Source organism: Chaetodon auriga, chromosome 16, assembly GCF_051107435.1.
Source record: "Chaetodon auriga isolate fChaAug3 chromosome 16, fChaAug3.hap1, whole genome shotgun sequence".
NCBI classification, from domain to species: domain Eukaryota; kingdom Metazoa; phylum Chordata; class Actinopteri; order Chaetodontiformes; family Chaetodontidae; genus Chaetodon; species Chaetodon auriga.
In genome coordinates, this window is record NC_135089.1 from 10,237,745 (window position 1) to 10,298,692 (window position 60,948).

Genomic DNA, 60,948 nt, shown 5'->3' on the forward strand with positions numbered 1-60,948 from the left:
GGAGTTGTGTATTTCGTCAAGTCTAGCCAAGTTTGTTTGGAACATAATGAGCACATGGATGGATGGATAATTAAGAAAGTTGTAATGATGCAAGAGCGGTCTGAGAAGCTTCTGTGAACATCTCGATGTTTATCGTCTAATGTGAAAACTTGAATCCACTGTTAATGACAAGAACTCCTTATTTGGGGTGGAGTATTACTCGAGGCAGGCACATCATTAATGCCCCTGGCTATATTTGATTACACTTCTGACCTTAATGATGAGCCATCTCTGCTATTTATCACCAGCGATTCATCACCCCCATGGGGCTGGGCTCTCCTCCAGCACGGCCGTGCAAGGACACATTTTGTTAAAAAGTAATAACTAATACGAATATCAGTAACAAAATCAATGTGGCGTTGTGTTGTCCCCAAAACATATTTGCTAATGAAAAATAGTTGCAGATAGGGAGCTGGAGACATGATTTCCCACAACAGTGATTGCATTTTCATCAAAACTGTGGCCACGCAAAATACCCATCAATGCCACTGGAGTGTATAACTACAGTTAATTAGATAGCACAAAGTAAAATTAATTGTTTCGCTGGTGTTGGCTGTGGAGGAAGAATTTCATCATGCTCCAATTTGAGAATGAATTTGCATTCCCAAAAAATTAAAGTCCTCTTCTGACACAAGTCAGTATTTGCTGTAAATTAGTGACCCCTACAGGCATGATGCAGAAGGAGAATTGTGAATTGAAGGATATTGTGCTACGTGAACCTTATGGCATCAATATTAGATTTTTTTATTTTATTTTATTTTATTTTTTTCAGTTGGGAAACTACATGTGAATAAAATCAGAATGCAATCATTTGCAAACGAACCGTGTTTACTGACGATGGTTTTACAAGTTTCGGTGTTCCCAGGCTCATGTCATAATTTCCTTTCTACAATCATGCGTTTCACAAAGAAGGGCAGAATTGGTCCTGTTCTTTGCACGACTCTCAGCCCCTTCATCCCATCATGCTGTCCCTTGTCTCTCTGAGCCTTTAACAGACTCCATCTTGACCTCCTACTGAAGCATTAGATGCACACAAACCCTTGCAAAGCTTTACCACAGCAACTCTCTTGGCCTTAAAACTATTTCAGTTCCACCTTGAAATGGTGGGGGGTGATGTCATGCCTGCTGTGACATCTACAACCCATCAAAATATCAATATATATTTTCTCCTCAGATGATTTATTCATCTCACTTTGCACGATCTGCCCTGCGCATAAACTTGCACAAAATCCCAGTGCTGTTTGTCAGTTTTGTTTTTGTCTTGCACAGCCATACGGCTCAGCGATGACTGCAGTCACTCAACTCCATGTCGCAGCTTTATGGGTCTTATTTAAAAAAAGATTCACCCCACCGCTCAGCTCAGAGGCTTCAGAGCTGCTGCGATCCACTTATCATCAGGTGCGTTTGAGTACTTTACTGAAAGTCAGGTTTATGGAGAAATGACAAGGGTGGGTACACTGAGTCCTAAATTACACTTCAAGCCTGCTGTGAGTAGTAGTTGCACTGATGTCAAGTCCACACTGACACAGATAAATGATCCAGTTCTCGGCCCGCTCATATCGCTCACATTAACCACAAAATCCAGGCAACATGCACGAGAGCTATGCAGATGTTCCAACACAACCTGCAAAACTACAGATGTATTTTTGAAGGTGTACCTCAAGAGCAGCATGACCATCTTTCTTCCTGTCAAATAGCTTTCCAGATATTTGCATTGGAGCAGCTGCAACTTTCCAAACAGATTAAATGCAAACTGAAATGGTCTAAATGGTTGCGTGCAAAAAACAAGGCAAATATGATTTTAGGATTGTCATGACTGGGATATAAATCCTCCATCTATTCATTGTGGAAGAATCCCAAATCAACCCATTTGAGTTGCATGTTATATACACAACTACAGTGGAGCAATCATACAAAAGATTAACCACAGAGGATGGAGATCGCACAGGTCCACGTTAAAGTGACCTCAACTGTAATCCCAAAGAGCATATTAGGATGAAATGCAGGACAGTATCAGGCTTGTAATGGATTTTCTTGGCTTATAAAAAGTAATAGTTTCTGACCTTGGTTAGAGCATGAAAGTTCAGCTATTTCAGAATTTGCAGAGCATCCATTGCATTTATCATGACGTGCAGCTTTAAAACACAGTAACAGAGGATGTCATCTCCGCGTCCTCAAGCTAAATATCACAACACTCCTGACAGACGCCACTGGACACCATTTACTCCGGAGACACCGAGGGCTTCTGCACTGTGGCAGACCTAATGAATCTAACAGAGTCACATCTGCTCTCCTCTCTCACTTCACTCTCCTAAGGCCCATCCATCCACATCAGTCCACCTCCACAGAGGCAGGTACGACTGTCACACAGAGTTAGCTGCAACATAAGCAATGAGCTGCAGATTCTTGCTCTCTGTAGCGTAATGTGACAGTGATTTGAAAGGATGCTTATTGGGTAACATTTGGTGTGAAAAAAGAGTGGGCAGACCATTCTCTCATGGATTGTTTTTAGACAGCGTAAGCCAGAAAGCAGTCACCGCCACACCATACATCTCAGTTTCCTGTGTGGATTCGTCACTATTTGCTCACATTCATGCAAAGCTGTTAGTCACATACCGCAGTAGCGCTACAGCAATGATTGCAATGCACTGTATTGTATTTTAATGAGTCATAATTCAGGAGAAAGTAAACAGCACTGTACACTAAAAACCATTAGCTACAATGGCTGACAGCTTACAGTTTGTAATCTGTTTTGTTTAATATAATTCTAGGCTATTTATATTTCATTACTGCACCGTTAACAAATCTCCTCCTCAATTACACAGCCCAAAGCCCATGGCATGTTCCAATAGCAACAACGCTCTTGGTTTGTTCACTATTAAAGTTTCATTAAGAGGCGGGCGATGCATTATTGAAACAGGGTTTGTTGCTGCAGCCGGAGGCAGCTGAGCTCTCAATCTCTGACTCCGAGTGTGTATGACAACACCTCTGCTGCTACAGGAAAGCAGCCCTCGCTTTCTTTCTCGCGCTCCCTCCCTCAGTTCGCCATGTTTCTGGCCATCTGTCACAAGCCTTGTGTGTTTTGCGATCTGTGTTGCTAAGCAAACATCAGGGCTCATGGATACAGATTTCAAAAGCCTGAATCCTAAGCTGTTACTGAGCATGTAAATAAACAAATAATTACTTCCACTAAGAAGTAAACACAGACAAACAACAATTCCAAGTAAATGAATAAATGCAATTCAGCTGCAGCCTTGATGTGCCAATAAAGGATACATGAAACTCCCACCAGCACGGTACACTCGAGGCAACGGGTTCATTTCAGTGTTTTCAAGGAAAAAAGCAAAACAAAGGACACCTCTGCTGGGCCGCCAGTGTGTGCGCACAGCAGAAATGACACCAATTTGGCTGCTGCACATGCACGCTCAGAAATCCCAAAACAAATATTTAAAGAGCAGGAAAATACTTGCAAAAGAGCGAGACCAAGTAGGAAGAGGCAGACTTTAAAAAGTCTGAGTAAAACGTTACAATACGGCACATGAAAAGGGTAAGCAACGGTCAGATAATCATGGAGTGAAGAGGATCAATGGCATTTTAGTGTCAGAATGCTCAGAAGGAAATGCTGAACATTTAAAGCGTCTGGCTGAGGTTGGTCTGTCGCTAAAAGCAAAATACGACAAAGTGCATTGGAAGCACACAGATACAGAAGCACGTGAAGCACGAGACGAAAAATGGCGGCAGACGAAATCCTGAGGTCTGCGCGGCGCGATGAGACTGTAACCTTCCTCTAATGAACACATGAAACAAGCATAAATGTCATATTTCTATCATGTTTTCGACATTGTTTATCACTGCTGTAGGCTTTATTGACACCCATCTAATTATGCCAATCATCACGTAATGATTCATTAACATAGTATCTCCCAGTCTGTTCTGTAGTAACTCATCATTTATCTACTATACAGTCAAGTCATGTACCTCCAGCAAAACCAGTTTCAGTGACGACTGTTGGCTGATGGATTCAGCCATATCTCCCAACAAGGATGACATCTACTCAGAGGTGACCGTCCTTATATAAAGGAGAAAAGGTATTGCATGTGTGTGTCTGTGTTCGAGAGACTGTGGCATTTACGCAGGATAAATATGCACATCCATGGCACTGGAGATAATCCCTGCAGGGCCACAGGACGCACACTGTAAGCACGAATAAAGCCAGTGTTGAAAACAACTCGTTCCAGAGAAGCGGACAGACACGTGGATGGACAGAGGACAGCAGGTTACTTTTAATTTAATTCTATTAAGCCAGACACTGAAATAGGCCTTCTGCTGTGCTGACTTACTCCTAAGCTCTGCATGTGTATGTGAAACACAATCTACCGAGTTATTATGTGCATGTGCAACATCAGTAACGTGCTGTAAGTGACAACAAAGACAGCACCAGCGCATTTTCATCGGGCCATTTTTGAGTTAAGAGACCGTGATGAAACATAGAGACAGGGCTTTGAGACACTGACAAAGGTAGAATTTCACCCTGATCACGGCCAATTAGGTTTAGAGAGAGACGTGTCCTTTTCTCATAATGAATCAAGCTGCTGAATGCCTGATGAATTTAAACCACAGAAGGGACATAAAAGGCTTCACCCAAAATGGACTGAATCATTACACAGCACAGAAAAGCTAAGAAGCAGCGAGAAAAGGGGGTTTCATTTAACCGGCGAAATAAAGGCACTTTCAGAAGAGGCGCAAGACGTAAGAAATATTTGTCGCTGGTCATTATATCAGGCTTCGCTGAATCTTAGTAAAATTAAATGTGTACAAAACTGTGAGTCTGTGTTTCACTGAAGCTGATGTGGACGTTATTTCAAGATTGAAGTGCCAATAGGCAGGTTGCATGACAAGTGGAAAAGACTCCCTATTCATTCATCAACAGCTGGAGAGAGATGAGGAGAGAAAGATGAGATTCAAGTCGAACTGGTGCTTCAGACACTCTTGACCTACTTCATATGTAATGTCGTACCAGCTACACTGAACTGTTCCCTATACGGTCGTCACATTTCAGAGCCGATAAAGAAGCACAAGGGCTTGCAATGGCTGCTGTTGTGCAGGATACACAACGCTCAAAGATGGAGTAAATGGATGAGTATCAGTAAAATATCAGACTGAAGTCCATTTAAAGCTTCTTAGAGGGGAAAGAAAGGAGATTCATGGACCCTGGACGCAGCCTGAAGCCTCCACATGAACTCCTTTCTGTGTTTCCTACAAAAATCTGCTTTCACCTCTTCCATTAGTGGCCCTGACTGTTCACGGTGTCTGCATAAAGATGGCGATTTAAAACACTCAAGTAACACTTTCTTTGCAGTTGAGCCAGCCATGCGTATATCTCCAAAGATGCTGCAACATGAAGCTGAAACATGAAAACATGCCACACTGCTATTAGCCGCTAAAGCCGACTGGATTAATTAGCTCCCAGACGGTGTGCGTTAACCTTTTAATTCCATCAAACTGAGAGCCTGCGGCATATAATATCACACATTTTAATGAATTTCTATAATTACAGTATTAAGTTAGGTTTAGAGAAAAGCACAGCTAGCCAATCAGATGAGGGCTTTGATCCACAAACACATTTACACACATGCCAAATCAAGATAACACACAAAAAGAGCGGGGCTTGTGTTTATCTAAAGCCCACTGCCAGATAGCTTCTAAATGCAAACATGCCTTCATCAAGCATGTTAAATAAATTACAATCAGATGCCCAGAGAGCCATGATGTGATAGTCACTGTTGAGACTGCTTTAAGTCAGAATTGACTTCTACAAGCGATCTGAGCGGTGGCAGGTGTTTCACTTGTAGCTGGTGGATGAGAGGTCTGCGTCGTGCAGATGGCGGCGCATTCTGTTTACACCTCTCCTCTAGAACAGTGCCGCAGCCAGATCTGCCTCCCCTGCCCCAGTCTGAATGCTAATATACTAAGTGTACCGCAGCCTCCTTCTCACACACACATACACTACAATACAGATGGCGCTCTGAAGAAAATATTTCACAAAATCTTAAAAAAGTCTTTAAAAAAAAAATCATTCATTCTTACAAATGTCTCTGAACCCTGTTGCCTGTTGTTGGTTTGCAATTTTACATCAGTTTATTATATTATATGCTCCTCCATGCACATGATATGTAAAAATCATACACGCAGCAATCCCACTCTAAGGCTGCATCAGTGATTGTTCTATTACTATAATATAATAATCTATTTATTTTGCTATTTAAGCACAATGGAATTAGTATTTATGATCAGATCTCTGAGTTACAGCCTATGCTTTTGAAAGTAAGGGGTGACAACATGAAACTTTATCATGGTTTCTCCACTAGAAGGTCACCCTCATGCTTTCCTGTACATTGGGTCACTTCATAATGATTTATCCACCATAGGGGCAATCAAGAGGTCACATTAGCTGCTCTCCACCGTAGGGGCAGATTAATCAAGATTTCTTGTCATCACATGACCAGTCTGGTATCATCAATTTGTTGCTTTAATAATATTTAGCTCTCATGGGCCGAGTTTTGATGTATCGGGGACGCAGGAACAGAAGCGGGGCAGTTAGCGCCGTGTTACTCACTCCATTCATTTCCGTGCCATCCGAGGGCACTTCATAAATAAAACGCACTCACGATCATGCTTCTTCATTTTCAGCCCAGCAACAGGCGTATTTTTTTTTAAAGCAGCACACGACATATTGGTTTGAATAGAATCTTGAAAAGGTCTTTGATTTGTGAGACAATTAGCAATTTGTGTCAGTCTTAAATGCGGATTCTTTTGCAGTTGTAGCGTAGTCTATTTGGGATGTGGATGACGAAGCTGCAGCCGCAATGCACACATACTGTGATGTTTGGACTCAGTGGAGCTGGAGATCTAAAATGACAGGTGAAATAAAAACACTAAGAACAAAGAGGCTTTTTTTTTATCTGCAATCAGTGTTGATTTTAAGATTCTGACTCCTGACGGGGGGCGTATGTTTCCAGACACTACACGGTGAGTCACACACGACCAAGCGAGGTGGATGGTGCCACTCGGGCAGAGACGACCTGAGAAATCTGACCTGACGTCTGCCTCCCTCCAAGAGCTATATTATCTATCATCTCCGGGCCTCTGAAAAGAAGAGTGAAAACCAATTTTATTTCGGTTTCATGGGATTAGACAGCCACACACAGCGGCCAGCAGCTCCACGAGCCTTCACGTGCAACTGTGAAGCAGAAAAGCGTGGCTGTGAGGGGAAAAAAAAGGCTCACCTATAGAAGGCAATGCCGATTCGTGATGGAGAACGGGTACACGTAAATGTGGATTACTGTTCACATGTTTGACGCACATCTTCATATTGATGATCCGAAGATTCATTCATGCCACGTGTGAGAAAGGATCTTTAGTTTGGAGGCCTGAGGAAATGAAATAAATTCTGCTTCAAGCGAAAAGGCTGCAGTGCAACATCCTGAAAATGACTTTTCCAAATTTTGATGACTTTAATTTTCTAGTACTGCAGAGCAAACAGGTGTTTTTGGAGCATTCCATTGTGAATGCCATTTGTGTTCTGAGCATAAAGGCTGAAACAGATGGAGGGAGTCATTGAAATTTGTTTATTTCATCCATACTAAGCTAAAGTGCGACAGCAACAACTAAAAGGACAATATTTGCCGATGAAATAAAGCAATATGAAATGAAAAGTACTTAAAATATATACTACAGTACAGTAGTTAGTTACTTTAATGATTCAGTTACTACATTACTGCTACTGGCTTAAAAGAAACAAACTATTCAAAAACAAAATCATCAATGGAACGTTAACTGTAGCCAAAAGAGGAAAAAACGAACAAAAATTATGATGAATAGTTTAATTTTACTAAAAAAGATTAAAATCATACTCTTTCTATATTTTATCTATACATTTTATGCCATTTTAAATGATTTTTTCTTAGAAGTTTTCGGTTTACCAGAAATAGAAACTGGTTATTGTCGCATCTCAGCCACAAGCAGCCATTAATCCTCGGAAGGGACCGTGAGTCGGACAATGTCACAGCAAAGAAATTTCTACAACTCTGACTGAAGGTTGGCATGTAAAGTGGATGAAATCAATATACCCAACACCAAGAGGAAAAGAAAAGGAGTACCTTAAAGAAAACAGGCTCACATTCAGTGCTTCATACTGTCTCTAACCCTGAAGACATCCTGCAGTAAAGACCCTGAGCTGCCAACCCACATACATCTAAAGGTTGTGAGCCGGCTGCCAAGCTCAGACGTGGCGCTGATCGTTAAGTCTGGAAATAGTACTGAGTATTCAAAGGCTTCATTTGCATTTTAATTACTATGTTCTGCTGGAAATAAAACATGTGTATGCATAACCAAAAGGAAAATGAAATTAACATGAAACTCAAAAAGAAAAAGGCAAAGTGCCAAAATAGACATACGGAGTCCACAAGGCACCGAACAGCACAATAAACAGCAGCGCTGTGTAATGCCTCGAGAATAGATGCGATGAAAGAGATTGACTGCCTGCGATTGTTCCAAAAAGGGGAATTAAAGAGAGTTTTGGATTGAACCTGAGAGCCTTAAGAAAGCTTGAGGCACAATCTGCAGCAAACACAATCAATCACACCTAACAGCCTTGAAGCTAGCAGCTCTTTGGCTCTCTGGCAATAGCAAAAAAAAAAAAAAAAGTGAGCAGTGCCTGCTTCGTCTGCCAGAGAGCAGGTTACCACCACACCAGGAACTGACCAGCTGTCAGATATTACACAAACAGGTGACAAGAGGTATAAATTCATCTCTCCGCACTGTTAAAGCTGCAGCGAGGGACTTTTAAAGAAACAGATAAGTTCACACAATGCTGATTCAGCCTATCACCGCCAGGTAAATCTCTTTTTCTAAATCCTGTGTCTGTGGTGACATTCCTGCACTGGTGCACCAGTATAGCCTATGGCGTCATGAGCACATCGGCAATGTTTCAGTAATTACTCTCATTGCCACAAGGGGGTGACAAAAGTTCTGCCCAGCAGGTTTAAGTGTTTCTGTTGTTACGATTACAAAACAAGAGTTCGTTTCATCTGAGCTGCAGCTGTGGTTGAAACTCGAGGCTGTAGTTGGGGGCGCATGCACATAAACGGCATTTATGGACCTTTTGAAAACAAAACAGCATGTATCCACCTTTTTATGATGGTTTACTCTCTTGTCACTGCAATTTTTAAAGGTTTGAGTCAAAATCATCTTAATGAGCATTAAATACCCCTCCTCTAAAGCACTGCCTGGCACACGCACCCTCCTCTCCCTTCTCGCCTTCTCTTTAGCAGACAGCGTGGCCTCGAAGCTCGCAGGCTAATGAAATCAGAGTGCTGCTGCATGTGTGCACAGCTACCGGCATGAACATCCGTCTCTTTTCAGGCATTTTCCAAAAAAAAAATCACAGCTTGAGGTGGCAAATGGTAAGTAATTGCTTGTTTAGCAGTCAGATTAACACACGCATGTCCAGCATTAGTTATTTTTATCGAGTCGTCTCATACAGCCTCATAAATGTTTTTTTTATTTTTAGTTTATCGACTTTTTTACGACTGCAGCCTTGATGTTAATGCTTCGTGCATATGGCTACAAACATACCTGTAATGCAGTTTCTGTACTTGCAATGCTATATCTGGAAAATGCCAGAAAAACTAAGCTACCCGTCAATGACTCATTAAATCCACAGACAACATTAATACTGCCAATTAGCCATTTAGCAGTTTTCACAGCACGGAAAACACTCAGGTAAAAATTTGCACTTCCTCCAATACTCCTACTGCAGCAGTATTCAACTTTACCCACAAATTCAATCACAAAGTCATTTATAATCCAATTTTAGATGAAGCCGTACAACCACAGGGATTAAAGTGTAATTAATTTGGATTTTACATGCAGATTCGTCAAATGTCACGGGTGCATCTATTGCTGGAAATGTGGAATTAGTTATTAGTATTTACATTCTCTATTAAGACCCCTGATTTGCAGTTAATCTAAACTGATTCTTCATCATTATTCAGACTGTTCGGTCCCAGTTTGGCTACGACCCGCAGTTTCACATCTGCACCTGCTAGAAAGATGAACAGTACAGTACTGTTACAGAAGTAACAGTGACAAGACTATTAGCAAGATTTTAGCAAAAATATCTTAATACAAGGTCCACTTAGCAGCTTTTTTTTCACAGCATTTAACTGCATCTCACAGTCTTCATTAGATAAGTGGAGACGGCTCAGTGTCACCCACGTGACCCCAAGCGTGGAACTTTGGTCACATGTAGGGAAAATGGTGGTATATGAGGAGGTGATCGCAACTGCTGTCTGTGCTCAGGGATGGTATTCCTCATCGAAAGAGAAAGAGAGTGGACAGAAAGCTGGTGAAGATCATGAGATGCTCTGGGGAAAAAACTAGTAAGTAAGTAATTTCCCAAACCTCTGCAGTTGATAATGGACGTTCACGCCAAAGTCAAGTAAATTAGGCTATTATAGATGGAAGGTAGAAATCTTTAGTAATACAGAATATTCATCATGAATCAGTGAACAGTGACTTGACAAAAACTGCATCATGAGAATGTTTTGAGTAGTTTGAGTCACAATCTAAGAAGCAAGCAAAGCAAAAATAAAAGATAGAAGTGTCAAATGAGATAAGCGCAATATATGAGCCGCACATTCACTGAGCGTAAGAGGCCAGTCCCACGAGGCGTATTTCTGCCTCTCTTAGCGTGGCTTTTTCAACAGCGACTGGCAAAACATCAACAGTTGACATCCTCCACAATCACCCAGTCACCACAACATATGGCTGAGTCTCCTAGGAGCTGGAGTTAGCCTCAGCGGGCTTTATCACGGCAGCCAGGCTCATTTTACGTAAATAAACAGCGATGTGTAAAGAGCACACACACAGCCGACTGTGCGAGTCGGCTGAGGTTTATGACTGTTTTTACTTGATAAGACTCACAATGAGTGAAGAGCAGCAGAACTGTTGATTGTTGTTTGTGAACCGTGGCCACAGAATAAACGCACTTCGGACCGGCTGAAAAATTGATATCAAATATTAGGCCGTCTCAAACACATTTCCTGTCAAAATAAAATTAGAAAAGTAGACTTTTCTAAATCAGTGTGCACCATACACCCAGGTGCCGGTTTATTGGGTGCACCTAGCTGAAACTAACGCAGTCTGATACAACAGATGACACATTATCACCTTCATGAAGGTATGATTTATTGCAGGACGGTTGTGCTGTTGCTGCTGAGTGTACTGCAGCTAAACACAGCAGCAATATTCCTGCTTCAATACTTTCAAAAAAACTTCACAAAGATGAGCACAGCCTGCCTCTTTCCTCTGGTAAATAACCATACAGGTGTAATACTGCACTCTGAGGTGGCCTGGTACGCAAAGATTATAAACTGATCGATTGATTAATCAGCAACTCTTCATTATATAAGACAGTCAGATGAATACTTTGGAGGTTTGAACTGTAAATCAGACAAAACAAGCCATTTGAAGACATCATCTTTGGCTCTGGGAAATTAAAATGGCCACTTTTCACTATTATCGGACATTGTATAAAAAGATTAATCGAGGCAATAATGTGCATATTAATCAATACTGGGAAGAATCATTACTTACAGTCCCACAGCAGAGCAAATAAAAAAAAGTAATAATAGTAAATATCAGGTCAACCCATCATATACAATGATTATTATTGGTTGGAAATCGTTATTTTCCATTTCTTTATATGAGCACTATTGTCAGCGTAGTAATAATAGTAGAAACCAGTGGATGAGTTGGACCAGATTTCAATTAAATCTCTGACAATCTTTCAATCTGTGAGGGGTCACCATGTCGGTAGGTTAGTGACGCTGCACTCTGATTGGAGAAAGATGACAGGGGAAGCGAGATGACGACCATTTAGTCCAAAAAGGTCATTACAAAGAAGTGGAGGGGGAAAAAAATACTGATGGTGCCTCACTTGACAGTAATATCACCTGAAGTGGATGGAGGGAGCGCTGACTGAGCCGCCCTTGAGGGAAAACATGTGAGCATCGTATCTCCAGAAGAAGGACAACCGCTGCATCTATGGCAGCATGAAACAGACTCTATGAAAGGTATCTGACAAACGCTGAGACAGACTTTGATCCCTTCAAAAAATATATAAATAAAACAACTCAAACTCTTGTTTCTCTGCACTGAATGAATCTGAAAATGAGAAAAGGTTTCCTTAAGGCCACTGAGGAACATAATACCTGCGATCTGTGCTAACATATTGCAGCAATACCTTTCAAAACACCTGGTTAATGTGTTTCTCTCATCATTACAAAAACCTTTATTACCAGCCTTGTTCACTGAATATTCTGTCAGCTGCCTCAGGCTGCCAGTTGTTTGTCAATTTACCCTGGCAGGATGTATAATCAATGCTTTCAATTCAGGGCCTGAAACAGAGGGTTGCTCGGTCAGGCCTCAGTAATTAGGAGGCAAATAAAGCTTCGAGCCCTCTCCTGCATTATATCACCACTATTAGTTGAAGTAAAACAGAACTAATCAACCCAGGGAGTCATCAAGACTTCCCCCCGCAAATCATTCAGCGCCAACATGTATTGACATGCTTGTTTGTCTCATACAGAATACTGATAAACATTGCCTGAGGGTTCCTTTTGGTTTGTGTTATCAAAAAGCCTTTTTTTTTTTAACTTAAACTGCCATTAAATCCCAAGGAGATAAATGAAAACAGCTGTAGTTAAAACATTGATAAATCACCGATTGATGATTTTGATTATCCGCATTGTATTTAACACAAAAACCTAGTCTATGGATCATTGACTGAGCCCTGTAGCAAGATAACTTCTAATAAATCACTGCTTTCCCTTCTTAATTTGTTTGATTTCCCCTGTGACCGCTTCACACGCACCATGCAGGCTTCATGGCAACACACACAGAGCGAGACAAACTGCCGCTGAGTCCCATCGCTCTGCACAATTGTCTCTTTCTGACAGTTAAGATGTGCTAATTTTCCAGCTGTTATTCAATTACTATCTGGCCAAAGAATAATGTGGAATCACTCAATGAACTCTAAGGACAAAGAGAAGCAACAAGCTCCTATTGACAGTACAGTACTCCAGCTGATTCAGTCCCCTGAGCTGCTATTTATGAAATTTCAAAGCGGCTTGGCTGATTGTAAGCGTGGGTTTGATTCAACTGACCTTTGTCTCCACATGAGCTTCAATAGACACGGAGTCATGGCAGGGCTGGAGAGTCACTGCTTGATGGCAACACATCAATACCGAGCTAATTACTGTTATCAATGCTGTTTTTACAAGCGCCTGCCCGTCAACAGTGAGGCGAGCTAAATAACAAGATATCTGACATATTCTAGCGCTCAAATCAGCTTAATCAGGATGAAACAGATGCTCTTTTTCAAAAGTACTCAACACACTTCAAGAGAAGCTGACCGTCCTATCAGCATCTACATAACCTCCTCATCCGGGTTAACTGCAGTGAGGCTTCTTGGCGGCCCACGCCAACTTTACCTCCAAAAGTGGTATCTTCAGCATCCCTAGCGAGGTGATGAGTCGTGCGAAGGACCTTTTGACTTTTGGTGCTGCAGAGCAGTCTGCAGTGACAGCTAAAACAGCTGATCCCATGCAGCTGGACGAGACTCCCACACTTGAACGATCTGACATTTCGTTATCAGATGATGTTTTTTCTAAAAAGCCACCGCGGCTGTCGAGCTCTGAAACGCTGTGGATCGATGAAATCTTTGAGCAGAAACGCTCAAATACAAGCAGCCCTGCACTGTTTGCCTTAACAATGTGGAGCTCAACTTACACACGAGAGGCCACGTCGACATTCTCACGCAGCAAATCTGTGGTTGTGGCTTAAACATATGCATATCACATGCGAAGAAGACATGTTTAAGCTGTATAGTATTGCAGGTTAAGAAACATGAAAGGTGTGAAATTCCAACAACTAAACAAATTCTCTTGTCGGGCTCTTGCTTGCAGTGTAATATTTGCTTTTCTTTTAACTTTCTTCTTGCCACAAGAGTACCATCAGTTGACAGATGCTGCCAAGGGTTTAAGAATACATCTGACAGACACAAAATGCTAAGCAGTTTGTTGTGCCATTAAAACTCTGCAGAAATCTCTCCATATAACAACCTCCTGACAAGCACTGGCTGCTCAAACACACTCACACACACACACAGCAAATGTCAGATGCAACTTGGCGTGACAGTCCTTGTAAAGAGAAACAACATGATACATCACAGCTTTCTCTTTGCTGTCTAACCCACCTTCATTTCAGGTACAAAACTTGAGATGCCATTCGCACACACCAGTGTAAACAGCAACATACCAGTTGAAGGGATAATGAAATTTAGCTTACCTGTAAGAGGCTGGACAACACTCCTACCTGCACACAGGGGTGGAAGCTCTATCACGGGGTGAAGGGCTGAAAAACATGGACTCGGCCTTATTCACAGCATGCTGATGTTCAGTAGACTTGATGCCATAATGATGTCCAGTTTGGAGAAATTCAGGGAAATAGAACGAATGTGGCGCTATTGGCTACTACAACCACCACAGCGCGGTGAGACCTCAGCATAGAGGCCTGCACCCCGCCATAGATTAAGGTCCCACTTTTACCTGTGGAGGACAAAACACGCTCAGGTGAAGCGTGTGGGATTTTCGCCGCGCGTAATTTGAGCGCTGCTCTGCGTCTCTGCGCTCAGTGCTGCCTCTGATGGCTGGGAGTGAAGATGATGATGGAGGGGGGACTCGCAGTGCAAGCTTGTGGCCACCAGCGGAGTGAGTGGCGTGACTGAACTGGGTCACGGGGCTGCTTCAACTTTGGGATTTACCTCCAACCCAGAAGACTCACATCGGTGGCAACGCTGCATAAGAAGAAAAGCAATTAGAAAGATAAATTCGCTCCAGGGTCAAAAGTGGAATTTCATTTGTGTAACTTTACTAAACAGACACTGAGGAGTCCGTAAAAACGTTGTTGCTTTGGAACGTTTCACTGTTCATTATTTTTGATGTTTGGCACATTCTGAAAGTGCGCATAGTCAGAGGGAAAATAATTCTTGAGAGCATTTCCTGTTTTTCACAACACATTTTTATTCAGTGAGAAACTTGTGAGAAACAAGTCTGTGTGAATTTTGCCAAATCAGGGAACCAGCGTTTCGGCTGAATTATTGAGAGGAAAAGTTGCATTACGCCTTGATCCCGAGGCGCCCTGAGGACCTACTGTGTTTCCATGCTGACATTAATTTCTACCTTATCAGTATGTTCAACAAGCGCCGCATGTGCGGCTTTGACGCTCAATGAGATTCATAACGATGCCATCGTAATGTGCGCTCTGTTTAACTTGGCTCCATCTGTCTGCAGGACCGGGCACGTGTTTCACAGAAGGCAGCCTCTCTCTCGCTCAGAGGTGAGCCTCTCCAGCGCCTCCTCAGCACCGTTCGTGCTCGTCCTTTAACACATCCGCGCTCCTCAGCTGGAGACAGTCACGGCGCGCCATCACACCAAGAGCGCATCGGAGCTTTGAGCAGAGCAGTGCGAAGCTGGCTTGTTTTACCAACTTGTCCTTTTCTCCACGCACGTAACGCAGGCTGCATCGTCGGATTGTTAAAAGGGGAAAGTCACATTGCAGAAAGGTTTTCCTCTTCGACTGAGACGAACTTGAGGAATACTAGAAGAAGAAGAAGAAGAAGATGATGATGAATCTGTCATAAACACTTTCATCCCTGCAGAAGTGGCGTATTTTATAAAAAGTGAGATTAAATCTGGTTGCAGGTAAGATGATACTTTTGTTGATTTACAGCACAGTGACTGGTGAATTGGCACACATGCACATATCAGTGGATGTCCAAAGGTTAATGTGATTATTTCATTGCAATTTACTAAACTGAACATGTTCAATAACATGTTTAAAGCACCACTTACTGCAGTGTCCCCCAGTCTGCAGGTTCACTGTTGACTGCCGAAATGGTGATTCTTGCATTTGTATTGAAACAAATGTGACCACAAAATCCACAGCTGGCAGAGTTTGCCAACATTACAAATTAAATTCCTGACTTGACCTCATCCTCTCTTTATTTCCCAAAAGCTGGATTTACCCGACTAACTATGAGCTTGTACTAATTTATTCAGCTGAGCCTCCACCTCCAACCTTTTCGCTGCTAAAAGCAAAAGTTAGATTCAATTCATGGCCTTGAGCAGTGAAATAAAAAAAATGCCTCATGAAAAAAACTTTTTCATTTCACCAGTTGTTCTCATAGCAAACCACATTCACTTTCTTTTGACTGTGCTGGCTCTGGGCTGGTTTTTAAAGAAGGAATACCTGTTGCACAGTATGCACAATGCCTCAAACACAGCAAGTTAACAGGGCGCAAAAGAATATTTCATAACAGTGACAAAATATTAACAGTGATCCGAGTCTGAGTGCTTCAAGAGAGCATTGTGCTTTATCCTGCTGGTCTGTTTCTGTAGGAATAATTAATCATCATATGTTCATCTTATGCAACACAAACAGAAGGTGTTTCTTTCAATGCTTTTCCAACTGTTATATTACACAATATTCTGTCCATCCACCTGACTCAGACAATGCACATTCATGGACAAACAGGCTATATTTTCACTCGGCTGAAACCTCTTATGTTATTGACACCAAACTAAGTTGTCAGACCATGTTTGTATCCTGTGTACTGGCAGTGACAAGCACTTCAATCTGACTGTGGTGAGGCTATTGGCAGTGCAGTGATTCCCCTCATTCAATTACTTAGCCTGGGATTAATTTACATCCATACCCACCCCCTAATAAATTGAAAAAAGGGTGTCAGCAGAGAATTCAGTGTAACCTGTCGCAGCTGATCATATGAAGGGCAACATTTCCGCAGGGAGAGCTTATGGCTGTAGGGTGTGCAGAGTGATTTCCCTCGGCAGCAATTCCTGACCAAGCAAACACATAAGAGACGTCTCTGCCTCAGGTAGAAAAGACTGCCTGAGACCCTCTTTACATGTGTTATCAATCGGGCATCTTCCCAAGAAAGAGGGTTCAATACAAAATGCATAAAATCCTAAAAGGAACTGGAAAAAGTGCATTTTCTTTTTCAAAAAGACACAAGGTACTGTAGCATCTAAAAGAAAAGCCTTTATTCTGACTGATAGCATGGACTTGTGCTGTTACAGAGACTACTGTGCTGTGTCTCATTGCTCATGCGCAGTGTTGCAATGCAAAAATGCCATGTGAGAGCCATCTATTACATTGAAATCAACTGGTTCAATAGACAAACATCCACCCGCAAGTGTCCTGAACAGAGGGAGGAGAGATCACGTACAATATCTGATCAAAGTGATGACTACGGAGTTCACGTTACTTCATGTGGAAAGCATAAAATCAATATCAAAATTCAAGCGGGATGACTTTTTTTATTCTCTGTCAACTAGACAGAGGACTGCAAAAAATCATTTAGAATAAAAAGGTTATTTTATAGTACATTTCATCGCTGACATAAGTTTTTATGTGTGCAGGTGAGATGCCATAATCCACTGAGACAGTGAGGTATCATGGACTCCTGGATCTTCCCATCGTCCCCTCCGAACCTGTCGGAGCACCTCATGTATGACAGCTTCATGCAGGGCAATGAGTCCGACTTCCATGGGAACTACACAGACCATAGCCTCAACAAAACCAGCACGGTGGTCATCACCTGCATGTACTTTCTGGTTTGCACTGTGGGGCTCTGTGGGAACGCCCTCGTCATCTACGTCATCCTTCGCTACGCCAAGATGAAGACAGTCACCAACATCTACATCCTCAACCTGGCAGTGGCTGACGTGCTCTTCATGCTGGGCCTGCCGTTCATCGCCATCCAGTTGGCGCTGGTCCACTGGCCGTTCGGTCCTGTGCTCTGCAGGGTGGTGATGACCGTCGATTCCCTGAACCAGTTCACATCCATCTTCTGCCTGATGGTCATGAGCATTGACCGCTACCTGGCTGTGGTGCATCCCATTAAGTCCACAAAGTGGCGCAAGCCACGCATGGCCAAGACTATTAACATAGCAGTGTGGGGGGTGTCACTGATGGTAAACCTGCCAATCGTGATCTACAGCGGCATCATCACGAAGCACGACGGCTGCTTCTGCACCATCGTGTGGCCCGAGCCTCAAGAGGCCTACTACACAGCGTTCATGTTCTACACCTTCATCCTGGGCTTCTTCCTGCCCCTCATGGTCATCTGCCTCTGCTACCTGTTCATCATCATTAAGGTGAAGTCCTCAGGCATCCGCGTGGGCTCCTCCAAGAGGAAGCGCTCAGAGAGGAAGGTGACTCGGATGGTGTCCATCGTGGTGGCAGTGTTTGTCTTCTGCTGGCTGCCTTTCTACGTCTTCAATGTCACCTCGGTGACGGGAACCATCAGCACCACTCCCATCCTGAGGAGCACCTTTGCTTTTGTGGTGGTTCTGGGATATGCCAACAGCTGTGCCAACCCCATCCTCTACGCCTTCCTGTCGGAGAACTTCAAGAAGAGTTTCCAGAATGTTTTATGTCTAAAGAAGGTGGGTGGGCTGGATGAGGTTGAGCGCAGCGATAGCCGGCAGGATAAGTCTCGCATGATGAATGACCCCACAGAGACCCAAAGTACCCTGCTCAATGGGGACCTGCAGACCAGTATCTGAGAAGAGCAAGGACGTGCACAATAATGTTTTCTTTTTGCTGTTGTGGCTGCATAAATATAGAGTAACCCCTAACTGCTTATGTTTGCTGTTGTTTTTCAGTTCTGTTTCTATGCAGGACCAGAACTGAAAAACACTGAGATGGACCAAGTTAAATCTCCATATCACCCAAACTTCGATAGTCATACTGAACCTCAGCGGGACACAAAGGCAGGGCGGCCTAGAGCTGTATAAAAACAACATGTACATACAAAGCGATGCCCTACGCCCCTTGTCATGTGACATTGTAGCATCCAAACTTAGCATTGCTGCCACTGTGTGAGGGCTCCGGGTGAGTCTTTTGAAGTTGTGGAAATGATTAATGAAGAATGGGATGCACTGTGAATAAAAACCTCCACATATCCTTTCGAACAATGTGCAGCTTGTCACTTTGGCATCACGTTGTGCAATAATGCCTTACATTGTGCTATCACGTAAACCAATCTTTGTTCGCTGTCTAACACATAGGCGGCAGGCTTAGGGTTATTATTTTCGAGTTCAAGCAACAGTCCCTCAAAGTGTTTGTGCACGTCCCTGTAGAGGAAAGTTATAGGACTCCCTCTTATGGACACACCCTCTCTCTGAATGTAATAACAGTCAGCTCTTATCAACATATGTAAGGTCACATCCAAGAGGAGAGGACATAATTAAATATTAACCCAGGAGTTCGCAGAGGAACATGTACCTTGTTAAAGAGGACAAAGCAGCAACAGAAAAAAAAAAATAAAAGCATGTGAAACTGCACTTTTCCTGTACTTGCATTTGGCACATTGTTGGGTTCCCCTGGCTGTAAACAAACCCATTTTAACATAACCAGAAGTTCATACAACCGTTTGCTCTGTGCTGTAAACGAAATATGTCTGACTGTTTGTTCTTTGTATTGACTCTGAGGTAAGGTAGAACAGACATGAACGCCCACTGGCAAATGGTCCCCTGGGTGACATGAATTTTCCCTGGAAACCCTGGATTATAGACATAGTTTACAGCAGAGGGCCTGTGCCAAGTTTCCACAGTCTTGTATTAAAATAACAACATAACAGTGTGTTCACATGCTGTAAATCAACATACTGTTGTTAAGACCTGACAACCTTATCGCTCCTCTATTTTTGTTCCAGGTTATTTTCCCTGGAGGCTGGTTTGACTGTAAATAACTGTACAGTAAACAGGCAGAGAGACTGTAAGACTGTAAGACTGTCAGAGGATTTTATATTTAGTGTCATTTAGATCTGAAACTCTAACTGTGAATAAGATGCAGAAGGTAATGAATGTCAGTGCCGTTGAGTTTTGTGTCCTGTAAGTACAACAGTTGGATTTAATGTGTGACTAATTTTAATGTAAATGTGAACAGTATTCAGTCAGCGGGCAAACATTTTGTACTGTGTCACTCGCTGCTTCATTATAGTGACATGCATAATTTATATCCATTAATAGCACTGGTTTGGTCGATGTACCGAGCCAGCCTCTAACCAAAGTGCTGCTAAGATGTATAGAAACTCTACTACAGTGTTGTATATTATTATATAATGTCACAGTATGCCTGTTTCTACTGGACTAAATTTCTGTTGAGCTGATCTTTGTGATGACTTATTTATCATTGTTTATGCATATCATGTAAAAATGTTGCTGTCATTGTTTGCAATTGTTACAGTATCTGCTTTTATCAAAAATGTCTGAGTGCATGATTCTAAATTATTCAATATGAACGCTGAGTCAGCCTCAAGTTGCTCTGATAATATTTAGCAAATTACTGATTTACTCCGCCCAACTGGGTGGAGATTCAAGAAGCAGATGGGGGTCACTATCCTGGAAGTAGCACACTGAGATTTAAGTAGTTTTATTGTTATTGTTCTCTGTGTTGTGTTACGGAAAAAACTTTTTGTTAGCTGTCTCTTGTGTCCTTTCTCCTCTGTGTCTCTATTTTCTTTGTCTATCCTGTAAGGGGCTTTAGCCTGTCTCATGCTGCCTCCCATTGCAAGCTACTTGTAAACACTTTGTATGCTGACGCCAACCCATCCTCCTCTCGTAAGCTGTGGCATTTGGGAGGCCGCATTTTCAAGTGTCGTTTCTGTTGCCGGGTATCGGAGAGACGTGGATTTGTGAAGGGCTAGAACACTTATCCTCAAGAGGCTCTGGTGTTCCTTTATCATCACCGCTGTGCTGCTCCGGGAGTCCACACTTCACCCTGCCATCCTGTGACTCCTTGTCTGTTGCTATGGTCAGATTAGCATCTATAGAAGTTATTAAACCTTTATCCGACATGTACAGGTCCCCTCATATACACCAAAGCCAGTGACAGATTATGACCAATGTGCAAAGAGTGTGTGTTGCATTGATCTCAGCCTGCAAGATGTAAAATGTGTTACTATTGGTATTTAAATATTCAACACACACAAACCACTCCAGGCATGTTGTTTTGACTACGTGTATATAACCTCCTCATGTGTCAGTATTGCATAATACACAGACGTGCGCAGACATGCACACTGTGAACCTTCAGCCATGACTAATCAATTTCCATATCCAATCTCTGTCTCTGCAGTATTGCCGAATTTGTTACCTGGACTGTAACTGAAGACACCTCTAGTGTCCTATATTTCCATAGCAACAGTGACCAAGAGTGTTAGTCCCATGGTTACATTAATTAGCATAATAATGATAATAGAGAGATGGCTCTGAACATGAATTATGAACGTAGACAATGCTCAGATGACTGATGCATTAAGTCCACCATCCGCAGAGCCATGAAAGCAAACACCTGTTACATTAATCCTGGTTAAAGCATAGTTTGTATGGACATGCGTACGTTGTACAGTCTCATCCAGCTGTTGTCGTCGTGATGATTCTGGCAAAGAGTTTCCTTACAATAATGCTTGTAATTCGTTTTTCATGCATGAACCTCCTGACTACCAGTAGTTCAAATTTGCCCTCTGTGGAGGACATTTGTAAACCTGAATATCTCCCACCCACCGCATACAACTGAATTAACTCCTTTTGCTATTTACAGAGAACATTTTGGGCTTTTCAGTGATACCAGATGTGAAAGGGTGGGGCTTTGGTACCTTCCTCTTTCTCATCATGGCGTCCATCAGTGCAAGCGCATTTTATGGGAAGAGGAAAAAGAAGTGCATAATACTTTTTATTAAGCAAATTTTGGCTTGAAATGTTGTTGGCATATGTTTGATAAGTCTCTGAACAACACATTAAAACATTGTCTGAATTATTTTAACTGTTTCAGTATTCTCATTACTTTACAATTCTCATTACTTTACAAAGATTGGGTAATTAAAAAAAAATGTGATTGGACAATTTTTTTTTCCTGGTCGTCAGGAGGTTAAGGTTAAGACTACACTGCAGATTTTCTACTTGGTATTTGTTCCGTCTGTGTTTTAGTGTTTTTATGACCAGCTTTCTTTGAGTTGCTCAAATGCTATGTCTAGTGAGCTTTGGAAAACTTTACCATCGTTAAAGGTTTCATTGTTTCTGCAGAATGTTTGCTTTGCATTATGTATGTTCTTCTGGTTTCTGTTCGATTGTACTGAAACATCAAATTCGATGGAGCAACCAGAGGTCGTGTGTAGTTGTGCTGAAACTAAATAAAGTTAGTTAGAACTGCAGTTGTGGTGTGATGTTGTGGAATGTCCTTCTCTATGAAAAAACAATGCTAAAAGATAGAAAATGGTTCAATAACAAGGCCAATTAATTAATGAAAAATGTTTTAATTAATAGCAAAACGCTGTGTTTACATTAAATTAAACGTTTGTGTTTTCTACATGACAATTCTTTCCAAAATAATTACAAGTCATCACAAATCACACATGTACAAACTTAACCTTGCCACATGTAATCTTTTTGGTAATATTAATGGATCCTAATTACTGGATGAATGTGCAGCATATCATAACAAAAGTATCAAAACACTTTTTAATGCGAGACTCGCTCATGAAGGTGCACAAATTCCTTTTATTTACATGTTTTCCGTCTGGAATGTGTTCACATGCCTGCATTGCACACAGTCCTGAATGCAGGTTTGATTTTTTTTTTTTCTTTCAGACTTCATCTGAACTTCCCGGGTTGACCACAAAGTGGCGCCATAATCAAATGCATGACTAGACCTGCTCGGAGGCCAGAAACACAACACTGAGTTATAGTAAAAAAGTGAGAGTGCATGTTTGCATGTTCCGCTGTATTCAGTCCATCAGCTCTCGGTAAATATAAAGTCCTGTTTCCTTTGCAGTGCTTTGCTGCTCTACCATGACAGTAACAGAGGGTAGCCAGCTTCCAGCACTGCTCATGGAGCTTGCGCAAGTCAGCAACGCTACAGCCCTTCAAGTCTGGCAGATATATTGTCCTAATGAAGGGAAGTGTGAATGGAGCAATGAGACAAAAGACAGCACATACACATTCCAGTTTTGTTCTGAGTTTAATCACTGAAACGGATAATGAAGCTCTCCTCTTCCTTTTCGTTTCAGCTGCGTCCCTGAATGTCCTTGGGTGGCCTTTACTGCTCCATGATACATCAAATCCATAGTGCGAGCATTACACAAGTCTTTGATTTTACTGTTCAGAAACCCACCGTCGCCCTCTAGCCGAGGTTCTGCAGCAGACCAAAGGATATGCATGTTTGTTTGCAATTACAGAGCAGCTAAACAACCAGGGGGTTGTGGTTTTTATGTGGCATTACTTTGTGATAGGTTAGAGCCCTCATCTTATACATGAGTGGATTTTTTTTTTTGTTATGTTTTTTATACATACACAATCAGTGATATTCAAACAAAACAGACCACAACACCCTGATGTGTATGTGCATTATCTAAAGTCCGACTTGACAGCATACTGATTGAACAGAGCACTGGGTTTGCTGCACTGCGGAGGCAAGACACACCACGAACCACACCGGTCTACACCAGCCGCACAGTTGCCATGGAGAAGATTAACACTGATGGATTCAGAGCCAGGCTGTGGTCGCACAGCGCCCGTACACGTGCGACGCGTTTTACCCTCTATGCATCTCACACGATCGTCCTCCCATCCCCACAAAAGTCACGATGGGCAGCAGGCCTTGAGGCGTTACTGAGGGCAATTTTTCACATATTATAAGATCATGAGAGCCCAGTTGCATGCAATGTTGTTAAATGGGCTTCTTTTTTTTCCTTTTTTTAATTTTTTTTTTTTTTTTTTTTGCACAGAGCATTCAAGGTGTTCAATGAGGAGAGACCACAGCATTGTCGCCTATTATAGGACCTCGGGACCCTGGAGCTCACGCATCTTCTCTTCAGAATGCCGCACGAAACCCAAAGCTCACATTCAACATACAATTCATAAACAGCAAAAAAAGGTGAGCCAATTTAATCGTCACCGTCATTATACCAACGATTCCACAAGAATGAAAGTATAATAATACGTCTAAAAACATTTCCAGTACCGGGACAGCGAAGGACATATGAGTGTACTGAAAACTTAAAAAAAAAAAGACAGAACAGTAAACAAAAATTCAATGAGTTGCTAAAAAAAAAATATATTCCCTGCCCTCAACCAGACTTAAAAACAAAACAATCGACACAGTAAATAATGGAACATGAGCACACTCAGGTCCAAATCTGCTTAGTTTCCATGGCAGCACTTCCCCAGCAAACGGCAAAGGCGGCGTCTCTAAGCTCTCCCATGTTTCCTTTGCTCTTCAAAAATAGATGTTTACTAGATTCATACAGTATTTCATAACTAAAGTCACAAATGATAAGAATCGTAATCATACCTTTAAAAATGTTCTTGCAAAGTTCATAATACGTTGATTCTCTCTCTCTGTTTTTTTTTTTTTTGTTTTTTTTTGCATTCAGTCCCATATGCATATTGACAAACTTGTCTTCCATCGTGACGAAGTTAAATGCTTGGTCAGTTGAAACGAGAGCACCATGGGAGAGAAATTGAGGGTGTGTGTGTGTGTGTGTGTGTGTGTGAGAGAGAGAGGTGAGGGGCAGAATACTGTAAGATAAAAAAAAAAAAAAAAAATCCAGATGTGCCCAATCCACATGACAGTCGGTCACGCTCAGACTCTGCCCCTGCAGCAGGAAGGGGGGGGAACGGAGAGAGAGAGCGAGGGGTGTGGGGCCTCGTCCCTCTGCCCGAGCCTGGAACTGACGACGCCCGACTCTTCCTCCTCCTCTCCTCTTCATTCAGTTTTGTCAAGTAGATGCCAAGAAGAAGCTCAGTGCTTGTTTTTTTTTTTTTTGTTGTTGTTTTTTTTCCTCTTTTGAAAGGTTGCATGATTTCACACGTCTTTTTATTTTTGTCCTCCACAGCCGGAGGAGCAGACTGCTAAGTCAAAGAGTTTCAGGTAGGTTTGTGTGTTTGTGTCATCATCCTGTCCCCCAGTCCCTTGACTCTCTCATTAGAAGCAGTGGTTCTTCATGGTCAGTGGTCGCAAAGACTATTCGTACTCGAGGAACTGTTTATGGTAGAATAAGAGATACCTGAGGACGAAGAAAAACACGATTCAGGTTTCATACGGTTTAACTTTTCTGTAGTTCTGCTAATGTCTTGGTTCCAGTCTTACCCTTCGCTATCGAGTACATCCTTAATGCTGGCCTTGGTGATTATGGCGTCATCACATTTGAACCACTGGTCTTTGTGCTGGCGGATGAAGCTGGTGTAGTGGCCACTCTCTAATGTGCCTTGGTGGTTGACCACCGCGAACAAGGAATACCTGGAAATAAAAGGCAAAAGGGGGTGTGAATTTATCATCCTTCTGCTGTCTGACTTCACTTTAACACACGAATCTCATAAAACTGCATTATTCTCATCACACATGGGTGCCTTGGTCGTTCTTTCACGGTCGTTTTTGTGTATTCAAGGCCTCATCAAGGAGCACCGTGCATACCGACTGCCGCCTCTACTACAAGAAAACCTGTCAATGGCATTAAGACAGAGCAGTAAATTCCCAATAAATGTCCTGGAAAATGAAAGCTATTGTAACTGTCATGGATGAAGAAAACTAAGCAGCTTTTAATAGGCTACAAATTGATTTCATTTGGGGAAGTCACAGCCGGATGCTTCGGGTCATTAGCATGTGCTGCTGTGCCAGAAGAGACATTTCTACTATGATGTCAGTGCTGCTGAGAGGCGACGGTGCTAAATAAATAAATCGGTTTGCTGTGATCCATGTTTTCCAAGTGTACTCACTTATTGTCGTTGTTTAATACATCGACCGACTGTTGATACTGCCCGTTCATTCTGCTCTCTTTACTGCAGGAGACACAGAAAGAAAAACCAAGCTGTTAACATTTACAATGCTGCCTGCATGTGTAAACATGCTACACTGGCACATAAATCCACTAGGTGGCAGAATTATCCCATCGGTGAAAGCTGATATCTCTCCTGCCCCTACCTCTTAATGATCCCTCTGTCTCTGAACAGAGCTGAATGGATGCTACAGCCAGGGGTGGGGCAAGACTGCTGCCGCATGCTCTACTGACACTAGTATGTATTTATAGGGAGAATTTGCTGTTTTGGCATAGATGCAGATGTGCAAAAGATAGACACACTGTGAGCACACAGTGTTAGTGGTGGATCATACAATATGTACATATGCAAATATGAAAATAAGCCAGATATACAAACCAGTTAAATGAGCTACTACATGTTTTTTTTTATTTATTTTTTTTAAAGTCAGTTTATTTCTATCTGGATGTGAACACTGACGGGACAGGACTCACTACATGGGGCAGAGAAGCTAAGGGGACTTCTGGGTGGAGGCTTACCTGGATGCCATGAAGGGCGTCATATCCAACTCTAGAGGGAAGGAAACATATGTAGTGATCTTCCTCCGCAGTTTAGCAGAGTGCTCAAACCGCTGGGGATGGCCAGAGAGGGAGGATGAGAGAGGAGGGGGGAGGGGCAGAAAAACGGAGAGAGAGAGAGTGAGAGAGTGAGTGTGGGGGGGAGGGGTGAGGACACATATTTAGAAATAACAGGCGTCATCATTAATACATATGAAACACAACAGAGCTGGTGAAAAGTAAAAATACATGTTTTCCACCCCTGTCACACATTTACGCATTCGTAACGAGATAATAACAGGCCCGGATTGATCTGAGACAATCTTCTTTGCTGCCTGCTCCTATGAATATCATAAATACATTATGGGGCCTCCAATACTGTTCTGATAAATAAAACATGGACGACAGGAGGACTGTACAAGTCATTAAAATCATAGGTGTCCCGGGACACTGTGTGAAAGGGCTACACAGCAGGAAGTAATGCACCAACAACTGAACTGAATTATGAACACACCTACGCACGAGCCATATACCAGACAGCCAAGTCACTACAAAATCTGAACTTTGCCTCCGTCACACACAGCGAGCACAATGGATCATATATCGCAGCACATAGAAATATCTATATAGTGCGACAGGTAAGGATGCAGTCATGAAAATAACATCAAAATTAAATAAGATCAAACTGTAAAAAAAAAAAAAAGAATCTACATTTCGATGAATGTTTAAGCAGCATCACACAGGCCTGTTTACAAAATACTCGTGCGTAAGCCGTGTTGGAGTAAGGACTGACAGAATTAGATGTGTGAACGATAAAAGCTCAGATGACCCCTTAAATAACCAAAATGTCAGTCGGCGGCGAATAATGCAACAAGTGATAATTGGCGTCACGTCGACACTGGCTGACTCACTTTGAGATGGAAACATGCTACGATGGGGAGCTTCTTCATTGTCAGCTGTTTGGTGGACTCCTGGTAACTATGGCAACCGCCGCACTTGATTTTGGCACTGCTTCCTAGATGCTCGGGCCGCGTAAACCTGCAGCGAGAGGGTTGGGATGAAAGAGAGGAAGAGAGGGCGCGTGTGTGAGAGCAGAGGACATGTGTGCAAACAGGAAGTGAAAACCGAGGAAAAGAGGAAGAACACAATATGGTTCTGTGTTCCTGATCTCGCCTTTTGCGCCCCGTAGCACCTACTTGTAGCCCTACAGCCGTAGCCTGAAGTGAATCTAGACATGTATGACGGCTTGTGCATCAAGTCTGCCTGCAGAGCTTTGGTGCAGCCGCTCTGTACGTCAGCCCACCCAACCCAGGCAACAGCACCAACCAGTCCTGTACCTTTAAGAGACTTGCTGCAGCAACTAGGGGTGTGTGAGGAGCTGCAGTACAAAAAAAAAAAAAAAAGTAGGAAAGGAGGCGAGAGAAATAGAGGGGGAGGATGAGACGAATACGAGAGGTAGAGAGTGAGGGCACGGGGGAAAAGGAATTAGGTGGAGAGGGGAGGGAATGAAATAAGATAAGGAGAAAGGGAAAAGAAATTGCAAGAATGAAGAGGCAGTAGAGGAGATATGAGAGGTCACACCTGCTCTGCCAAGCAGCGATGGCTGGAGATAACAGGGTTGTTGTGCCCGAGCAGACACCACATGTGACCCCTCGTACAAGTGGAGGGATGAATGAAATTTATTTGAGTAAAAATCGTGACTACTGTGCATATCCCTGGAAACACCCGTTTTCACAATCTCGTGTTCGGCCTTTTAATATGTGAATATTTTGGGTTCGCACAAGACGTAAGCTTTTGTGCTTGTTTTTGTTGGGTTGAGTGTGGTGATTTGATGTGAAGGGTGGACACTTTGATTAGCGTGCGTCCTTTTGTGAGGCTTGATTTAACAGAACATGCAAAGAAAAAAAAAATAGTGTCAAACAAAAACAAAGCCTGGCTGACACCCCTAATGAAATTACAATAATAAAAAGTGGAGACTAGGGATACCCGTGAACTTGGAGATGTTATGAACGCGATTCAGTTGTAATCTAACAAAGTTTTAACACTATGACTGTTATTGTGCATCAGCATGAAGGAACATGACTAGTAGAAGTACTGCGCCTCTGATTTATACAGTTAAACCTTTCAAATCTAGATGGCTTAGTTGGTGGAGACAGATGTAAAAACGAAGGGAAAAGAAAAGCTGACAGGCAGAAAAAAAAGACAACCCGCCTGTTGTCAGCTGAGACCGGAGCCGTACCTGCGTAGGCAGTCTGTGAGCGTGGTGGACCCTGACAGGTGGCTCTCTCCGTTCACTGTGCTGCCATCCCCTCCAGGGCTGAGGGGCCAGAAGGGCGTGGACGAGCCAGGAAGGTCCAGACTGATGTCCCAGAATGGATCTATCGTTGTGGAAACCCCACTAGAGGAAAAAAAAAAAAAAAGAGAGAGAGGGAGACAAAGACGGGAGTTCGATTACTATCATTAATAAATAATGCGTGGTTGTGTGTAGGTTTGTGTGTCACTACGGGTCGTGATGAAAGGGTGATGACACTGCTGGCAATGCATGAGCTTAAATTCACACAGCCACTGAAGATTCTCATCATGTTTTTGTTGAAGCCTGCTGAAAGACTGAGTGTGTGCATGTGCATAATATCCACACTGTTCTTCCAGGTCCATTTGCAATTCAATGAAGTGTTACATCAGAGAAAATTGGCTTTACGGAAGGAATTTGTATTATGAGAGCCCCGTGTTTGCGATGGACTGCGGCCTGGGCCAAAATGGAGGCTTCTAGTGAAGAATACACAAGCATATATGTGCACAGGGGACGTGCTGCTGCACAGTTCCACTGCTGATTAGGTGAGTGGTGGTGCTGTAAAACCCGACGGCATCAGCAGGTGGCTATTAAGGAAAGGATGCACACATTTATGATGGTGGGAGGGCAACCCTGCAGTAACCAATATGGTACCATTTGTATTCAAAAAGCCTTGGGTTTGCATTTTCTGTTGCTTCAGGCTGTACCCGTATGTAATATCTAGTCAACAGGACTTTTGTAATAATTACAAAGGGGCTCAGTTTATGGCAGAATAATACACAAGACAGTATCACCAGCTCAGCAGTCTCTCTTCTCTGTCGAGGCAGGTAACAGTGCACTGAGCTGGGCTCGGCTCGCCCGTTAGCCCGGGTGAGGTGCTTTGCGGTTCAGTGCAGCGTGCTGGTGTTAATGTGACAGGACAGCTCTAGGGGGCAGGCAGACAACGCTTGGGCTGTAATGCTGTCTAGACAACCCCCCCTTACAGCAGCTCTGCAGGGACCGGGCCTTTAAATAAGAGCAGCGGAGAGGACACAACCAGTGGTTCAGCCGCCCCGGTCGGACAGGTGGTGTCCACATCGATCAGCCCAGCGGTGAGAGGCGACTACGGCACCGGAGGACAGAGGGATGATGGATGAATGGGTAAACATAGGAAAAAGGGGAGGAGGGGCGTGGGTGGCGATGTGAGGCTCCATCATCATGAATGGATAGCACACATCTCCGATGGGACTTTATTTTGCCCATTTTTCCTTTGCTTTACACTTTTCCTTTTACACTATTTAACGGCACAAAGACACAAACTTACTGGCAAACTTGACAGGTAACATCTGATTGCAGGCCCCCAGTGAAGATTTGGTCAATGATGCAGTTACAGTGGTTTGGATTGTTGGCCTTCTTCCCATTGTCGTCTCCTGCGGACCACAGAGAGCAGAAAGTATAAATACACGCACAGATAACACCAACAGCCTCTTTAGCACCTCTGAACGGCTCTGTCTGGCCCTCTCACTTTACCATTCCCCTGCAGCGGAGCCTCCCTCCCACTTCACAGCCCTCTGGATTCTCTACAGCTAATCTCAGCGAGCCTTACTGCAGGGTCTGTGGTCAGTCCGCTATTACACTGCAGCAGGGCCTATTGACATTCCTCACACTGCTTGCTTCCTGTCCCCTTGGTAACACACCATTGCCTGTCTCCTTCAGCATGTTTCCAGTGCGGTAAGGCACTGTGCACTGTGGGTAGATCGAAGGTGTAACTCCACAGAGCCAGATCAGAGACGGTGGGTGGTGCAGTCCCAGGCACACTGACACCGCTTCTTGATGCAATTCACCATTTAGTCTGACTTGAATACGCTGCAACCCTGGCCTGACAGAGAACTGAAGGGTGCATGTGCAAAAATATATCTTGAGTAAACCTATATATGTCGCTTACTGATGGTGTCCCCTTTGCAGTGCCTGTGCAGTACATCCAACGCTGCGATGAGGAACTCGTGGGCATCTTGCTGCTCGTAGCCCGCGAGGTGACGTGCGTGAGTCCACACCAGGTGCAGCAGCCGGAAGGGAATGTGGGGCGAACGGTGGCCCGAGTAGAACTGAGAGCGAGGAAGAAAGATGGGAGAGAAGAGGAAGACGGTGGTTAGCCTATTTTTCCAGGTGCTACTGGGTGCATTATATTCAATCTCCTCCTTGCCAGTCTCATGGCTGCATTGCTCACTGTCATCTATAATTCATCGCTGAACCATAACACAAATTTCCATCAGTCGAGGTGATTTTGTAACTTTTAACTCCCATCAGATATGAACGAATTCTCCATGTCACCAGACAGCGCCGGCTCTATCGATGGCGCCTCCATAAAGAGCAGAGGTGTGAGGCACACGGCAGAGAAAACATTGTGGCTGGAGAACAAAAGTGTTGCGCAGTCTTTTGGTTGCCATGGGAATTCAAGTGAGTGACAACCCGGGTCAGGGTCAGGAGATGCGGGTAACAAAGTAACAGAGCTGAGCGGAGCGCGAGAGTTAGCGAACGCAAACGTCTACTATGGAGTTCCAACCGGAGCTCGTTAATGCCAGAGAGGGGCTCTCGTTTCTCGACACGCAGACGTCGCGCACACCTCACTTTATTCTCCACAGGTCTCTCTGAAATCTGATTGAGCTGTGAGAGGGTAAAAACATGCCGCGCTGACGTCTCTTGAATCCTACAAACTCTGCTCCTTTTTGGCAGTTTGAAGGTGGCTGACAAACGAAAAGACGCTACTAGAGGAGGAGGAAACAGGGGAGAGAGAGAGAGAGGAAGGAGAGTGATGATCAAAGCAGGCCGCGCCTCTCACCTTCATATCTAAAAAGCTGTGTGTGTGTGTGTGTGTGAGAGAGAGAGAGAGTGTGTGTGTGTCTGCAGAGTCAGAAGACAGCTTTTTATGATGATATGGAGGCGGGTTAAAAAAGAAGGAAGGTGGGGGATGGAAGTCAGCAATGAAATTAGAGAGTTGGGGACAAGGCGTGGAGGTAGAAAGGCTTGGGAATGATACTCTGTGTGTGTTAGGGAGTGTTTAAATGAATTTTTCTCGCATGACTGACCCTGAATTTTCTGTCTCAAACACAGCTGAATACTCAATCAATGTCTGCCTCCCTGGGTGATAGAGGTGAGCGATTAGCTCCTTCATGTGTTACGCAGCTGAACAGTTCAGCCAACAGAGACAGGGCCGGGCTCCATTTGCCTGTTTTGGAGGGGGAGGAAGGGGGGGGTGATGACTCAACTCATTATAGCACCACTTGCCATCTGTGAGCCCATATATACTGGGAAGTGAGAGGGTGTAAGAAGGAAACAAAAAAAAGCGAGGCAGTGTGGGAGCGAACCAGGCAGAAATTACATAACATTCAGGGCCGATGAGTTTGTTAGATGTAAAATGCTAAACTTCTGTATCAAAGAGCCAGGGCAGGATAGAAAGGGCTGTGCAACATAATTCGCTTTGACTGATCAGGTTCAATAAATGTATAATTACCACATTCTGCTCATTCATTTGGACGTGGCTCTGTACATTCCTTTCAAGCAGGATTTCTCCCTCCTCTCTGCCTCCCTTTTTTGGACTCGACAAAAGAGCGCAACAGTGACTCAGCCCTCTGCAGTGGGTTACACTGCGAGGGAACATTCTGTATGATATGCTTTTAATAAAAAAAATTATGGCTCATTCTAAATTATAAGATCTTCTTTTCTCTGTGGGATTCAACCAACCTATGAATCAAGTTCACACGTGCAAAAAACCTGTGCATCATACCTCCTGAAAGAGCTGCGACATCTCACACACCAGACAGGAGTTTGATTGCATCTCGCACTTGTGTCTGTCGGAGAGAAAGAAGTCTCGCAGCAGTGGTGTGTGTGTTAGGGCCTGAACAATACAGTTCATGAAACATGTGTTGCCGAGGTTTATTAACCCTCGTAAACCTGCGGGACAAGAAGGAGAGACAAAGGAAAAGTGTGAGAACGACATGGCGATGAGGATTAATCATGATGTGATTCAAACCGCTGCCAGAGGAGGAAATCTGAATCACCACCAAAGAACTGACCTCATTGAGTTTTAGCTGTGGCCAACAATTAAAGCAAAATGGACTAAAGATATAATCAATAGGTGCGACACTTTTGTTAAACAACTTAGGTTTTGTTACCTTGTGCAGCTTAAATTTGCATGTCCTTGTGCATCCTTCTGTTATTTTGGCAATTATGTGCATTTCTTACATTGTATGTAGAGTACACAAGCATAACGCCCAGATGAGCGTATGTATGTCTGTATATGTATATTTAAGTGCATTCGGGCCACCCCCATAATTGCCAAATAAACAAAATGTTCAGTCTCTTCGCTGGTTGTTCCAACACACTTAGAATCATTAACATCACTGCTTTTGCTGTGCCATATATGTCATATTTAAAATAATGAACCTAACATCATAAAGGTGCAATGACTAATCCATTAATGGCTTGACTAATGACTAAAATGACAAAAATCACTAGTTGGGGCAGCCCTACAGTATATGTATGTGTCAGTATATGGGTATGTACATATACTTTTTTTTATGCTTTTTCTCAGATGGTAACAAAAATACAGTATGTTATATCATCCAAGCATCTGAAGACATCACCCTCAGGCTTCAGGAAATTGAAATGGGCATTTTTACCATTTTTGGACATTTTATAAAGCAAAGTATTAATGTATTAATAATAAAAAATAATAGACAGCTTAAGTGATAATGTAAGTATTTGGTAGTTGCAGCCCTATGAAACCACACATATACCCTGTAATCTGGACACTGTAATATGCCTGTACAGATAGTCAACACTGGCACTTTCAGATTCTTTGTGTGTGTGTGTGTGTGTGTGTGTGTGTGGCTGGAAAGTTAACAACATGGTGTTGGGGCGGGTCTGCCAGCAAAACCATGTGTACCCTGGAGCAGCCCCTGAATCTGTGAATGGATTCATTTAGAGAGAGAAAGTACAGTCCTCCAGTGACGGCCAGTAGAACAGGTGAGACACAGCCAGGTATTGGGTCTAATCCAATTGAGCAAGGTTTGGTTGTGGAAGAGAGTGCCCAGCTAGAGCACTAACACTTCAGACTGGTCCTGGTGTGCAAACACACAAACACACACACAGTCTACTGGCCAATGAGGGCTACCGACCAAGCTCTTGAAACATACAAGGGGGTGAATGATGGCAGAGGGAAAGATAAAAAAATCAGCTAAAGTACTGTAAAAAAAAAAAATCAGAGACTCAATAGAGATAGCAGGAAGAAACCAAAGCAACAGATGACTGAGAAAACAGTACAGAGGGAAAACAAGCTGTGGGGAGACACGGAGACAAATTAAGACCCACTGTGGTGTGCATCTATCAGAGAGGGAACACTGTGTTCTGCCCCTCGCAGTGCTCTGCCTGTGGGGCTGCCCGGTCCTGCTGACCTTGGGTATCACACTTAAATGGAAGAGTGACCCCAAGTACACTTAAGCCATAGGCCCATGTTGAGACACGCAAACAGCTATAAAGAATCCCCACATCACGCACACACACTGTCTTGGGATGAAAAGCTGTGCAGCCTGAACAGTGCGGTCTGTTGCCCACCTATGGTACAGTTTGTAGTGATTTTCCTCCGCTTTGGATTGTGTCGTAATAATTCTAGCTCCCTCTTGGTCGGCTCCCACGTCGTGTATTTCTCTCCTATGCCTGTGGATACAGTGAGACATAAACGTGACGGCACTGAGATACCAGCCGCTTCGAGAGCAGCATTGAGTTCTCTGACAGAAAACAGAATTATATACCTTGCAATTTCCAGGCTTTCCTCTGTTCCTCTTTGGCAATCTGCTCCATGTCTTTATCGTATATGTAGTCTTGACACACAAAACAATATATTCCACCGTATAATAAGTCTATCGCTGGAAGCAGGAGGGAGGGAGAGAGAGAGGGAGAGAGAGAGAGATTGAACCATAATTACAAATAGATTTTTCCACCACAGTAACACACATTGGGTTTTATTTTACAGTCCGACCTCGCTGGCACAGTCAGTCTGAAGACAAGTGCTTTCTCCGCCCTGCGTTTTCCACTCACCGCAATATGTTTCCCTCTCATTGCCTCCGCTGACCAATTATAAGAGATGTGAGGTGAGCAATGGTGGAATGGGTGTATTTGTCTCCACCTGGGCTTTCAACCAACACACCATCCTCTTCCATCCTCCAACTCCACGGCAACAATACCTCAGCTCTGTTGCCGTGACAACCTATTTTTAGCTTCACCGGACATTTTTCTGTTTTTGGTGCTACCCACACCGACAAAGTGAGCTAATACATCATGTAGAAAGCCTGACTGGTGTATTTTCTGCTGTCATGTTTTGCATGTGTGTGAGATAAGAGAAGGTCATGCAAAGAAAGAATCATGTCATTATATTAATTTGAAAAAACATGATCATCTTTCCTTTCTCTGGTAAACCATGGTCACATTTTCGGACTGCGCGCTGAATAGGATGCTCCTGTCTGGACAACAGCAACCGGGTTAAGGGAGAAAAATGAGAGCAACACAAGTAGTGGCAAGAGGCAGCCGATATAGACTAAGAGTGCCGCACAAGGCACGGCCAGGAATTCATAAATCATGCTCACTTGAGTGAAGGAGGACAGCAAAGACTAAGAGGACGGGGAGGTGCAAGAAAAGCAGAAGGCGTGTAAGGTGTCCTTATGATGAGTGAGAGCGAGGAAAAAGGACAGGACAAAGGTACGAAAGGAGTCCCGAAGGGTGGGGTTGTTAGGAAAAGGAGATGTAAAAGGAGCCCTGAGAAGGAAGCTTGCTATCTAGCAGACAGGGGAGTTTGGATTAATTTGATTAGAAGTGGAGAAGAACAGAGCGCCGGTGTCAGAGAGGCTCCTGTGGAAAGCTCAAAGCTAATTAACACTGTAGCCGTGCACTTGGGTCGGGTGTGTGTGTGTGTGTGTGTGTGTGTGTAACCAAACTGTTGAAATGCATTAAATCAATTAAAGCCATTCAGACAACTACCCAGCAACCCTGCCATCTCCCCTGTTTCCGTATTTAGTTGTCCTCGTCAGAGTAATATCAAAATCTTGCTCATTAGTGTCATTGTCTTATTTTGCTTAATTAGCATGTACGGCTGAAGCCAAGGCTTTCTGGTGGCTGTGGATTAGCGATGTCGACCCCTCCCTTGCTGCTGTACAAAGGGGAGTGTACTAACTTAAATCCATGACATTTGACTGGATAAGGCGCTCCCACCAGAATGGTAATGTGCTGCGGTTAGAGAGAGGTTCAGCTCCCTGTCTGCTCAGAGGAGGAAGCTGCCCAAAGTAATGCTGTAATCCTTCACTGATAATAGCTGATGCTGCAGTGGGCCACAAGGGTGCATGTGAATGCGAGGACTGACGTGATGGGACTGAGCCTTTGGACGTAGGGAAAGACAACACACTGAGATTATCGATCATTTTAGCTCTGTTGTGTGAGATTTCATTTCTATTTGTTAATTCAGATTTGCCCCAGAAAGATTTCTTAAACAGCTGTGAGTGACTTACCTAAATTGTGCCTCTTGTTTTTCGCGTGCTCGTGGATGTGTTTCTTCGTAAAACAGCCGAAAAAGACGCAGTAGAGACAAGAGTGGAGTCGGTTCAGATGGGCGCCACACATGTGACAGATGCACGACTTGGCCTGGAGAGAAAGGACCCAAGGAAAGGAAGAAAGGGGGTTCAGGATGGGGGGGGGGGATGGAGAGCAAAAAAGAAGAGGATGGGTCAGTATGGTGAGAAAATCCTCTTCAGCAGGCCAGAGCCGGAGCAATGATGTAGAGTGGCGTAGGCAGACAGAGAGAACTCCCTGCCAGCTGAATTAGATTTCTATCTTCCAGTCAGTCACACAAACACGTCGGAGGACACGGTGCTTGAATAGACCTGATACGAAGACGGGCTAAAGATTTGCTGGGCCTGTTGACAAATCCAATGCAGTTGAATAACAACATATTTCTACACTGAATCTTTCACTCTCTAACACATGCAGGGCATGATGGGATTTAATGCTTGGCAGGCACACTAGAGAAGGCAAGCAGGATCTGTCTGAAGCACACACTGACAGCGGCTGGAGTTTGTGTGATTGGCTTGACTACGACACCCGGAGGTAACCTGGAGAAAATTAACATTAGAATGGCCTGACATCTCCGGCAAACCTGCAAAAGTGAGGCCCCCGGGGGGGCTGCACAGGAGCACAGGTGGTTACTCTGTATACATGAAAACATTTTACAACAACCATGAAAGAGGGGAGCCAAGAAAAGGGTTGTTAGTCCGTGAACTGAGAAAAGAGCGGGAAAATGTTGGACATGGTGAACGCTGACCAACATTCTGGGAAGAAACATGACACAGATGCTGTGTGTGAGCGCACATGTACATGAGTCTTAGTAAGTGCATTCTGAAGGCCTGAAGACCACAGCTGTACATACAATTATACAGCTGCATGGCTGTGAACAGGCTGCTGAACCTGGAGCCTCAACTGTGGTGGAGCAGTCTGAGGTGACACCGTCCAAACATGGCCAATATGATCGTAGAGAGAGTGGTGCCCGGCGCAAGCATCTGAAGGTGCGCTGAGGTAGCATGGGGAATTAATTTCACTTCTAATCCTCTTAAAAATGCAGAGCATGCAGATTGTATACTAAAATGCAATGAATTGGGTCATTTAAAAAATTTAAAAAAGAGTGTATTAGTAAACGCAAAATCATTTTGCAGCAATACACTCAATGCTTTCAAGGAATAGTTCTGGTGCTAATGTGACAGAAAGCGCTGCAGAAAAGTAGTCTGCACGCCCACTTTGAGAGGGAGAAATTGAATAAGAGAGGAAAGACTGAGCGATCTAATCAAAGCCTTTCGGGTTGCTGACCTGCCGCAATGACTCACACACTTACAGAGAGGAGATACGGGGAAAGGAGGTATGAAGCAAAGGTGAAGAGAAGGAAAATGAGAAATAAAATATTGGCTGGAGAGCTTTGCCATTTCTTGGTTTCTGGTACACTGTGTGAATTTAGCTCTGAAGGCAGAGCCACACACTCCTACACACCTAGCTGAAGCTATTGGACATGAACTCAACGGCCTTGTACTGGCCTTGTCTGCCTATTGTGGTCTTTTGACTAGAGATACAATAGTATAACCTGACACCATCTGAACAACATTTAAGTGTATTGTTGCATGAAATAAAATAGGTTGAACCAGTCAGTTTCACTTCCTTCTCCCCGGATGACACGTCACACAGAACAATGGGATGACTACACAACTCAAACTAATATCACTTATGTGGGAATAACTCACGAAATATCTCACTAAATAGCTCACAGGATGATTCGAACTGTCAGCGTCCAAGGCCACAACATGTTTAATCTTATTATGAAGATTTGTTTGGGGGCTTGTGGTTCCCACAACAACCAACGCAAATGCTAATATAACAAAGGATTTTCAGTATACTGTGCGCTCTAATACAGTTGGGAGTGGGCATTCAGTATAAAAGGATAATGGTCTTAAATGTGCATAAATGCTTTGTGTTCGAATAAACTGTGTGAATCCACATGCATTGCCATCAGTCTTGGTGTTACAACATCTGGCTGTGGGAAACAAAAAAAAAATCAGAAACAATTCATAATGTTTTTCACCATGACTGGTTTGCTGGAGCAAATCTTTACTCTCAAAAAGGTCTACAGCTTGTTGTAAGCACATCTTCTTAAGGTGGCTTGATAAACTACTGAGGAACTCCATGTGCATTTCCTGAGATTAAAAAAAAAACATATCAGTTGTACCGTATTTTCCCTGTGAGATAAGAAAATGTTGGGATGGAAGAGATCTCTATCTCCGCAAAACTGGGAGAGCTCATCTGTGGGAGTGGGCGGAAATGGTTGGAAATTCTGCACGAGGTGGGTGTGAGATTGAAATAACAGTCCCATGCAGAGTTCGATGCGTATGGACGAGTTGACAGAAGGTACAGAGGTAATCCAATGTTAATTTCCTTGTGTCACGGTATGCAGGGGATATGGGTGGTACACACAACACCAGACATATGCTACTACGCACCGCCGCAGAGATAGGACGCAAAACTCACAGTCAGGCCTGTGTTTTGGCTGGGCATTAGGAGGCGTGGGCTAAATTGTGATGACATTGCAGGAGAGGGGATATTCAGGGTTGGAGACCCTAAGCTCTGTTTTTATTCATATTGGTGTGTTAGCCAGCCAGCTCTGAATGGGTGTGTGAGGGACGAGCGGCAGCACCAAATCAGGGAGGGGTTGCTTTTCCTAGAGTATGGTGAGAAGTGAACACCAAGAGCAAGACAGACATCTACAGCAGCTTCATTAAAGTTTGAAGGCAGAGCTTGTGTCATTGACGTGCTAAGAGAAAAGAAGGACACAGAGGAGGTAAAAAAGGGATAGTGTGAAGCAGGACTTGTTTTTCCAGAGCCTGAATTAAACCGTACGTGTCCTACATTATGTGGAAACACAGGTGAGCTCCACCGAATTCCTGAGTATGTGTTTCAGTTGCCTATCCTTCCTGAGCAATGACGTAGTTCATCCCCCACTCTTCCTCCACTGCACCAGAGCCCCAAGTCAAAAACAAGAAACCCTGCCAATGCCACGCCTTGCCCTCCTCCTCACCCTCCCCCTACCTCAACACCCCTTTAGCGGGGCAGAAAATCTATCTCTGCTCCAGCCCTCCCTCGGCTTCTCTATGCTCTCCCCCTCTCACCGGGGTTCACGGGCCGTCTATTCCTCAGTGTCAGCAGTCCTGCGTCTCTCCGTGCCCGCGGCTTTTAATGTTCTATTAGATCAGCTATTGATCAGCCGCTGGCTCATATGACTGGAACAAGTGTGGGACAGGTAGCAAAGCTCACGTTCGCGCTGCACTGGGCTACATCTCCCATCTGGGATGCGCTCGTCGAAGCGAGTTAGGCTGAGCTCCGTGGCAGGGGAATGACCTGCTAATGTACAAAGCTGTTGATTGACGGAAGAGCAGTCACAGAAAGGCATTAGCCAGATGAATAGATCTCCAATACATCTTAAACGTAGATAAAATAGCATTACATGTTTGTGGGTCTACTGAGTCTGTGAGCGGCTGTCAAGCTAACAATGAGTCACATCCAACAACTACAGGATGAATCCTCAAATGCTCTAGATGCAGCTGCTGTATACATGTAATGATCCATGTCTCACACTCAGCCTCTCTATCTCTCCCTGCATTATTCCTCCCTCAGCATTTAGGTTAATGCATTCATATATTCAAACAGAGCCAGTAATGTGATGAGCTGTAACTGAGCAGGAGAGAGAATGACGACGATTATGATGTGGGCAAAGGTCTGGCTCTACTGAGCACGCTTCTGCTGCTGCAAAGAACAGTCCGGGGAGGGGAAGGGAGGGGAGAGAGAGTCAATACAGAGCGGAGAGTAAAGCTATATGAGAGCAGTGACTCACCATGCTGCCTAACGCTCATAAGCCTGAGCATGCTCCCTTTGACACACATGTTCATACATACATACACAATCAACAATGGCTGACATGCACGTATGCATAAAAAGACAATTAGATTTTCTCCACAAGTACATAACACACACACACACACACACACACACACACAGACATTTTCTGTGGGGACTCAGACACACATACAGTACACATAGTCCTTTCTGATTCTATATTTAATGTGAACAAGCAGAGGGAGGCTGGGGAAGGAGACTGATGGTGATGCTCCAGAACCGTGCTGCCGACTGACCCCGTGGGGCTGCAGCCTGTCAGTGCCTTGGCAGGATGATGTTGTTACCCTCTCCTCTCCCTCCCTCCCTCCCTCCCTCCACACTATCTCCACATGACAATGCCTGGCCTGCAAAATGCAGTCTCAGTAAGCAGCCCCAGAGACACACGCAATACGAATCTCACTCTATTCTCTTTTCGCTTCCATCCTCCATCGGCTCATTGTAACCTCTGTTGACAATGACATGCTGCGTGGTCTCTGCGTGAGAACGTATTCCCACCTCATCCAAATGAATCCGAGCAGAGGGAGAGATGAGGGATTGTCGAGTGTGTAGTTTGGCCTCATACTGTCACACACTGCTATAAGGACATTATAGCTAAACCCTGAGCCACAAGCCAATGGAGACTAGTTTCTTGCCATCTCCAGGAAAGCGACATAAAATGTGGATGGAGTGGAACTAAACAGATATCCACGGAGTAGCTTTGATGCCACGATCAAAAATGTAGTCCGATGCTTGTCGGTGGAGTTTGAGGAAGTTGTGTAAGTTGGTGTGATAAAGCAGGGTCTGCACCACATAGGATGCACGTGTAAATCTGATTATGATGACTCCATTAGGAAGAGATAGACTGTTCATTCTTGTTTTCCAGAGATCAGGTGGAGGAGAAAAAAAAAAGAGGTTGTGTAAGGGTTTCCCCTCACAAAAGTACAGTGAAAAATGATGATATTATGGTGAGGAAGAATCATTTGGTTCCAGAAGCGTCTACCCTTTTCCATACACACATGAACAGAGCAGCACTCGCAGAATACACATCAGACACACGTGCTTAGAAAACTGCCACCGAGAGGAGTCACGGATAGTCAAACCCCTTCACACAAGAGCACCAAGCCAATATTTATTCCACTCATCAGTGTGTAGACTGACCAAGGCCGCAAAAATAAAATAAAAATCAAGTAAAACATTGACAAACATGTATGGCAAGAGGGAGGATCGTGCAGACGGCAGTGTGTTTGTGTGTGTCTGCACAGATGGTTAACAGTCTAGCTGCAGCTAAACAAAAGGCTGGGTGATCATTTGTCAAACCTTGCAGCTACCAGATGCCCACAACCACACAGCTCCACTGAAGAAAATACGCACGCGCACACGCACACACACACGCGCACACACACACACACACACACACACACACACACACACACACACACACCGAAGAGGGACCACTGATGTGACTGATGCCCATAGCACAGAGCTTCTGAATGGTCCCCTCGGACTCTCATCAGATCACAAGTTGATTTCTTCTTTATCCCCACGGCACCAATCAGGATCCACAGAGCCTTCAGTGTTACCTCCAGGAAAATCTATGAGCACTACCTACAGAATAGAGGCACAGTGGGGCTATTAGTGCACTACCGAGTCTTTAAAGGAAGTATATATAGCGCAGACCTAAGCAATAAATTATCTTGCAAAGGTCTAATGCCACAATCTTCACCTTTTTCACAAGGACAGAGAACCATTTCCACACAAAACACCTTGAGTCCCTTGAAAAGCTGTCACTGGGGCCCAAGGTTTTAACAATGGGGAATAATTGAGTGTCCGCACTCGAAGAGATTGATTGCCTCTTGGTTTTGGGCTTGGCCGGCCCCTGGAGAGTGATTGACAGCTCATTAGCCAGATGGTGGTACTAAGGGAGGGCTGGACAGCAGCCTCATTGGCTGGCTTGGGCCATGACCAGCATGCTTTGTAGCAGTGATGTCTGTCCAGAGCCTGTTGGACAGTCAAATGAGAGGGGAGCTGGATGCAGCTTACAAAGAGATGAGCTCAATCAAAACGCTAAGTCATGCTTGTCCTCAGTCACACACACACACACACACACACACACACACTTTCAAATTTAAAACTAACCCTTACCGATCCTCATAAGTTTACAAGGTCACTGTATATACTATATTAAACAAATGCTTGGGGTTTTTCTTGCCATGCTAATGTATTTTTCATGAGTCTTCTCTCGCTTACTGCTCTAGAGGCAAAGTTTAACTGCTACACTTTCCAACCTTATGCATCATCCCACCACATTGTTTACCACCAATTTCACTTATGTGCCTAATGTCACGTTGAATCTTCTTGATCAGGATTGCTCTCTAGTGGAAGACTGCTAAAGCATTAAAAAAAGACCAAACTCTCAGTTATGGCAAAAAAAAAACCAGCACCTCCGACCTGAAATAAACAGGAAAGACAAAAACACTGTGGCAGAGCACATCCAGCACAGTCAGCACAATGATGAAGACTCCAAAGTCCATTAAAGCACTTTCATATTGTTTAATAAGATGCAGATTGTCTATGGGAGGATGGATTCTCTGACGCTGAAAAATTGGGGAGGCAATAGCATGCGAAAGGGATACCACAAGGTGACACACACCAGGCCAACAATTACTCTGAGAGGAGGTTGCAGACCTTGTGCCATTTGTTTAGTCTGAGTCACTGAGCCACAGTGACTGACAGACAGAAAACCACATTAGAAAAGACCTGGGAGTGACAGAGAGCACACAGACATGGAAGAAATGAAGCTGGATGGGGGCCAGAAACCAACATCTGACATCACCAAACCCGCTGAGTGTTGTCTATGAGGCAGAGAGATGAGGGAAAAGGACAGGACGGGAGAAGGGAGAAATGAGAGGATTAAAGGCTGGGCGATGAATTTCACAGGATCAAAAAATGCAGATGCAAACCTCTGTGGATAGAAAATTACATTTTGGTATGACACTGGAACGGCGCAATGAATAGTTTAGTGTAATTTAAAAAAATCCTGACAACTACAGTATTATAATTATCAAAAGATTGCACAGCGCAAACATTTATTTGTGTAAATTTAATGGGATAATCAAGAGGCAATGAGAAATGTGGGCTGAAGTAGGTTTGCAAATAAGGAAAAAAAAAAAAGTGAGAGCGAGGAAAACGAGGAAGAAAAAAGCGTGGGAGTGAGCGCAGAAGAGGAACAAGCAAGGGCTACGAAGACGTCGGAGGAATAGATCCTGATGCTACAAACGTATGCTGATGAGTCAGTGAGCAGGCCTGTGATGTGATGGGAGACTGATCTGACAAAGAGATCTGCTCACAGCACAGGAATCAGCCGCTCTCTGGGATTGGCTGTGCCCCAGTGCATATTGCGTGTGTTTGTTTGTGTGTGTGTGTGTGTGTGTGTGTGTTTGTGTGATGTGAAAGAACAGGAGGGAGAAAAGAGTGACAGAAGGAAGTAAATGTGTCACCCTTGAAAATATATCCATTCTCCAAGCAGTGAAATTCCCAGCAACATCTCGCCAGCGACTCCTCTCTCATCTTCCCTCATCACACGCACAAACTTGTAAGGGGTTGGGTGGGGTAGGGGTGGGGGTTATGGTTCCTCTGATCATATATGATTTATCAAAACTAGAGGATAAAAAAAAAAAAAAGTTGAGTTAAGTCAGCTCTCTAATCACGACCCTTACCCCTTTAATCAAAGTGACAGCGAATTCTTCAAAGCAGTTATGGCTGTAAAATTCTGCCAACCCCACCCAGCCTGCTTTCATCTCGTCCAATTTCACTCAACATAAGATAATAGCTCCGGTTTAACTGCATGGCAGGTTCCTTCATGGCTGTAGTGTTTTAGTAGGCGTAAAGCCTTCTCTTACAGATAAATTAAGTAAATAGAGTCTATCCTGCTGGATGAAGCAGCACACAAAAATAAATAACCATGACCTTCATGAATATTCACACCACCCCTCCACCACCCTAGCCATTCACAAACTATAAATAATGAATATGAGTGGAGTTTGGCCTCAAGAAGAATGCATTCAACGGTTAAAAGCAAGGGCAGGTTTCTATCTACGAGCCGTGCCGACATCCTTCTGTACAATGGTGCTCGGCAATCTGGTGGAACACGAATCTCAATTAAGAGAAGAAACATAAGAAATCTGTTCAGACAAAAGCACGCTAAGGCTCCGGCGCCGTACTCAAGCAATCGCTCGCTAACAGATTAAAGTCACAGGGTTCAAAGTCAAGACCTGGGAAGGCAGAGGGGGAAGTAGATCAGAAATATAGTTCCTCCTCTGAAATGGAGCTGATTTTTGTTACATGACACGAACTGACAGTGGGTGCTGGCCCTCTGGCTATGTGGCGTGGCCAATCAGAACCTCTCTGCTCACTGACAGCCCTTGACATGTAGCACACCTCGACCAGAAGAGAATATAATGAAGCTCAGATGCACAAAAGAAAATCTTGATTTCATATCCATTAACATCAAAGTGAAAAATCCATTTCACACTTGTTTATTCTTGCCATCTCCCTGAGTGGGACATCTTTACTACGCTGCTAAATTTGCACTTAATTGGTTTCTCTCTGGAGATTTTCTAATTATTTAGATGTAGTTAGTCTTTGCGCATATAGGACAATTAAGACGTGTACACAACAGGACAACAGAATTGAGACCCAAAGGACTCCACAACAATATCAAATTTGTCACCACGTTAAATCCATAATTATTAGCTGAGACTTGTGTGCCAATTCCAGAGAACCCTCTCTTATACACTGTGTTAGTGTAAATCTACATCCTCATCCCAAGCTAATGGGGCATTTCATCTAGGACCAACATGCCAGAAGAATTATCATCCTAATGTTTCCTAATAAAGGATAACAGCTCCCAAGCCACACTGGGCTGTGACGTCATCTCTGCAACTGGTTATCTGTGGCATTCATTCAGCCATTTGTTACCCATGTGGGTTGCAGATCGTGCATGCAGAGCAGGTGACAGATTTTCCACCAATGCTCCTGCACATTGCCTGGGAATTGATTTTAGCCTGAGGTAGAGAGGATGACAGCTTGCAGGTAGGCTGCTGAGGACAGACTACATGGGGGGAGAGAAAAAGAGGAGGTGAAAAACAGCAATTCAGGATGAAAGGCACTGGCTAATGAAACCAAGTTTGAATACAATGTCAAAACACATCTCTTCTATCCCTCAGTCTCTGAATGTTAATGTCTCTCAACTCCCCTCAATGCAAAACGTGCCTCTTCTGCCGGTGCCTGCCTTGTATTTGCCACTATTGTAAGACAAATAAGCAGTAAGCAGTGTAGTGATAAGCGCTTGTTTTATCAACCATGCTAACGTCCAGAGTGCCCATCAATAAACATTTTGACATAGCAAGGATAGATGCAGAATTTGTGCACAGTAGGTATTTTTGTTCCACAATGTTAAAAGCACCTAGTCCTCTACCTGATCATTCAGTGCTGAACAAAAACCAAGACTGCCGCAGCTCAGGAGAATGCAGTGCCTGCCTGTGTACCACTGGAGTAGCACTACACCTGCTCTGCATGTCAGATTAGTTAGGCGGTAAAGAGCCTCAGTGACGGGGGTGTGAGACACAACACTCATACTCCCAAACAGCCATCCTGGAGTGCAATTAGGCAGCAGAGAGAACACTTCATTCAGGAGCCACTGCTGTCTCCTTTCTCTCCGTATCAGTCACCGGTCCAATCAGTGTCCGGGAGCAGATGGGCAGAGCAGAACCTCTAAGTGCACACCTTAACAGATGTTAGACAGCTGTTTAACTAACAAAATCATTTGCAAAGCTTTAAAGGATGGCTCTCTTGAGCAAAACTGACTCAACAACTGTATTTATTAACACAGCAGCATGACCGCTTTCTAGGAACAATCCTTCAGAGCACAGAAAATGCAAAATATATACAGCTGCATTTCTAACATAGAAGAAAAAAAAGAGGCTTGCCCTTCTGTTTTCACTTGCATCACAGACAAAAATACACCTAGAAAGTTATTATATATCTAATATTCCACTATCAGATACAGTGCCGGCATTATAAAGAAAATTTTCAACAACAGAATGGCCTTGTTATGTAAGATTACTTCAAGATTCCAAGGCCACCGGTGGATTGTGACGCAGTGGCATGTGAGAGGAACTGGGTGCTGCTCATTTGTAATGAAAAAACAAAAACTGCACTGACAGATGACATGGACTGATGGAGGTCAGAGCATTTAAAAAATACAATTAAATCAAGTCTGAAACTGCTAATGACAGCTTTAAAGTGTGCAGAAATCTGCTCACGATAGAACAACCTGAATGGTTTCAATAAAAAAAAAAAATGCCTTTGAATGCCATCTAACCTTGACGACTATGACAGCTAGCGGGCTTCACATGTGGAGGACTGGTATTCATGCACAATGTCACCAAGTGCATGGCATGGTAGAAAAACAGGGAGGGGAAATTTCACCGTACTCCTCAAATATGTCACGGTGTTTCTCTGAACATGGCAGAGACAAAAGGAGCTTTTGTCAGGGGTAAATCTTAGGTGAAAAGCGATGGTTGCTCTTGACACACTGGCTGTGGAGGACATCAACTTGGCAACAGCAGCAGTGATGTGAGGTTGGCGGAGATGGTGCTGAGACAGTGAGGCTTTCAAATCGATACAGGAATGGCCCCCCCTCGAAAGTGGCCAAATTTGCAGGAGCCAAACACGCCTAGGTGGTTAAGCAGAACACTGTGAAATGCTTAAGAAGTGAGCAGCCCGTGACCAAGTCTCGTTTCCATGACAGACTGACAGGGCTCACGTTGATTGCAGTCCTGTCAGGCAGAGTGTGAAAAAGAAACTAGACAGTCCAAATTAACATTCAGAAAATGCTGTTAATATTGTTGCAGCGTCATCCACGACGCTGCCTGTTAACCTTTCAGGACTGACTGCATTTTCAGATGCTCTTGTACTTTTTAATCGTGGTGTAAAGAAGCATTAATAAAGACAATGTGAAAGCGGTGCTCAAACCAAAGCATGTCACCACAACTCTGTATAAACAAAAGGGTCATCGTCCATTTTGCACTAGTTATTTGCTTTGACATGCCCGCAATGTAACTGAGCTATGCTTTTGGCTGTGCAGCTCACAGTCCGCCCTCTCACCCAGTAATCTTACTGGCTGTCCAGTGTATCACAGCAGATACAAGGATGGGGCTGAATTCTTCCACCATACAGGTTTACATCTAATATTCAGTCCATTAAATGAAAAGGCACTGATGCACATAGGTAGGTGAGCAAGAGAAGAGAAAGCAAGCCAGCTCTTATTCATCTGAACTAACTACAGTATGTCAGTGTAGATGAGGAGGGGAATAAGCATCAACTCACCAGCTCTGTCCATCCTCCATCACTCTGAAGCACCTATTTTATCAAAACGACATAGAAATGTAGGACATATATAAGAGAAGCATGGATTTCTTGAGAACAGTCAAGCAACCTACAAATTGTTGCTAATCCACAGTGAAACTGAAGCTTCTAGGTTTTTCAAAATGAACATCATGGCACAAAACAAGTTTATGTTGACAGAAAAGGAGGAGAAAAGGTGGGAAAGTGAGAGAAACTGCAACACAGTCCAATGATGACATCACATTGTAGGGAGCTATTCGGAGCTGTGTAGGCCGAGCAGGTGTGGGATGAGCCCAAGAAGAAATTGGCAATAAAGTAATCAGCTGACGTCCCAGTATCCAAACTCGTGATTGACTGGCCAGTGCAGGAAAAAAACACTGGCCTGGCACCTGTGATGCCCACGAGAGAACCGCTAATCTGTGGACCCAGTGTGTGCGTGTGGAGAGACACAATGGGTCCATTTGGTGTGGTGATGTTAGCCCATGGCCACAACTCACCTAAAACCCAAGTTTAGCCATCCAGCTAACTGCTAAGCATCTACCAAAGAGAACCGCACAGCTAACACAGCCGACTGACTCACGACAGGAAGGTTGAATAGTCATTGCTTGAACTAAATACGTTGAAATTAAATGTTGCAGTTAAGACTGCAAAGAAGCAACCAGTCTCCGCAGTTCACCGAGCAGGGTCCTGCTAGCTAACTTACCGGTGATAACCTAGCTGGCTAACCCTATTGCTGGTGACACTGCTGCTGCAAGAGTACACTTTCACTAAGACCGTGAATTTGTTCAACCCGTTCAGTGACTGTGCTTCTTGTGGGACATCATTTGCACTCCACTTCTGTGTCTGTCTGTGCCACATAGCAATTATTTCACTCTTGTTTCTGAAGCTAACGTTACAGTTCCTGTGTTTTTACCTTGCGTCTCCTCGTCTCAGCAGTACCACTCCAAACAAAGCATTGGTATATGACTCGAAGATTTTGTTTCCAATTATCCACCTTATAACCGTTCACATGGGAGCACCCGGCCGGACTCATGACAGACAAAACATTCAGTTTGGGTTTTTAGGTGACAATGAAAAGTCTCCTGGATGATTAACTTAGCTAGCTAGCTAGCTAGCACGAACTGTCTGTCCAGAAATGGTTTCCGTTTGGAAATGGGACAATCGATGTAGTATCCAAAATGCTCCTCGGGCATCTGACAAACACGGTCTTTGATGAACTAGCAACAAATCTGTTCATGTAGTCAACTAGCAGAATTATCACTTCACTAAAATTTCTGTTCCCCTTGCTGTTTTGACAGTTGCCTTTTCCTTTAACGTTAGCTCCACTTCCACTCTCACGATTAGTTAGCTTTCTTTCTCTAGTTAGCCTGCTAACATTCAACTACAGCTTCACAAAGCCCGCCCAGCGTACATCGTGATTTGCCAACACAAAGACGTTACGTCACTACGTTGGTTTTAGAGCACGTTTGGTGCGCTTGGTTTGTAACTCAGTGTGTTCCGTTTAGCTGAATTTGGGGATTTTATCCACGGGATGCATCGATGACGTTGCCTGGACAAAAAAAACTCATGTTCAGGGTAGTTTGAAATTTATAACCGATCCAAAATATTGTAACATTTTTTTTTAAATGGTGCAAAGCTGTACATTTTCTGAAACAATTGTCAACAGGAATCCAATTGTTGTTGCCCTAACTTTATGTCAATCATTGTTGAAGGACAGTTTTGACAGATTTTTCCTCTTTCTCATGGGTGCAAGTATTTGTCACTCATCACATTTGCAAAAGTGTCAGTGCATGACTGTATTTGATTGAGTGACATCTAAAGTGGAAACTAGATTAATTTGAAAATCAGCAGAAAAAAAGCACTGTACTACACTTGATGGTATACTTCCTAAAAGTTCAACGCTTTCAGTATCACTAATTAAAGCCTGCCACCTAGTGGTAATATGGTGCGTGTGCGTTGTCAATGATAGAAAGCGGACCACACTGAATTTCAAAGCACGGATGGATGCTCATACAAGCTTTTCTCACACATCGCACTCTATTGGGACCTCAGTTTTTGTGTTGAATGTAATTATGTACATTTACTTAAGTTCTGTACTTAAGTACAAATCTAAGGTACTTGCACTTTATTTGAGTATTTCCATTTTATACATTTTATTATGTCCACTCCTCTACATCTTAGTGGATACTTTTTATTCCACTACAGTGTGACATCTTTGATTAAAAGTTATGTTTCAGAGTAAAATTTTTCATAACTTTCCTGTCCAGTGAAACCCACGTTTCTCCAGAACTCTTGAGTTTGTGATAAATTGAAAGTTTGAGTGTTCCTTTGTGAGTTGAGAAAATTCTCCATCTTGCGCTAAATAAACCGTGAGTGAAAACACTCTTGGATTAGCTGGAAAACTGTTTGTCACAAAGCTGAAAACGGGGCTGTTTCGGAGCCCGTGACACCCTGACTTTTTCAACATATGAGGTTCTTGTAGGACAGCAACACTAAAAACATAAGATGATCTTATAGAATATGATGCACTGCTGTAGATTCAACTGCCCAACAGTTACTGTTAGTGCAACCTTGAACACCTACAGCAGTAAAATGCAATATACACAAGAATGCAGCCATAATTTTAATCCAAAAACACCTGATTTGATAGTAAAACACTGACAGGGACAGTTTTACTGAACAAGTTAGAAATGATGTGAGGAACCACTGCCATTGGATCATATTGACAATTTACGAATTCAAGCTAAGATTTGGCAAGAACTCTCCTCATCTAGTTTTGTAACTTCCTTTTCTCACAAAAGGAATAAATAAAATGAACTGTTCTGCAAATATACTCTATGTTTTCAGAGTATTTTACATTCTCAGTGAATGAAAAGAGTCTAAACTCAACTACTAGGGTCATACTGGAGTGGAAACTTTATTAACACAACCATAATGGAGCATAAAGGTGCTGTGTGGGCTTTAACACAGTTTGCCTTGTGTTGGAAAAGTAACACTAATGAGCCCTCTCCCAGTGCAGATGTACATATTTGTACAATGACTTGCTTGTCTTCTTGTTTGTATTATGTGAGTAACTACTACTATGCTAGTAGTATTGGTCAGATTCTGCATTGGATGGGTTTGAAGTACAGGTAAAGAAGAAGAAATGTACAAGTACCTCAACATTGTATTGAAGTACTGTACTTGAGTAAATATACTATGATCCTGCACTGATGGTGATAGTAATTCACTAGACCTCCACCTGAGAGGAAGATGAGCCAGAGCGGGTGGCTGGCCTGAGTGTATTCTTTATTTTCTATTCTTTCTTTATTCTTTATTTTATTATCCCTGCTCCATCAGAACTTCATACTGATTACCACCATTACATAGTCTGAACCACGGGATGACTTCCAGATATTTGGGTCTGGTTAGCATGATTCAAGACCCAGTTTTGTTTTCAACATTTGAAATAAAAGGCTATCGGCCCACTTTGTGAACATGTGGAATTAAGTGTTATGTCCCTTGATTGTTCACTTGGGGGCAGTGCAGGTCTACATATATTCACAGCTTAGCTTTGCAGCCCTCAGGAGGAAATTTTGCTGTTATTCCTAGCCCTGTAGAATACTAATGCTACTTCTAATAATAATTTGTGCCTTCATTGCTTCTCCATCCCTTATGATTTGTAATTTATATCATTTTAAAATTTCGATAAAGTTGTTTATATTTGAATTGTAGACAAGTTTTCCCATTCTCCAGCACAGACTGCTTTTTCCATTATTCTTTTCATTTCTTATTTTTTCTGTGCAAATGCATGAATGCTGAGCGTTCTGAGGTAATCAGTGTGTGTTTTGGGTGTTTGCATTGATACTGGGTGTCTGACATCATCAGGAAAGCAGTATAAAATCACGATTAGGACAGTGAGTATCGGAAAAGACAGTGAATAGATATTATTGTGTGCAATAGATTAAAATCAAACTCAAGAAGCTAGTTAAAGCTAACTGACCAATACAAGAGAGACCTGCATAACAGGCCAGTATGTCTCCAACTTTTAAACTTCAGTCAGCTGCTCTATTGACAGAAGAATCAGTGTGTCTCGGATGATTGTGTTTATCATGGACTGAATGGATTTTAAGGACAGGGCCTCAGAATACTGGTGGATATCTCACAAAAGATCCCCCCGGCGAGGGAACAGCTTGTTCAAGTTTCATCGTCTTTTTCCATGGAGTCACTTCACACATTGTGTGTGTGTGTGTGTGTGTGTGTGTGTGTGCGTGCCCACGTACTCATTTTGTGGGGACATTTAACGTATTTAAACAGTCATATCGTGGGGACTCGCTGTACTTGTCGGGACAGAATGCAGGTCCCCATCATGCAAATCATTCAATTTTAGGGTGAAGGCTTGGGTTAAAGATAGGGTTAAGTTAAGGTTCAAGTAAGGGTTAGGGTTAGGCAAGTAGTGGTCATGGTTATGGTAGGGTAAGTCTCCAGGAAATGAACGTAAGTCTATGTAATGTCCCCAAAAGTGATGAAAACCTAACGTGTGCACAGAAAAAAAGCCACTGAGCCATAAGCCACAAGCTCCTTACCTTTTGGTGCTTTTATTTTGAAAATTGTTTCCATCTAAGTGTTTTAGTTGCATCATGCATCATGATTTTATTTTGAAACTGCAGCCTGCTCCAGTGACAGTGAGCCCCAGTTCCCAGGCTGTGACATGATGTACAGTATGCATGCAGCAAGCTGAAATATTTGGCACTAAACATTCATATATATATGTGTGTGTGAATTTGCGAATAGTTCCAAGTTCCATGACGTGCTTTGTGTGTAGGTACATGTGTGCGCGTGTGTTTGTGTGAATATCACATTCATGAAGAGGCCACCAGCTGCAGTTAACTGCTGAGGGACTCCTGGGTCAGACTGGTCAATTACTGGAAATTCACTTACGACTCAGCAAGCAATTGAAGAAGCTGTATATCACTTAGTCAAAAAAAAAATATATATATATTATCATGTTAGCAAGCAACACCTGTGATTATCCATGATGAAGCTACTGTGACACCACAGAGATCAGCAGTGTTGGCAAATCGCCACCCAAACCGTCACTGAAATCACCTGAATTTTGACATTGTGAGAGAGAGTAGACTCTGCTGTGATGTAATTTTGACATCAAAAAGGTAAAGCTAAAAACCAGGACATTTCCAAGGCTCCATGGAACTGAGCATCGGCTTTCCAGGAAATCTGAGTGCCCTAACAGACACTGATGAGTCAGTTCTCTGGTAGTTGAAGTGGTGTCAGAGCCAGTTCTTAGTAAAATGAAGTATATGCAATCATTCAGTTTTGCACAGAATTATTAAACTTGATTGATATTTAATGTGGTTTTGGAGATGAAGCGGGAGGAGGATGTAAGGTACTGACTGTGCAAAGCGCCACTCATGCACAGGCACGCTGCACATGGAGGTTTACCCTGTTCCTCTTTATCAAGTTCCCAAACACATTTGATTTCATGACCAAACTACCCCAAATATGCATGACTGGGAAGCATTGTTTGTGAGACTAAATGCGGTTTAGGAGTGAAAAACGATCAGCAGCTGACTGGCTATGTTCTTTTTGATACACTTAAGGGCAGTTCGTGAAAGTTTCTTCCCAAGACACTCAGGACTCACATGATGAGAAAACAACTCATGTCAAATGCAGAGGTCAATGCGACTGTCCCACTCAGTATTTATTAGATTTAATAAACTCACAGTATCTAATCAAGAAAAGTTTATATTGTCAGAAAAATGGTGGCTTTAATGGCATATGGCTTCCTTGCCCATCGTTCATTTGAAGAAGCCTGCTAAGATTAGACCACAGATTGGCAGACAGGATATCTGCATCCTGCCAGCTCTCTGCCAGGGAGGTGACACATCTGGTGGAAGCTGTGAGTGGCCCTTTCACGTCATCGCAGAGGTTGGAGTCGGGTGAGGCAAGCCTCTTGGGGAGTGCTGTGCAAAGGTTTAGCTGGAAGTGGCCTGTCATCTAGAACTCCCTTGTTGGTCATAAAGCACAAGTTTACTCTTCAACTCTGGAGTTCAAACATGAGAATTTATAGCAACTGGGATTTATACAAACCACTGGACCTTCAGCCTCTCTCACAGATCGTGCTCCTGCTTGACATCATCTTCATGTCAAGTGTTCTTCACTTTAAAAAAAAAAAGTGTTTTATTGATAGTTTGTTTTGGAAATTAATCGACGCATAGAAGGTTCAGACGAATTTCTACAGAGAAACAATTCTCAAGACTGATGACAACATGCAGGCTTCTTGTGGAAGCCTACGCTTTCTTAAAAACCCAAGAGCCAATTCAGACGCAGACTCGAAACAAAAGACGCTCATTTACCGTGCACAGCTTTATGAATGGCTTACAAGCACACTGTGCAGAAGAGAGACACAATTGAAATAGAAATAGTTCATTAAATGGCACCTCAATACAAATAGAAATTGGGGAGGATAAATGCTGCATATCTCACAGAGCATAATGGTGCACATTAAACTTCAGTCAAACTTATACAAGGAAAAATATTATTCTGGCTTCCTTCACCTATTGTTGCTGAGATGAAGGAAGGATGTGAGAGCTGCAGGAGCACCAGGGAGCGTGAATAGAAGGCTTGTGTCGACTGAATGACTGAAAGAACTCAAAGAAGCTCTATGAAAGAATCATTGTTTCTCTAATAGTTATAATAACCTGCAGAGTGACTGCAGGGGAAGTGAGGAAAGGTAATGTCTAGAACACACAGGACACATAAAGGACAAGATCTACATTTACACATTAATATTTTGCCAATATATGTGCCAAGAGTGATGGTTTACCTTTTCTAAAGTAGAGTCAGTGGTCATTTCTCATATGCACATTAGCAGCTGTCGCCATCTGTGAGAAAAGAAAGAAATTCATAGTTATTTGTCTCTGAAAATACTATTATTTTCTATTTTAAGTCATATATCATGAAGACAGCTATTTGGACAGGTTCAATACTGCGGTGATTGAAATATTAAGTGGACGTTCAAAGAAAAAACTAGCACACAAACAAAACCTTTAACCTCATTTATGCTTTTATCATCCTCATACCATCACTCCCATTACATTTCTGAATTAAACATTGCTTGAATGCCCTGAACAGCGGCCCACTAAAGGACCATAATTTCATAGAGAGATAACTCAAAGTATAAACTGACATCGTAACTCAATTCACTACTTTATTGCCTTGTCAACAAAGCTGACAGCAACAAGATAATAAGGTTTTGTTGTTTTCCTCTTTTCTTTATTCATGAAATAGTTTGCTGACTAATTAGTTTCCCTTTAAAAGGATCAAAGAGACAAAACAGTCAGTCGCTCAAAGAGATACTGGTGATTGTGACCGATAGGCCAGTAGGTAAACGAGCTCCTTCCTGTCTTGTGGCCAAGCTGGAAATGGGTCAAAGTAACTCAGAATGAATCAGGATGAAACAAAAGTCACAATGAAATGAACTCTCATGCACACATACTAATGTTATCTTACTCAGACCGGAAGTATGACTACTCTTACTATTCTCCCACAATTCATTTCACTCTATGACACAGCTGTTATGTTCTAATATCATTCAAATTATAGTAACAATGTGCCTGATATTCAAGTCGAACATGTTCAATTGTTTGTGTGGGATGAGACTGCTGGGTCATGGACTGGCCTACTTGTCATGACTGTGAGGTGCCAGAACTTGTGTCCCCGTGTCCCAAATGGTAAAACACTCCTGCTGCATAACGCCTTGCAAAGTCAAATCTGGGTCACACATATCATCTCTGTAAGTATAAGCAGTATGTAATGGTCAAGGTCATCCTGCAAAATGAGTGCCTGGTGAGACTACGACGCAATACGAGATGTGACCAAAGAAAATGTTCAATAAGCCTCACATCTAAATGACGACTCACTGAAGCTACTCTTAATTAGGTCCTCGCCGGCTGTGTCACGGCTGTTGTCTCTCTGCTGTGGTGGCTAATGAGACTTTGTCCCTGCAGTGTTTACCAGGTGTGTGTAATGTGTGTGAGGGGATTAACTGCTGAATCTCTCCTTTGATGCAAACATATGTGAAAATATATAGGTCAGTGAGGGTTATGGAAGTTCAAGAGGTAGAATCAAAAGTCCGTAAAATTACAACAACTACAGCAGAGACAGGCGACCACGCAGTTGTTGGCGTGTTTTAAAAAGACAATCTTCCTCTGATACTTTTAGAAGAGTTAACTACATCGTAAACACAGTATGTAATCTGTGACGCTGCCACGCTGTTCATCATGGGTGTCTACATAATCCCTCGTTATGCAGGCAGACGATAAGCAACTCAATCAACACTACACATGGCCATTACCAATATTAACTCACTCTGACTTATCAGTGGTCAAACACTATGTGAGCCCATTGCGAAACCATTTAAAATGCTAGGCTACTGAGGCTTACGACCGGCACTAAGAGGATGGAGACCTATGAGTGATTGAGGCCCTGATATCATGGGAATATGGGTCAGCGAAAAAAGGTTTTTCATTTGCAGAGCCGAAGTAGTGCTGTGTGTATCTCATTTGTACTGCACTGGTACCCATTTCAAAGAGAGAATGCATTTGCACATGTTACCAGCTACGTTTGAGTGGCAGTAAGCTGTTGCTCAGAAATACGGTACAGCGGAAGTAATGATGGCTACCCCTGTCCATATATTGTTAGGTTTTCCCTTTCATGCCATATCATTAATCTAATTTTAACACAGACAACGACAAGGGGAACCCAGATAGAAACGCGTGACCTGAATACAACTCTTCACTGATGCACAGCATTGTCACGCACACTAATGATTACAAAGGTTGCCATGTTTCACTCTACACACACACTACAGGTAATGTCACACTTGTAGACATAGCAGGGTGAATATAGGTATAAGTGCTTATATGGTTGCTTGAAGCATTCATTCACGGCCATCGCAGGTCAGGGGTGTTTGTTCTGTGTATTGATAGATTGGCTGTGGCCTATTTGGAGGGAAATATAGGCTATCGTGGGTTTCATTCAAAAGAGAACTCATTTAGGCAGTATTGTTAGCTAAAGTTACATAAAGAACAGGATAACTAAAACCTAGAAATTCATATTTGGCTTCTCACACAATGACCTTGCATTCATAATACAAAAAAAAAAAAAACAAGGCTGCAGCATGTCGTGCCTCAACTTACTAAAACATTTTATCTGCTTTATTTGTTAAAAGAAATATAAGAACTTGGAATTGTTCAGTTTCTCAATACACTTTTGGGATAAAAACAAAATCATCACATTTGGAGATACGTGGTTTTCACTGGACAGGAAGGATATGAGAAACCGTAATCTTGAAAGTAACTCGTTACTAAAGCTGTCAGACATATGGAGAAAAAAGTACAATTGTTTCCTCTGAGATTTGGTGGCGTAGAGGCATAAAGTTTCGGAAATTGGAAATACTCAAGTAAAGTAAAGTTACTTGTAATTTGTACTTAAGTAAGCACTCACCAAAGGGGGTGTTACTCAGTACTGACCATGCAGGGTGCCCAGACATTTGCTTCTGGCCCTTTTCCTTTTTTGTTACTTTGAAACTGTAAAAGACAAAAATTAAAAAAGTTATCTTGCTTATAATATTAAAGAATCATGTCAGCTTTATGTTGTTTGGGAATCAGGTCATCTTTTACTCACTTAGCTATTCACAGAAACAGGAATTCCAAACTAGAAAGAAAGAAAGAAAGAAAGAAAGAAAGAAAGAAAGAAAGAGATGTTTGGAAATTTTGGGATTTTTTAAAATCATATTTCAAAAGCCAGCGACATAAACGGCTTTCACAGAGTGGCGTCATCGCGCGACGTATGACGTCAACTATCTGCGCCGCGAGGCAGGGAGAGTGATGGCGGTGGCTCAAGCAAAGCTAGAGAAGGAGGGCGACGATTGCTCTTTGCTGCCTTTAGTTCATGATGTTATCAAATGGTAAGATTACCGACAGGTTTGTTTAGTTACATGTTTATTCACGGCTCCGTGGACATCTCTTTTACTCGTAAACAATCGTTTTGGTGAAGTTGCTAAGCTTGTTGTTAGCTAAAGCTAACGTTAACGCTAAAGCTAGGCTAACTTAGAAAAGGTAAATGTCCAAAACGACGTAATGTTAACATCATGGGAATAACGTTTTGCCTTATTCACCATACTCTCTTTAAGCATGGACAAGGACAGCCAGGATGTCCACCAAGAACTGGCCAAGCTGAAGGCAAAGATCCAGGAGGCTCGGGAGCAGATATCCAACATGCCCGGGATAGACAGCAGTCCGCTTGAGCAGCAGCAGCAGCTGGCCACGCTGCGGGAGCAGGTACGCACCAAGAACCAGCTGCTGCAGAAATACAAAAGCCTGTGCATGTTTGACGTGCCAAAGGCATCCTGAAAGTGAGGACTAGGTTAATGCACTGACTGGAGGAAGCACACAGACAGTTCAAGTGCGGAAAGGACTTATTTACATCCTCGCCTGTGGAGCACATAAACGTGGGATTCATGAATACTGGATGGACATTTAGATGAACAAGGACTTATTCCCCCCCCCCCTTTTTTTTTTTTTTTTTTTTTTTTTTTTTTGCTTTGTGAAAATGTAAACTTGGTTCAGTAGTATTTGTATTTAATTTAGTTTTTCAGTGTTTCGTCTTCTTATCTCATGATATCTTGTGATAATCTCTATTTTGTAATAAATTTTTAAAACTAGCTTAGTAGTGGTACACATTCATTTAAGCCCGTGGCATTCATCCTGACTTCAGCATCTTTATACTGTCAGTGTGGAAAGTGATTATTCATTCAGTTTTTTTGCTTTTATACTTGAGGAGGAGATTTATTCAGAACCCAGCGATTCAATAATGGAATACAAGTATCCACATTTACCAGCTGGTAACAAAAGGCTGAAATAGTGATCAGGTCAGTGTGTTGCTGATTTAACAAAGTTTTTCTGCCTGTACATGAAGTGACAGGACGAGCTCTCAGAGGACATGTGATGTATTTTGGCAAATACAGGACATTTTCCAGGAGGGGGAAACTGCTGAATGAAATGTGCAGAAGTGTTCACTTTGTGTTCTGCTTTAAAGAAAAGAGAAGATGGAGACATGAAAGTCTATGAAAAGACTATGAAAGTAACAAGTGGTTTTATTTTGTCTTTTATGGAAAAGTTGACACAGACATAATAAATACACATTTAGAATCTAATTTGTTCATGACGCAACAACCATTCAAGTTCCACCGAATTTTGAAGAAAAAAAAAACGCTTAATGTAAACATTTTTTTCTCAAGTGCCTTTCTCGGCAAACTAATGTAGAGGCAGATTTTACAGCATTTTCAGAGCATCTACTGCATCACTACAAGGGCACCGATGGGCCTATGAGCTGCCACTTGCTCCATGTGTCTCAGCGCAGTTCGGGTCACAATGTGTCACTGTCGCCTAAGAGTCTACAGTGTTTGCGCTCTTTGTGCAGAGCGGCTGGCCTCCTCCTCTTCCTCACCTCCGGTGTGTCTCACAGAAAGTCTTATGCGTGCAGGCAGAGAAAGTGTCAACATATGATGCAGCCTTTCTCTTTGGTCTGGCTGCCTCCCACAGCTTTCTCCTTTATGTACATCAAGTCACTGTGCACGCTGGGTCTCCGCGCAAACGGCGCAACAATCCCGTACGCATTCCCATCTTTGCACTTCCTGTTTCTGAGGGACTTTCTGTGAAGAACTTCGCAGTACTGCAGGGAAACTTTGCAGTGCCGGTCGGGGCTCATTTCGTTGGGCAGTTTGGCCATGGTAAAGAGAGTCTGAAACATTTGGTCCACGTTGGTGTTCTTCTTCGCTGAGATTTCGAAGTAGGCGCAGTGCTCGTCTCCACCAACCAGCTGCTCGATCTCTTCCTCCTGCACCTCACGATAAAAGTCCTTGTCACACTTGTTGCCGCAGATGACCAGCGGGACGTCCACGTTCTCCTTGGTTTTGTTTCGCAGGCAGGACTTGGTCTCATAAATCTGGCGCTTCAGGCGCTGCACCTCCTGGAAGGAGTCTCTGTTATCCAGGCTAAATACCAAGATGAACACATCACCTGAAAGACACGAGAGGAGACAGGTTCAATGCCAAATAATAATAACATTTTAATGAGCTCTGCAGACAGCCCAACTGCTGTTGGTTTTGCCAAATTTTAAAGCTCAACTCACCGGTAAGGATTGAAAGCCTCCTCATTGCAGGGAAGGGATGATTTCCAGATGTGTCCAAAATGTCCAGCTGGTAAACGTCTCCCTTGATGCTGTAGAATTTCCTATGAAATTCCTCAATAGTGGGCGTGTACTGGTCGTCAAACCTCTCGTTCAGAAACCGAGAGATGATGGATGTCTTCCCAACTTTAGTGGAGCCCAGGATCACCATCCTGTGGCAGTTCTTGGCCGGTATGTCGAACTCATTCTCGGATGGTGACATTTTCTTAATCATGCTTGCAGCGGTTGCACCCGGAGGTCGATGGTGCCGTAGCAACAGATGGTTTAAAGTACTCTCCAGTGATGTGAGCGGGTCTAACCTCGCTGTCTCTCTGGAGCCAGTGGAGGAGCGGGCTGACGATTTATGGGGGAAGTTTGCCGCGCCTCCCCGACGCGTCATGCGTCACGCTCCAGCTTGGGGAGCTGGATCAAGACCCGAAATTATAATGTTACTATGGCTGTATTATGTGCGTCAGCCCTGTCCAGCCATCATCTACAGAAAACGGGACAGAAGTGAGCTCATGTTAAAGCAGAATTCTTAACTGTTTTAAACATTTCACCACACGTTCGTGCGTAATTACCACAAATGAATTGTCCATGCGATAGTGCCACTTGAAATGCTTTAAATCTGAAAATGACAGGCACAGTATTCAGGGGATTTCTTGTTTCTTGTACTGTGTGTATCATATTAAACCAGAGATCAGGCACCTTTTTGCAACAGTCAAATTGCCTGCGAACATCGGTTTCATCTGAATCCTCAATCACCAGCAATTAACACACTGCTCCGCCGGGCGCGCAGCTGGAATACGTGAGGTTAGGAGGACGGAGGGGGCGCGGCGGCACACACAAGCGCACGAGCCATGTGGAAGAGGGAAAGTGTGCTTTTTGCTCTTACAATCCGATTTTATGTGTCGCTCTATAACCAAGGCTGATAGATATGTACATTTATCATTATGTGTCATTCAGTTTCACC

At 43.2% G+C, this 60,948-nt stretch overlaps 4 protein-coding genes across 5 annotated transcripts; 2 read left to right on the forward strand and 2 right to left on the reverse strand.

The window, feature by feature from the left end:
• Nucleotides 1–15,561: 15,561 nt before the first annotated feature.
• On the forward strand, nt 15,562–22,401 carry LOC143334737 (somatostatin receptor type 2-like). The gene is made up of 2 exons (XM_076753680.1): nt 15,562–15,866; nt 17,604–22,401. The coding sequence occupies exon 2, from the start codon at nt 17,640–17,642 to the stop codon at nt 18,750–18,752; it is 1,113 nt and encodes a 370-aa protein (XP_076609795.1). The 5' UTR covers nt 15,562–15,866; nt 17,604–17,639; the 3' UTR covers nt 18,753–22,401.
• Nucleotides 22,402–24,961: 2,560 nt separating this feature from the next.
• On the reverse strand, nt 24,962–49,146 carry LOC143334006 (ubiquitin carboxyl-terminal hydrolase 22-like). Of its 2 annotated transcripts, XM_076752463.1 has the most exons (14): nt 48,661–49,140; nt 47,730–47,762; nt 36,386–36,518; nt 34,640–34,753; nt 34,443–34,544; nt 32,614–32,780; nt 30,775–30,934; nt 30,154–30,259; nt 28,800–28,958; nt 27,472–27,598; nt 26,543–26,634; nt 25,965–26,027; nt 25,339–25,488; nt 24,962–25,255 (listed from the first exon to the last, which is right to left on the reverse strand). In XM_076752463.1, exons 1-14 carry the CDS (start codon nt 48,778–48,780, stop codon nt 25,213–25,215), a joined length of 1,569 nt encoding a protein of 522 aa, XP_076608578.1. In that variant the 5' UTR covers nt 48,781–49,140; the 3' UTR covers nt 24,962–25,212. The 2 variants fall into 2 exon arrangements, with proteins under 2 accessions (XP_076608578.1, XP_076608579.1); XM_076752464.1 differs by lacking the exon at nt 47,730–47,762 and having other exon boundaries at nt 48,661–49,146.
• Nucleotides 49,147–57,610: 8,464 nt separating this feature from the next.
• med9 (mediator complex subunit 9) lies at nt 57,611–58,471 on the forward strand. Its single transcript, XM_076752635.1, has 2 exons — nt 57,611–57,714; nt 57,940–58,471. Exons 1-2 carry the CDS (start codon nt 57,635–57,637, stop codon nt 58,157–58,159), a joined length of 300 nt encoding a protein of 99 aa, XP_076608750.1. The 5' UTR covers nt 57,611–57,634; the 3' UTR covers nt 58,160–58,471.
• Nucleotides 58,472–59,179: 708 nt separating this feature from the next.
• On the reverse strand, nt 59,180–60,294 carry LOC143334101 (dexamethasone-induced Ras-related protein 1-like). Its single transcript, XM_076752636.1, has 2 exons — nt 59,940–60,294; nt 59,180–59,827 (listed from the first exon to the last, which is right to left on the reverse strand). Exons 1-2 carry the CDS (start codon nt 60,208–60,210, stop codon nt 59,304–59,306), a joined length of 795 nt encoding a protein of 264 aa, XP_076608751.1. The 5' UTR covers nt 60,211–60,294; the 3' UTR covers nt 59,180–59,303.
• Nucleotides 60,295–60,948: the final 654 nt, after the last annotated feature.

Coding starts and splice junctions, on each gene's coding strand:
- med9 (XM_076752635.1), top strand. CDS start 57,635: ATGGCGGTGGCTCAAGCAAAGCTAGAGAAGGAGGGCGACGATTGCTCT. Junction 57,715..57,939: donor GTTCATGATGTTATCAAATG/GTAAGATTACCG, acceptor ACTCTCTTTAAG/CATGGACAAGGACAGCCAGG.
- LOC143334006 (XM_076752463.1), bottom strand. CDS start 48,780: ATGAGTCCGGCCGGGTGCTCCCATGTGAACGGTTATAAGGTGGATAAT. Junction 47,763..48,660: donor CTGAGACGAGGAGACGCAAG/GTAAAAACACAG, acceptor TTGATAAAATAG/GTGCTTCAGAGTGATGGAGG. Junction 27,599..28,799: donor CTCACAGACTGCCTACGCAG/GTACGGCTCCGG, acceptor CTCTCGCTGCAG/GTTTACGCGGCCCGAGCATC.
- LOC143334737 (XM_076753680.1), top strand. CDS start 17,640: ATGGACTCCTGGATCTTCCCATCGTCCCCTCCGAACCTGTCGGAGCAC.
- LOC143334101 (XM_076752636.1), bottom strand. CDS start 60,210: ATGATTAAGAAAATGTCACCATCCGAGAATGAGTTCGACATACCGGCC. Junction 59,828..59,939: donor GAGGCTTTCAATCCTTACCG/GTGAGTTGAGCT, acceptor CGTGTCTTTCAG/GTGATGTGTTCATCTTGGTA.